The following is a 72,089-nucleotide window of genomic DNA, read 5'->3' on the forward strand; positions in this document are numbered from 1 at the left end:
AACAACAATGCCAACAATGCAAGGAAGGTGCTTGGTGACTTCACTGTACCAACTCCCGACTTCTATGGGAGGAGCATCTCTATTCCTGCCATTAGAGCAAACAACTTTGAGCTTAAGCCTCAGTTAGTTTCTCTGATGCAACAAAATTGCAAGTTTCATGGACTTCCATTGAAAGATCCTCATCAGTTCTGGCTGAATTTTTGCAAATCTGTGACACTGTTAAGACCAATGGAGTTGATCCCGAGGTCTACAAACTTATGCTTTTCCCTTTTGCTGTAAGAGACAGAGCTAGTATATGGTTGAACTCACAACCTAGAGACAGCCTGAACTCTTGGGAAAAGCTGGTCAATGCCTTCTTAGCTAAATTCTTTCCACCTCAAAAGATGAGTAAGCTTAGAGTGGAAGTTCAAACTTTCAAACAGAAGGAAGGTGAATCCCTCTATGAAGTTTGGGAAAGATACAAGCAATTGATCAAAAGGTGTCCTTCTGACATGCTTTCAGAATGGAGCATCATAGGTATCTTCTATGATGGTCTGTCTGAGTTATCCAAGATGTCATTGGACCATTCTGCAGGTAGATCTATTCATCTGAAGAAAACGCCTGCAAAAGCCCAGGAACTCATTGAAATGGTTGTAAATAACCAGTTCATGTACACTTCTGAAAGAAATCCTGTGAACAATGGGACAACCCAGAAGAAAGGAGTTATTGAGATTGATACTCTGAATGCCATATTGGCTCAGAACAAATTATTGACTCAGCAAGTCAATATGATTTCTCAGAATCTGACTGGATTACAAGCTGTATCTAGCAGTGCTAAAGAAGCCTCCTCTGAAGGAAAATCTTATGACCCTGAGAATCCTGCAATAAAAGAGGTGAATTACCTGGGAGAACACTATGGAAACACCTACAATTCTTCATGGAGGAATCACCCAAATTTCTCATGGAAGGATCAACAGAAGCCTCAACAAGGCTTCAATAACAATAATGGTGGGAGAAATAAGTTTGGCAATAGCAAACCTTTCCCATCATCTTCTCAGCAACAGACAGATAACTCTGAGCAGAATCGTTCTGGCTTAGCAACCATAGTCTCTGATCTATCTAAGACCATACCAAGTTTCATGAATGAAACAAGATCATCCATTAGAAATTTGGAGTCACAAGTGTGTCAGCTAAGTAAAAAGGTTACTAAAACTCCTCCTAGCACTCTCCCAAGCAATACAGAAGAAAATCCCAAGAGAGAGTGCAGGGCCATAACCATGACCAACATGGCCGAACCTAGAGAGAGTGAGGAGGACGTGATTCCCAGTGAGAAAAACCTCATGGGATGTCATCTGGACGAAAAGAAGTTCCCCTTTGAGGAACCAAGGGAATTTGAGACTCATACAGAGACCATAGAGATTCCATTGAACCTACTTCTGCCATTCATGAGCTCTGATGAGTATTCATCCTCTGAAGAGGATGAAGATATTACTGAAGAGCAAGTTGCTAAGTACCTTGGAGCAATTATGAAGCTGAATGCCAAATTATTTGTTAATGAGACTTGGGAGGATGAACCCCCATTGCTCATAAATGAACTAAACACCTTGGCTTAGCTGAAGATACCTCAAAAGAAACCGGATCCCGGAAGGTTCTTAAAACCTTGCACCATTGGCACCATGACCTTTGAGAAGGCTCTGTTTGACCTGGGATCAGGCATAAACCTCATGCCACTCTCTGTAATGGAGAAACTGGGAATCTTTGAAGTACAAGCTACAAGAATCTCCCTAGAGATGGCAGAAAAATAAGAAACGAGCTTATAGACTTGTAGAGGATATCTTAGTAAAGGTTGAAGGCCTTTACATCCTTGCTGACTTTATAATCCTAGACACTGGGAAGGATGAGGATGAATCCATCATCCTTGGCAGACCCTTCCTGGCCACAGCAAAAGCTGTGATTGATGTTGATAGAGGAGAGTTGGTCCTTCAAGTGAATGAGGACTACCGTGTGTTTAAGGCTCAAGGATCTCCTTCTGTACACATCAAAAAGAAGCATGAAAAGTTTCTCTCAATACAGAGTCAACCAAAGCCCCCACATTCAAACTCTAAGTTTGGTGTTGGGAGGCCCCAACCATGCTCTGAATATCTGTAAAGTTCCATGAGAGCTCATTGTCAAGCTATTGACATTAAAGAAGCGCTTATTGGGAGGCAACCCAATCTTTATTTATCTATGTTAAATTTTTATTTTCCATTGTTATTTTATGTTTTCTTTAGGTTGATGATCATGTGGAGTCACAAAAACAATTGCAAAAATCAAAGCAAACTCAAAAACAGCATTAAAAATAGCACACCTTGGAGGAGGAACTTAAACGCCAGTAAGGGTAGCAGAATGGGCGTTAAACACCCAGTCTGGCACCATTTTGGGCGTTTAACGCCAGAAAAAGGCACCAGACTGGCGTTTAAGGCCAGAAAAAGGCACCAAGTTGGCATTCAACGTCAGAAAGGGAAGAAAAGCTGGCGTTAAATGCCAGAAATGGGCAGCAACCTGGCATTTAACGCCAGGATTAGCATTCAGAGGGTGTTTACATGTTAGAATGGTGCAGGGATGAGAAATCCTTAACACCTCAGGATCTGTGGACCCCACAGGATCCCCACCTACCTCAACTCACTCTCTTTTTTCTTCACACATTCCAATAACACCCTTCCCCAAAATCCCTTCACCAATCACCTCTATCTCTCTTCCCCATCAACTCTTTACCACTCACATCCACCCACTCTTCACCAAAAAACCCCACCTACCCCACCATTCAAAATTCAAAAACTATCCCTCCCAAACCCAACCCCTAATACACGAACCCTACCTTCTCTTTCCACTCATATATTAACCCCTCATCCATCCTTCAAATTCACACATCACAAACACTTCTTCTCCCCCTTGGCCAAACCTTTCTTCACCCTCCTTCTCCTCTATTTCTTCTTCTTTTCCATCCTTCTTTCTTCCTTTGCTTGAGGACGAGCAAACCTTTTAATTTTGGTGCGGAAAAAGCATTGATTTTTGTGTTTCCATAACCATTTATGGCACCTAAGGCCGGAAAAACCTCGAGAAAGAGGAAAGAGAAGGCAAAAGCTTCCACTTCCGAGTCATGGTAGATGGAGAGATTCATCTCAAAGGTCCATCAAGACTACTTCTATGAAGTTGTTGCCAAGAAGAAGGTGATCCCTGAGGTCCCTTTCATGCTCAAGAAGAATGAGTATCCGGATATCCGACATGAGATTCAAAGAAGAGGTTGGAAAGTTCTCACCAACCCCATTCAACAAGTCAAAATCTTAATGGTTCAAGAGTTCTATGCTAATGCATGGATCACTAAGAACCATGATCAAAGCGTGAACCCAAACCCAAAGAATTGGCTTACCATGGTTCAAGGAAAAAACTTAGATTTCAGTCCGGAAAATGTAAAGTTGGCATTCAACTTGCCAATGATGCAAGGAGATGCACGCCCCTACACTAGAAGTGTCAACTTTGATCAAAGGTTGGACCAAGTCCTTATGGACATATGTGCGGAAGGAGCTCAGTGGAAAAGAGACTCCAAAGGCAAGCCGGTTCAATTGAGAAGGCATGACCTTAAACCCGTGGCTAGGGGATGGTTGGAATTCATCCAACGCTCCATCATTCCTACTAGTAACTGATCTGAAGTGATTATAGATCGGGCTATCATGATTGGAGAGGAAGTAGAAGTTCATGAGGTCATATCTCTAGAACTCTACAAAGTAGCTGACAAAACCTCCACTTTAGCAAGGTTAGCCTTCCCTCATCTCATCTGTCACCTATGCAATTTAGCTGGAATTGTCATAGAGGAAGACATCCTCGTTGAAGAGGACAAGCCCATCACTAAAAAGAGGTTGGAGCAAACACGAGAGCCCACTCTTGGACCTCAACAAGAGCATGAGGAAGTCCCTCATCAAGAAATCCCTGAGATGCCTCAAGGGATGCATTTTCCTCCACACAACTATTGGGAGCAACTCAACACCTCTTTGGGAGATTTGAGTTCCAACATGGAGTAACTAAGGATGGAGCACCAAGAGCATTCCATTATTCTCCATGAAATTAGAGAGGATCAAATAGCCATGAGGGAAGAGCAACAAAGGCAAAGAAAAGACATAGAGGAGCTCAGGTGTTCCATTGGATCTTCAAGAGGAAGAACTAGCCACCATCACTAAGGTGGACCTGTTCTTTGATTTCCTTGTTCTTATTTTTCTATTTTTTGATTTTTATACTTTATGTGTTATCTATGTTTGTGTCTTCATTACATGATCATTAGTGTCTAGTATCTATTCTTAAAGCTATGAATAATTTCATGAATCCTTCACCTTTCTTAAATGAAAAATGTGCCTAATTACAAAAGAACAAGAAGTACTTGAATTTCAAATTTTATCTTGAAATTAGTTTAATTATTTTGATGTGGTGGCAATACTTTTTGTTTTATGAATGAATGCTTGAACAATGCATATTTTTTTTATAGTGAAGTTTATGAATGTTAAAATTGTTGGCTCTTGAAAGAATGATGAACAAAGAGAAATGTTGTTGATAATCTGAAAAATCATGAAATTGATTCTTGAAGCAAGAAAAAGCAGTGAATAACAAAGCTTGCAAAAAAAATGGCGAAAAAGAAAAAGAAAGAAAAAGAAAAATCAAGCAGAAAAAGCCAATAGCCCTTTAAACCAAAAGGCAAGGGTAAAAAGGGATCCAAGGCTTTGAGCATTAATGGATAGGAGGGCCCAAACGAATAAAATCCTTGCCTAAGCGGCTAAATCAAGCTGTCCCTAACCATGTGCTTGTGTCATGAAGGTCCAAGTGAAAAGCTTGAGACTGAATGGTTAAAGTCATGATCTAAAGTAGAAAGAGTGTGCTTAAGAACTCTGGACACCTCTAACTGGGGACTTTAGCAAAGCTGAGTCACAATCTAAAAAGGTTCACATAGTTTTGTGTCTGTGGCATTTATGTATCCGGTGGTAATACTGGAAAATAAGATGCTTAGGGTCACGGCCAAGACTCATAACGTAGCTGTGTTCAAGAATCAACACACTGAACTAGGAGAATCAATAACACTATCTAAATTCTGAGTTCCTATAGATGCCAATCATTCTGAATTTCAAAGGATAAAGTGAGATGCCAAAACTGTTTAGAAGCAAAAAGCTACTAGCCCCGCTCATCTAATTGGGATTAAGTTTCATTGATATTGTGAGATTCATTGTATATTCTCTTCTTTTTATTCTATTTTGTTTCCAGTTGCTTGGGGACAAGCAACAATTTAAGTTTGGTGTTTTGATGAGCGGATAATTTATATGCTTTTTGGCAATGTTTTTAGGTAGTTTTTAGCATGACTTAGTTAGTTTTTAGTATATAATTATTAGTTTTTATGCAAAAATCACATTTTTGGACTTTACTATGAGTTTGTGTGTTTTTCTGTGATTTCATTTATTTTCTGGCTGAAATTGAGGAACCTGAGCAAAAATTTGATCCAGAGGCTGAAAAAGATCTGCAGATGCTGTTGGATCCTGACCTCCCTGCACTCGAAATAGATTTTCTGGAGCTACAGAAGCCCAATTGGCGCGCTCTTAATTGAGTTAGAAAGTAGACATCTTGGGCTTTCCATCAATGTATAATAGTCCATACATTGTTCGAGATTTGATGGCCCAAATTGGCGTTAAAACACCGGTAAGAGACCTTTTTCTGGTGTTAAACGCCAGAACTGGCATAAAAGCTGGAGTTAAACGCCCAAACTGGCACCAGAGCTGGCGTTTAACTCCAAGAGAAGCCTATGCACGTGAAAGCTTCAATGCTCAGCCTAGGCACACACCAAGTGGGCCCCAGAAGTGGATTTCTGCATCATTTACTTATTTCTGTAAACCTTAGGTTACTAGTTCACTATAAATAGGACCTTTTACTATTGTATTTTCATCTTTTGATCATCTTTGATCTTGGAATAAAGTCTTTGAACCCTTTTTCTATTGTTTCATGTTATTTGGGACCTTGTTCTTATGTATTTTCAACGGTGGAGTTTCTACACCTCATAGATTAAGGTGTGGAGCTCTGCTGTTCCTCATGAATTAATGCAATTAATACTGTTTTCTATTCAATTCAAGCTTATTCTTATTCTAAGATATCCATTCGCACTTCAACATGATGAATGTGATGATCAAGTGACACTGATCACCATTCTCACTTATGAATGCGTGCCTGACAACCACTTCCGTTCTACCTAAAAACAAGCTTGAATGCATATCTCTTGGCCTCTTGGTCCACGATGCATGGTTGCCTCTCCTGACAATAGAGCCTTCCATTCCGTGAGATCAGAGTCTTCGTGGTATAAGCTAGAATCAATTAGTAGCATTCTTGAGATCCAGAAAGTCTAAACCTTGCCTGTGGTATTCCGAGTAGGATATGGGATGGGATGACTGTGACGAACATCAAACTCGTGAGTGCTGGGCGCAGTGATAGTGTGCAAAAGGATCATTGGATCTTATTCCAACACAATCGAGAACTGACAGATGATTAGCCCTACGCAACCCGTAGCCGGACCATTTTCACTGAGAGGACGGACGGTATCCATTGATAACGGTGATCCCCCAACATACGGCTTGCCATGGAAAGGAGTACGCATGACTGGATGAAAGTAGTAGAAAAGCAGGGATTCAGAAGGAACAAAGCATCTCCATATGCTTATCTGAAATTCCCACCAGTGAATTACATAAGTATTTCTTTCTTATTTTAATTCTTATTCATCTTTTAATTATTAAAACCCCATAACCAATTGAATCTGCCTGACTGAGATTTACAAGATGACCATAGCTTGCTTCAAGCCGACAATCTCCGTGGGATCGACCCTTACTCACGTAAGGTATTACTTGGATGACCCAGTGCACTTGCTGGTCAGCCGCACGGAGTTGTGACAAAAGTGTAAACTTACGATTTCATGTACCACTACCAAATTTTAAAAATTTTGACTAGGTCAACCTAAGGAATTCAAAAATGTAGAGTAAATAAAGGAAAAGATATTTTTTTAATTTAATGAGGAAAGAGAAAAACAATAAAATGATACCAAACTTAAAATTTTTAGATCAAAACAATGAAAACTAACAAGAAAACTTTGATTGTCAAGATGAACACCAAGAACACTTTGATGATCAAGATGAACACCAAGAACAAATTTTGAAAATTTTTAAGGAAATAAGGACACAAAAATAAAAAAAAAACTCAAAGAAAAATTAAAAATTAATAAAGAAAAATAAGATTTTTGAAAGATTTTTGGAAAGAAAATAAAAGACTCAAATTTAGTGACTCTAAACCAAAAAGATAAATTTTTCCTAACCTAAGTAACAAGATGAACCGTCAGTTGTTGAAACTCGAACAATCCCCGGCAACGGTGCCAAAAACTTGGTGCACGAAATTGTGATCACACTTTTCACAACTCCGCACAACTAACCAGCAAGTGCACTGGGTCGTCCAAGTAATACCTTACGTGAGTAAGGGTCAATCCCACAGAGATTGCCGGCTTGAAGTAGGCTATGGTTATCCTGCAACTCTTAGTCAGGAGATTAGTGATAAAAATGAATTCGTTTGTAAAAAGTAAAAGAGCATGAAATGAATGATACTTGTGATTTAGTAATGAGGAACAGGTTGAGGTTTCGGAGATGCTCTGTCATCTAAATCTCTGCTTTCCTATTGTCTTCTTCTCTAAACACGCATGGCTTCTTTCCATGGCAAGCTGTATGATGGTGGATTACCATTGTCATTGGCTACCATCCGTCCTCTCAGTGAAAATAGTCCAGGTATGGTTTCTGTATGGCTAATCAACTGTCATATCTCTTGTCCCAGATGAAAAATACCAAGCACAGCTACCGCACAGCTAATCATCTGTTGGTTCTCACTTGTGTTGAAATAGGATCTCTCTATCCTTTTGCAAACTGTCATTGCGCACAACATTCGTGAGTTTGAAGCTCTTCACAGTTATCCCGTCCCAGATCCTACTTGGAATACCACAGACAAGGTTTAGACTTTTTGGATCTCAAGAATGCTGCCAATTGATTCTAGCCTCTACCACGAAGCTTCTGATCTCATGAGTTTGAATGCTCTGTTGTTAGGAGATGCAAGTCAAACTCGAGGATTAGAAACCCAAGAGATACGCACTCAAGCTGTTGCCAAATGACTATGTTGAGCTCAGTTAGAATGGAGGTGGTTGTCAAGCATGAGTTCATAAATTTGAGAATGATGATGAGTGTCACGGATCATCACATTCTTCATATTGAAGTATGAGTGAGTATCTTAGAACAGAAGCAAGCGTGATTGAATAGAAAACAATAGTAATTGCATTGATTCATTGAAACACAGCAGAGCTCCTCACCCCTACCTATGGGGTTTAGAGACTCATTCTGTAGAAGATACAATATGAGATGTAAAATGTCATAAGTTCCAAAATGAATCTCTAAAAGTAGTTTTTATACTAAACTAGTAACTTAGGTTTACAGAAAATGAGTAACTAAGTGCAGATAGTGCAGAAATCCACTTCCAAGACCTATTTGGTGAGTGTTTGGGTTGAGCTTCCAAGATTTCACATGAATGTTCCTCAAATTGAAGTTAAACTCCACCCTGGGTGCCAAAATGGGCGTTTAACGCCAAGAAGTGTGCCAGTTCTGGCGTTTTACGCCAGAAAAGGGTCTCTGGCTGGCGTTTAACGCCAGTTTGGGCCATCAAATCTCAGGCAAAGTATAAACTATTATACATTGATGGAAATCCCAAGATGTCTACTTTCCAACGCAATTGAGAGCGCGCCAATTGAGATTCTGCAGCTCTAGAAAATTCACTTCGAGTGCAGGAGGGTTAGAATCCAACAGCATCTGCAGTCCTTTCTCAGCCTCTGAATCAGACTTTTGCTCAGGTCCCTCAATTTCAGCCAGAAAATACCTGAAATTATAGAAAAACACACAAACTCATAGTAAAGTCCAGAAATGTGATTTTTTCATGAAAACTAATAAAAATATAATAAAAAATCTAAAACATACTAAAAACTATGTAAAAACAATGTCAAAAAGTGTATAAATTATCCGCTCATCACACGCACATAAGACTTTTTTTTTGGGTAAGGTCATGTGTGCGTGTGCACACAGGTCTGTGCGCATGCACAAAAGAGAAGAGGGGAGGGGTTCACGTGCACAGGCTGTGCAACGCTCCCACCAGAGGGGCTATCAATTTGTGTGCGGACGCACACGTCTGTGCGCCCGCATAGATAACAAAAGAAGGGAGACGCGTGCGGACACACAGCTCAGTGCGCATGCACAGGTCAAGAAAAACAGGGCAGCGTGCACGCACGGCTTGTGCTGGCGCTGCGACCACAGGGCATGTCAAGGAGTGTGCGGATGCACAAGCTTGTGCGGCCGTACAGGTGGCAAAAAATGCAGTTTTGTGCGTATGCATAGCGTGGTGCGCACGCACAGATGCCCTGTTTCACAAAAATTTTTCTTCAAAATTCTAAGGTACCAAGCCTTAGTTTAATGAAAGCTCAACCCCAAAAATGTTCAAACATCCAAAATTTCATGACCCAGCTGCAAATTTAACTACTAAACACAAAGTTAAACTAATCCTAAACTAACTAATACAAACAAATATGCAATTAAGCTAAATATAAAAAAAAACAAAGAGAAGGATTGAAACAATGTTACCATGGTGTGGTGTCTCCCACCGATCACTTTGGTTTAATGTCCTTAAGTTGGACTTATGGAGAGCTCTCATCAAATCTCCTTGAAATCCTACCCAAGCTTGTATTCTCCAAGGCTTTTGAGGCTCCAAAGCTTGTGCACCAAGATCTTATTGTGAATTCCCTTCATTCCATCTAGGTAACAAGCATTTAAAATTCCCAATTCCTATAGCACAATAGCACAAAACTCACAATGCAAGGGGTGAGAATTCATAGGATAAAAAGTAAATAAAAACCAAAGGTAAAAAGAACAAATAAAATGAACTCGTAAAACTAGCAAAACAAGCAATTAATCAAAAACCAACTATTGACATATTCACATATTAACATATTTACAATCGACCAACAACAAGCAAGCAACATATAAGCTATTTACACTATCCACATATATACAATAGCCAAAAACAACACCATTGCAACTTCCCGGCAACGGCGCCAAATTTGACAATGCCCAATTGCACGGGTTTGGATTTTCACACTAAAAATAGTATTTGATGTTGCAAGTATAGTTCAAACCCTACAATTGATCATCAATCAAATTAAAATCAAAGGATGTCATAATCGATACAAAAATAACCGAGAGTATTAAACTCCCGGGTCGTTCTCCCTAGGAGTTGCAATTAAGTGTCATTATTGGGTATGAGGGAACAAGGGGGATTGATGGAAAGATTGCAAGAAATGTGAAGTACAAGGAATGCAAATAAGCAAGAAGGTAACTTGACATGCAAGAAATTAAAAGTCAAAGCAAGTAAAGCAATGTAAATGTAAATTAAATACCAAAAAAGACTCTTGGTGAGAATTGGGTAATGAGGGGTTCCTATCCTAGTTGTGGACCACAAACATGGTAACTGTGTGTGGATTAATCCTAATTAGTCAACCCTACATTGAGGATAAGTCAACTAGGAATAATTAATCACAATCCCTAAGTCCTAGGTCAACACTAAGGGGTCACATAGAGTCAAGGGAAACCAAATTAATTAACAATCCTCACACAATGTGGAATGGACATCCATAACTCAATTTCACCCCAAACCACACAATTTTCCAACCAAGAGTGTAGAAAACTAGGCTAAAATCCTACCAAGCATTTTATCAAACACTTGGTAGGCATAGAAAGAAAGCATGATAAAATGACAAGAAATAATAAATGCTACAACTACCTAGCAAGGAAAATAAAGATATCAACTCAATAAAGCAATAAAAGAGGCATGAAACATGAAATTGCATTAAATGTAAATGAAAGTAACAAGAGTACAAATACATAAAAGTGGCAAAAATAGAGAAAGTGACAAGATAAAGTAATAAAATTAAGACAATAGAACAAGGAAAGATAGAAGAAACTAGATTAAAACAAGAATTAAAAAGAGAAATTACAAGGAAATTAAACTAAGAACCCTAATTTCTACAGAGAAGGGGGAGCTTCTCTCTCTAGAAAACAACCTACATAATGCTAAACTAACCTTAATTTCTCCCCATTTTCACATGGAGTGAGGCCTTGTCTAATATAGGAAGAATCAGCTTCAGAAGATCCAAAAATTGGGCTTTGGAGGCCCAAAAATCGCCCCCAGCGATTTCCATTTAATCAGTCACGCGCTGGGACCTATGCGTACGCACGCTTGCTGATTTTCTTCTTGTGCGTACGCATAGGAGGTCATGCGTACACACACATGACTTTGTGGTTCTTGTGCATACCCACAGTAGGTTGTGTGCACACACACTCCAATGTGTGCTTCTTCTTTGTTTTCTTCATGTTTTCTCCCTTTGTGCATGCTTCCTTCCACGTTTGCCTTGCCAAACTTGCCTCTAGAACCTAAAATCACTCATCAAACACGTCATGGCATCGAATGGCATAAAAGTGGGATTAAAATCACTAATCTAAGCTCAAAATAGCATGTCTTCACAATTAGGCATAATTTAAAGAGAAAACACAAAAGCATGCTATTTACATGAATAAATGTGGGTTTATGTGATGAAATCCTTTCAAATCAAACCAAAATATATCGTCAAATATGGATTCATCAATTCCGCCACACTTAAACAATAGCATGTCCTCATGCTAATCACAATCAAATGAGAGGGATAAAGGGGGAAAGCAATTTATTCAATACATCTAACTACATGCATTTAACCACGCTAAATGCTATCTTTATATATGTACACTATGGTTCCTATTTAGTTTGGCACAAAACAAACAAGAGATTCCAATTTATCCAAAACAAGCCTTAGGTCCAAGGCAAAGAATTAATGCACTATGATCAATGCCCAAAGAATTGAATTGAGATTTTCAAAACTAACCAACAAACAACTTGCAGGAAGATACAATATAGGGCACTAGATCATAGAATTGAGCGATCGAACCCCTAACTAGATGTGTATTCACTCAATTCGCTCAGTGTTTAGGACTTAATCAGTCAATTCTCCTTTAATCATGTTTTCAAGGATTTGCCTTTCATCTAACAATCAACAATTATTTAGTGCATGCATACAAATATCAAGAGGACTTTTCAAGGTTGTAATGGGGCTAGGGTCAAGGTAGGATGCATATGGTCAAGTGGGCTAGAATTTGAATCTTTGATCAACCTAAGCTTCCCACCTAACCTATGACAACCTATACAATTCAAAGCAAACCTAACTACCCATTCTCTACTTTTTTTCACACGCTCATGTATTCTCTTTTTGATCATTGCACACATACATCGATTCTTATTGACTTCACTTTGGGGTATTTTGTCCCCTTTTTATTACTTTTCTTTTTTTTTCTTTTCTTTTTCTATGTATTTTTTTATTTATCTTTCTCATTTTTTTTCTTTTTCAAACTAAAATATATACAAGAAGATCAATGCATATGGTTTAACATAATTCATACATGAGTATGTACCCAATTTCCAATATTTTGACAAAAATATAAAAATGCCCTTTTATCCCAACCAATGTTCCCAAACTTCCCAAACTTGAACGATAAACACACCCACTAGCCTAAGCTAATCAAAGATCTAAACAAGGGACATTTATTATTTTTTCGCTTAAGGTTCATGATGTGTTAAAATTGAGAACAAATGGGTTTAGCATAGGCTAAAAGTTGGCTAACAATGGAGGATAAAGGGTAAGCTATTTGGGTAAGTGAGCTATTTGAAACAATGGCCTCAATCATGTACATGTATTCATACACAAAATAATGGACATATAGAATCATGCAAATCAAAGATCACAATCATAGAAAGAGTTTATAACACACAAGAACAAACTTCATGGTTGAAGATGCGCAACCATACAATTAAGGCTCAAATCTCACAAGGTATGTTGTTTTAGCTCTTTTTCTTTGTTCTATGAAAAAGGATACTTCAAGCAAGTTGAAAGAAAACCATTTCAATTCAATCAATGGCATGCCCTAAAAGGGATTTCATAAAACTTTCTTGTTATTTTTACCAAACTTATTCAATCTAACATGCACATGCAAGTATTTACTATCATAATACTATGAGCATTAAAGAAATATATACAAATAAACCAAGCAAAGTGCAAATAAGAACGAAAATTGCAAAAATTGAAGAAAAAAATAAAAAGAATATTGCAAAGTGTCTAAGAAGAGAAATTTTACCCCCCTTGAAGATGCCGATCCTCTCCCACACTTAAATAATACACGGTCCTCCGTGCATGCACATGATCCATGGGTGAAGGACTATGAGGCTCCACCTTCAGCTGGTGGGCTCCGGGGGTTCCGGTTGCTTTGTAATCAAATAAACAACAATTGAGGAAAAGTAAGATGTGTGTGGTATGATAAAAAGCAATGTGTATATTCTAAATGTGCGCACAATTTAGAACACAACACATTGGCTAAGTGAAACGTAAACCACATAATCAAAAGAAATGATATGGTCCTCAATTAAATAGCCTAGGTTGCAAGTAAAGAACAAGCAAAACTTAAGGCACAAGCAACCCTAGGTACCCACAAAAGTGAATTGAGTATTTGATATTGGATATTGAAATTATGCAAGTGAAAGCGCAAGATTGATATAAAATAGCACAATAAACAACAACCAATCCCATAATGAACGTAAACTCCTTATTCATCATGGAACATAATGAAAAAAAGCCACATGGGAAGGTACTTGTTACAAAAAGTGACGAGCTTGATAAAAATCAAGTTAAGTCACTCAAACAAATGCAAAGTATTAACAATAAACAAGTACAGGACATGTGATGAATTTGATATGCAAATCATGAGGAACAAGTAATTTCAACTCAAATCACTTAATTCAATGCACTTATATAATTTATCCTAGTGGTACAATCAAAACATGAGTATCCAAACCCACTAGGTACTAGTAAATTAAGCCAAAGTATAAGTGCATTGGTGGAAACTTCAAGCAACAAGCAATCCAATTAAGCATTGAACAACACTTGCAATTTATAGACTTAACAAGCAAATAACCCAAAACTATTAAAATTACTAGAATAAAAAATGAAATATGAACAAAACTTAACAAGAATAAGCAGAAAATAGGGTGGAAGAGGAAGAAAAGAGAGGAAAAGAAAAGAAGAGAAGAAGAGAAAAGAAGTATAATAGTGAGAAAACAGAGCCGTGCGTACACGCACACTATGAGGAAAAAGAAAGGTGTGCGCTCACACACTCTATGTGAGTGCTCCTGGCAGAAGAGGGATTAAGAAGTGTGCGTGCGCACAACTGTGTGCGCACGCACAGAAGACTTTTTTTGGTAAGGTCATGTGTGCGTGCGCACACAGGTTTGTGCACATGCACAAAAGAGAAGAGGGGACAGGTTCACGTGCACAGGCTATGCTAACGCTCCCACCAGAGGGGCTATCAATTTGTGTGCGGACGCACACGTTTGTGCGCCCGCATAGATAACACAAGAAGGGAGACGCGTGCGGACGCACAGCTCAGTGTGCACGCACAGGTCAAGAAAAATAGGGCAGCACGCACGCACGGGCTGTGCTGGCACCGCGACCAGAGGGCATCTCAAGGAGTGTGTGGACGCACAAGCTTGTGCAGCCGTACAGGTGGCAAAAAATGCAGTTCTGTGCATATGCACAGTGTGGTGCGCACGCACAGATGCCTTGTTTCACAAAAAATTTTCTTCAAAATTCTAAGGTACCAAGCCTTAGTTCAATGAAAGCTCAACCCCAAAAATGTTCAAACATCCAAAATTTCATGACCCACCTGCAAATTCAACTACTAAACTCAAAGTTATACTAATCCTAAACTAACTAATACAAACAAATATGCAATTAAGCTAAATAAAAAAAAAACAAAGAGAAGGATTGAAACAATGTTACCATGGTGGGGTGTCTCCCACCTATCACTTTGGTTTAATGTCCTTAAGTTGGACTTATGGAGAGCTCTCATCAAATCTCCTTAAATCCCACCCAAGCTTGTATTCTCCAAGGCTTTTGAGGCTCCAAAGCTTGTGCACCAAGATCTTATTGTGAATTCCCTTCATTCCATCTAGGTAACAAGCATTTGAAATTCCCAATTCCTATAGCACAATAGCACAAAACTCACAATGCAAGGGGTGAAAATTCATAGGATAAAATTTAAATAAAAACCAAAGGTAAAAAGAACAAATAAAATGAACTCCTAAAACTAGCAAAACAAGTAATTAATCAAAAACCAACTATTGACATATTCATACATTAACATATTTACAATCGACCAACAACAAGCAAGCAACATATAAGCTATTTACACTATGAGATGTAAAATGTCACAAGTTCCAAAATGAATCTCTAATAGTTTTTATACTAAACTAGTAACTTAGGTTTACAGAAAATGAGTAACTAAGTGCAGATAGTGCAGAAATCCACTTCCAGGACCCATTTGGTGAGTGTTTGGGCTGAGCTTCCAAGATTTCACGTGAATGTGCCTCAAATTGGAGTTAAACGCCACCCTGGGTGCCAAAATGGGCGTTTAACGCCAAGAAGTGTGCCAGTTCTGGCATTTTACGCCAGAAAAGGGTCTTTGGCTGGCGTTTAACGCCAGTTTGGACCATCAAATCTCGGGCAAAGTATAAACTATTAAACATTGATGGAAAACCCAAGATGTCTACCTTCCAACGCAATTGAGAGCCCGCCAATTGAGATTCTGTAGCTCCAGAAAATTCACTTCGAGTTCAAGAGGGTTAGAATCCAACAGCATCTGCAGTCCTTTCTCAGTCTCTGAATCAGACTTTTCCTCAGGTCCCTCAATTTCAGCCAGAAAATACCTGAAATTACAGAAAAACACACAAACTCAAAGTAAAGTCCAGAAATGTGATTTTTGCATGAAAACTAATAAAAATATAATAAAAAATAACTAAAACATACTAAAAACTATTTTAAAACAATGCCAAAAAGCGTATAAATTATCCGCTCATCACACGCACATAAGAATTTTTTTTGGGAAAGGTCATGTCTGCGTGCGCACACACCCTGTGCGCATGCACAAAAGAAAAGAGGGGAGGGGTTCACGTGCATAGGCTGTGCCAACGCTCCCACCAGAGGGGCTATCAATTTGTGTGCGGACGCACACGTCTGTGCGCCCGCATAGATAACAAAAGAAGGAAGACGCGTGCAGACACACAGCTCAGTGCGCATGCACAGGTCAAGAAAAACAGGGCAGCGTGCACGCACGGGCTGTGCTGGCGCTACGACCAGAGGGCATGTCAAGGAGTGTGCGGATGCACAAGCTTGTGCGGCTGTACAGGTGGCAAAAAATGTAGTTTTGTGCGTATGCATAGCGTGGTGCGCACGCACAGATGCCCTGTTTCACAAAAATTTTTCTTCAAAATTGTAAGGTACCAAGCCTTAGTTCAATGAAAGCTCAACCCCAAAAACGTTCAAACATCCAAAATTTCATGACCCACCTGCAAATTTAACTACTAAACTCAAAGTTAAACTAATCCTAAACTAACTAATACAAACAAATATGCAATTAAGCTAAATAAAAAAAAAACAAGAGAAGGATTGAAACAATGTTACCATGGTGTGGTGTCTCCCACCTAGCACTTTGGTTTAATGTCCTCAAGTTGGACTTATGGAGAGCTCTCATCAAATCTCCTTGAAATCCCACCCAAGCTTGTATTTGATGACAAGTCATCTTATGCTAGCTTTTCAAGCATTTTTCACTTGTTTCATTAGGTTTTATGCACTTTCTTGCACAATAAGTAAGTGATTTTTAGTAGATTTTCATGATTATGTTAAATCAATCAAACATCATGTATTTTGCACAAAATCATAGGTTTTATGCTAGAATTAATTGATTTTATAAATGATGCAAAGATCTAGTGATTTTGGTGGAGCTTTGATTAGTTGTTTGGTTGCTTGTAGGTGAAGAAATGGTCGAAAAAGGAATTTTTGGCACCCTTTTGAAGTTTGAGCACGCTTTGAACATTAGGCCACGCCTTAGAAATCGTGGCCCATGAAAATAAAGCGTGGCACTCTTAAGCTTGGAAGCAAGGCATCCAAGGCTGGCGCTCACTTAGTGAGCACTATGCTCACTCTAGTCAGCATTTTCGTGGCCATCAATTAAGGAAGGCAGCGTAGCACTCAACAAGACAAGGCACCAAGGATAGCGCTCAAAGAAGTGAGCACTACGCTCACTTGAAGTGAGCATTATCGCGCATCAAGTGAGGGAAGCAAGGAGCACTCTAATAGCACTCAAAGAAGTGAGCATTATGCTCACTTGAAGTGAGCATTTTCGTGCTCTTTCCAAGAGAGAAAAAGAAGCGGAGCATGGAAAAAGTGGGCTCACCAAGGTTTGAAGCTGGGAACACAATCAACACAAGGATGTAGCGCTCAAATATTGAGCACAATGCTCACTTAGTGAGCGCTACACTAAAAAAGGGCATGCTTGGCCAAGGGGAAGTGAGCATAGCACTCACTTAATGAGCAGAGCACTCCCCTGGGAGCTGACCCATGTCTCCAACTCAATTGAACCAAGGCCAACCGGACCCATTTCTTCACAAATCAAAAAGGCCCACTCGAAGTTCTGAAAACCAAAAATAGAAAGTGTATAAATAGGAGTTAATTCAATTTGTAAATGACTTTTAGCAATTTTCATTTGGGGGATTTGGGAATTGAGATTGGATTTGAGTTTTTTTTCTGTTTGTTCTTGCATCTACAACTGCCATCTTCTGTTTTGAATTTTGGATTGAGATTGAAGAAATTTTGTTTCAATTCTTGATCTGAAATTCATCTTTGTTCTTCTTCTGCATGATTCTGAGAATTAAGGAATTGGTCCTGAGTTTCATTTGATGTTTCATTTACATTTCTTCTGAATTTTCTTTTCTGTTTGATCAAGGGAGAGATTGAGATCTAGATTTATTTTCTAATCTCATTGCTCTTCTTCGATCTTCAATTTCTCTTTAGATTTCATAATTAAGCTAAGTTTTCTTTTTGTTTTGTTTCTTCAAGCAATTTTCCATTTCTGTTTAGATTGTCTGCAACTCATTTCATCATCTACTTCTCTGATTGATTACACTTTGCGTTTTCTTGTTAATTTTTAAATCCCAGCACCCAAATCCCTTTACTATTCAAACAATTTACATTCTTCAGCAATTTAGATTCAGTAATTTAGATTTCTTGCACTTTAAGCTTCAGCCATTTACATTTCTTGCAATCTAAGTTTCAGTTATTTACATTACTTGCACTTTAAGTTTCATGCAATTTACTCTTCTGTACTTTACTTTTCTGCCAATTTCCCCTCTCCCTTTTATTTTCATGCAATTTAGCTTCTGTTATTCAAGTTTTACTCAAATCACTAACTATTTACTTAACTAAATTCATCACCTAACTAAAATTTCTCAATCCATCAATCCTTGTGGGATCGATCTCACTCATATGAGTAATTACTACTTGATGCGACCCGGTACACTTGCCAGTGAGTTTGTGTGGAATCGCTTTTCCCCCATCAAGTTTTTGGCGCCGTTGCCGGGGCTTGATCTAATTTGACAATGATTAAGTAAGGTGGTAGTCTAGATTAAGCACTTTTTCTTTATTTTTATTTAGTTTTGATTATCACACTAACTATTTGAGACTTTGTCTCTACTAACTCTCATTGCACTCAAGCTACAGAGTGCTTTGTGTGTTTCTTATTGTTTTGGTTGTATGACAGAAGCAAGGAGAGAGGTCTCTACCTCTAGTGACATTGATGAGAGAACTCTTCGAAGAATAAGAAGAGAAGCCAGAGGAAAGGGAATTATTGGTGGAGAGGAATTAGAGGAAGAGAACCAGGAAATTAGAAGATGCTCTCTGGGCATATAGAACAGCGTTCAAAACTCCTATAGGAAGATCCCCATTTTAGCTAATCTATGGAAAATCATGCCACCTTCCTGTGGAGCTAGAACACAAAGCTTACTGGGCCACTAAGCTCCTGAATTTTGATCCTCAAGCAGCAGGAGAAAAACGGTTGTTGCAACTCAATGAGCTAGATGAATTCAGACTGGAAGCTTATGAGAATGCAAAGATATACAAGGAGAGAGCTAAAAAGTGGCATGACAAGAAGATTCTGAAAAGAGAGTTCAAACCAGGACAGCAAGTACTCCTATATAATTCCAAGCTCAAGATTTTCTCAGGCAAGCCCCTATTTGATCACAAAGGTTCTCCCTTATGGAAGCCTTGAACTTCTGGATGAGGCTACAAAGGACACAATCACAGCAAATGGCCACAGATCAAAGCATTATTTGGGAGGCCCTTGGAACAAAGAGAAGGAGGTTCAAAAATTAAGTTAAGCAAGAATGAGGAATGTCAAGCTAGTGACTTGTTGGGAGACAACCCAACCAGAAGTAGTTTTCTTTTCCTAACTATTTCAATAAAAAGGTTGAGTGGCTTTATCTGTATTGGAAGGAGCTAAGTTTGGTGTTGCACACCAAAAATAATTTAAGGGAGAATGAAGGATGCTAAGTTTGGTGTTCTACCAAAAATCTCATGTGAAAACACATTTTTACCTTCTGCATAAATAGTTGCTAGCTCCAAGCAATCAAAGAAACTACTTAACCTGTTTTCTAGTTTTTAGTTTTGTGACTTTCAGCAAAGGCACAAGGGTTCATACAAATAGTTGACTTGTTGCATAAAAAAACATTGGGAAGGGACTATGTTTGGTGTTCACACACCAACGAAAGTTCAAAGGCCCACAAACAATTCCTGCATGCTAACCATTTGCCTAAGGGCTTGAGAAACAAGCAACTTCTAAGGATGATGCAGGAAAACATTCAACCTACAGAGGGAGTCTGCAACATTATCCAAAGGAAGTACAACAAAGAGAAATAATGATGATAGAAGAAAAAGCTGAGAGACAGTCCCAACAGGTTGTATTGACACTTAATCCTTTTGCTATGTTTTAACTTGAAGATTCCTATTTGTCTTGCTAAAGTGTTCAATTAAGTGTAAATGTAAATGTTTGCTGAAGTGTTCAATCTCATACTCACTTATAAAATATCATCATTATTTATTCAAATTATCATCTCATCAATCATTAACCACAAGAATCAACCACCAATCCATTCTCATCCCAATGAAACATTTTTTATTAATTCTACTAAGCATTAACATAGTCATACATTCCATCCTATCCTATGTCTTCTAGCCTAAATTTTCACGGCACATTATATTTCAGTTATGAGAAACCGAAACTATACCTTGGACGATTTTCCGTTAATCCCGAAACACCTCAAGTGTCCACCGTTAACAAATATCCATAGCCCCAAAGTTCACGCTAAAGCTCCCAACTTTGCCAATTTGCCTCCAATATCACCAAATTGTTTCCAAGTACACAATTCAATCTAAATCTCATAGAACAACATTAGGATTACTTAGGGTTCACAAATTCAGTAATTTGACAAGGGTTAGGTGATGACATGTCACCATGTCATGTTTTTCTATGCTTTATTGGTGCACGAAATTGTGATCATCAATGGCGCCATCAACATGGTATGCTCAATTGCAATCTCAACTCTTTATCACAACTTCGCACAACTAACCAGCAAGTGCACTCGGTCGTCCAAGTAATAAACCTTACGCGAGTAAGGGTCGATCCCACAGAGATTGTTGGTATGAAGCAAGCTATGGTCATCTTGTAAATCTCAGTCAGGCAGATTTAAATGGTTATAGATGATTTATGAATAAAGCATAAAATAAATATAGAGATACTTATGTAATTCATTGGTAAGAATTTCAGATAAGCGTATGGAGATGCTTTGTCCCTTTCGTCTCTCTGCTTTCCTACTGTCTTCATCCGATCCTTCTTACTCCTTTCCATGGCAAGCTGTATATTGGGCATCACTGTTGTCAATGGCTACAGTCCCGTCCTCTCAGTGAAAATGTTCAACGCGCTCTGTCACAGCACGGCTAATCATCTGTCGGTTCTCAATCAGGTTGGAATAGAATCCAGTGATTCTTTTGCGTCTGTCACTAACGCCCAGCCTTCAGGAGTTTAAAGCTCGTCACAGTCATTCAATCCTTGAATCCTACTCAGAATACCACAGACAAGATTTAGACCTTCCGGATTCTCTTGAATGCCGCCATCAATTCTAGCTTATACCATGAAGATTCCGATTAAGGGATCCAAGAGATATACACTCAATCTAAGGTAGAACGGAGGTGGTTGTTAGGCACACGTTCATAGGTGAGAACGGTGATGAGTGTCATGCATCATCACATTCATCAAGTTGAGGAACAAGTGATATCTTAGAACAAGAATAAGCTGAATTGAATAGAAGAACAATAGTAATTTCATTAATACTCGAGGTACAGCAGAGCTCCACACCTTAATCTATGGTGTGTAGAAACTCCACCGTTGAAAATATATAAGAACAAGGTCTAGGCATGGCCGAATGGCCAGCCTCCCAAAGAGGGTTCAATCATAAAAACATGATCAAAAGGTGATCCAAAGATTGAAAGATGATCCTAAGATCTACAGTGATAAAAAAAGATGTCAACTACAATAGCAAAAGGTCCTATTTGTAGAGAACTAGTAGCCTAGGGTTTACAAAAATGAGTAAATGACATAAAAATCCACTCTGGGCCCACTTGGTGTGTGCTTGGGCTGAGCATTGAAGCTTTCATGTGTAGAGACTTTTCTTGGAGTTAAACACCAGCTTTTGTGCCAGTTTGGGCGTTTAACTCCCATTCTTGTGCCAGTTCCGGCGTTAAACGCTAGAATTCTTGAGCTGATTTGGAACGCCGCTTTGGGCCATCAAATCTCAGGCAAAGTATGAACTATTATACATGGATGGAAAGCCCAGGATGTCTACTTTCCAACGCAATTAAGAGCGCGCCAATTGGGCTTTAGTAACTCTAGAAAATCCACTTTGAGTGCAGGGAGGTCAGAATCCAAGAGCATCTGCAGTCCTTTTCAGCCTCTGAATCAGATTTTTGCTCAGGTCCCTCAATTTCAGCCAGAAAATACCTGAAATCACAGAAAAACACACAAACTCATATTAAAGTCCAGAAAAGTGAATTTTAACTAAAAACTAATAAAAATATAATAAAAACTAACTAAAACATACTAAAAACATACTAAAAACAATGCCAAAAAGCGTATAAATTATCTGCTCATCACAACACCAAACTTAAATTGTTGCTTGTCCCCAAGCAACTGAAAATCAAATAAGATAAAAAGAAGAGAATATGCAATGAATTCCAAAAACATCTATGAAGATTAGTATTAATTAGATGAGCGGGGCTTGTAGCTTTTTGCCTCTGAACAGTTTTGGCATCTCACTCTATCCTTTGAAATTCAGAATGATTGGCTTCTATAGGAACTCAGAATCCAGATAGTGTTATTGATTCTCCTAGTTAAGTATGATGATTCTTGAACACAGCTACTTTATGAGTCTTGGCTGTGGCCCAAAGCACTCTGTCTTCCACTATTACCACCGGATACATACATGCCACAGACACATAACTGGGTGAACCTTTTCAGATTGTTACTCAGCTTTGCTAGAGTCCCCACTTAAAGGTGTCCAGGGTTCTTAAGCACACTCTTTTTGCCTTGGATCACGACTTTATTTTTACCCTTGCCTTTTGGTTTAAAGGGCTATTGGCCTTTTCTGCTTGCTTTCTCTTTTTTTTTTTCGCACATAATCTCTGTTTTTTTTTTTGAATTCACTGCTTTTTCTTGCTTCAAGAATCATTTTTATGATTTTTCAGATCCTCAGTAACATGTCTACTTTTTTCATCATTCTTTCAAGAGCCAACATTCATGAATAACAAATTCAAAAGACATATGAACTGTTCAAGCATACATTCAGAAGTCAAAGTATTGCCACCACATCAAAATAATTAATCTGTTATAAAATTCAAAATTCATGCAATTCTTCTCTTTTTCAATTAAGAACATTTTTCATTTAAGAAAGGTGATGGATTCATAGGACATTCATAACTTTAAGGCATAGACACTAAGACACTAATGATCATGTAATAAGACACAAACATACATAAACATAAGCATAATTTTCGAAAAACAGAAAAATAAAGAACAACGAGATTAAAGAACGAGTCCACCTTAGTGATGACGGCTTGTTCTTCCTCTTGAAGATCTTATGGAGTGCTTGAGCTCCTCAATGTCTCTTCCTTGTCTTTGTTGCTCCTCTCTCATGATTCTTTGATCTTCTTTAATTTCATGGAGGAGGATGGAATGTTCTTGGTGCTCCACCCTTAGTTGTCCCATGTTGAAACTTAACTCTCCTAGGGAGGTGTTGATTTGCTCCCAATAATTTTTGTGGAGGAAAGTGCATCCCTTGAGGTATCTCAGGGATTTCATGATGAGGAGTTTCCTCATGCTCATGTCCATGAGTGGGATCTCTTGTTTGCTCCATCCTTTTTTTTAGTGGTATCCATGAGGACTTGGTCCAACCTTTGATCAAAGTTGACCCTTTTTGAGTTTGAAAGGGACCTCGGGGATCACCTTCTTCTTGGCCACAACTTCATAGAAGTGGTCTTGATGCACCCTTGAGATGAATCTTTCCATCTTCCATGACTCGGAGGTGGAAGCTTTTGCCTTCCCTTTCCTCTTTCTAGAGGTTTCTTGAGCCTTAGATGCCATAAATGGTTATGGAAAAACAAAAAGCAATGCTTTTACCACACCAAACTTAGAAGTTTTGCTCGTTCTCGAGCAAAAGAAGAAAGAAGAGAGTAGAAGAAGAAGAAATAGAGGAGATGGAGGTGGCTTTGTTTTTCGGCCAAGGGGGAGAAGTAGTGTGTAGGTTGTGTGAAAAAGAAGGAGTGAAGATAGGTTTATATAGGGGTGGAGAGAGGGGTAGGGTAGGTGGGGATCTTGTGGGGTCCACAGATCCTGAGGTGTCAAGGATAATTTATCCCTGCACCAAGTGGCGAGCAAAAATGCTCCTTCTGCCAATCCTAGCATTAAACGCCGGGCTGGTGCCCATTTCTGGCGTTTAACGCCAGCTTCTTGCCCATTCCTGGCGTTAAACGCCAGTCTGGTGCCCCTTTCTGGCATTAAACGCCCAGAATAGTGCCAGACTAGGCGTTAAACGCCCATTTTGCTATCTTCACTGGCGTTTAAACGCCAGCAAATTTTCCTCCAGGGTGTGCTGTTTTTCTTTCTATTTTTCATTCTGTTTTTTCTTTTTCAATTGATTTTCTGACTTCCCATGATCATCAACCTATAGAAAACATAAAATAACAAAGGAAAATAGATAAATATAACATTGGGTTGCCTCCCAACAAGCGCTTCTTTAATGTCAGTAGCTTGACAGTGGGCTCTCGTGGAGACTCACAGATACTCAGAGCAATGTTGGAACCTGCCAACACCAAACTTAGAGTTTGACTGTAAGGGTTCAAAACCAAACTTAGAATTTGGTTGTGGCCTCCCAACACCAAACTTAGAGTTTGACTGTGGGGGCCCTGTTTGACTCTGTTTTGAGAGAAGCTCTTCATGCTTCCTCTCCATGGTTACAGAGGGATATCCTTGAGCCTTAAACACAAGGGATTCTTCATTCACTTGAATGATCAATTCTCCTCTGTCAACATCAATCACAGCCTTTGCTGTGGCTAGGAAGGGTCTGCCAAGGATGATGGATTCATCCATGCACTTCCCAGTCTCTAGGACTATGAAATCAGCAGGGATGTAATGGTTTTCAATTTTTACCAGAACATCCTCTACTAGTCCATAAGCTTGTTTTCTTGAATTGTCTGTCATCTCTAGTGAGATTCTTGCAGCTTTTACCTCAAAGATCCCTAGCTTCTCCATTATAGAGAGAGGCATGAGGTTTATGCTTGACCCTAGGTCACACAGGGCCTTCTCAAAGGTCATGGTGCCTATGGTACAAGGTATTGAGAACTTCCCAGGATCCTGCCTCTTTTGAGGTAATCTCTGCCTAGTCAAGTCATCCAGTTCTTTGGTGAGCAAAGGGGGTTCATCCTCCCAAGTCTCATTACCAAAAAACTTGTCATTTAGCTTCATGATTTCTCCAAGGTACTTAGCAACTTGCTCTTCAGTGACATCTTCGTCCTCTTCAGAGGAAGAATACTCATCAGAGCTTATGAATGGCAGAAGTAAATCCAATGGAATCTCTATGGTCTCAGTGTGAGCCTCCGATTCCCATGGTTCCTTATTAGGAAACTCATTAGATGCCAGTAGACGTCCATTGAGGCCTTCCTCAGTGGCGCTCACTGCCTCTTTCTCCTCTCCAAGTTCGGCCATGTTGATGGCCTTACACTCTCCTTTTGGATTCTCTTCGGTATTGCTTGGAAGAGTACTAGGAGGGAGTTTAGTAACTTTCTTATTCAGCTGACCCACTTGTGCCTCCAACTTTCTAATGGAGGACCTTGTTTCAGTCATGAAACTTTGAGTGGTTTTGATTAGATCAGAGACCATGGTTGCTAAGTCAGAGTGGCTCTGCTTAGAATTCTCTGTCTGTTGCTGAGAAGGTGATGGAAAAGGCTTGCCATTGCTAAACCTGTTTCTTCCACCATTATTGTTGTTGAAACCTTGTTGAGGTCTCTGTTGATCCTTCCATGAGAGATTTGGATGATTTCTCCATGAAGGATTATAGGTGTTTCCATAGGGTTCTCCTATGTAATTCACCTCTTCCATTGATGGGTTCTCAGGATCATAAGCTTCTTCTTCAGATGAAGTGTCCTTAGTACTGCCTGGTGCAGCTTGCATTCCAGACAGACTTTGAGAAATCATATTGACTTGCTGAGTCAATATTTTGTTCTGAGCTAATATAGAATTCAGAGTATCAATCTCAAGAACTCCTTTCTTCTGATTCGTCCCATTGTTCACAGGATTCCTTTCAGAAGTGCACATGAATTGGTTATTTGCAACCATTTCAATAAGTTCTTGAGCTTTTGTAGGCGTCTTCTTCAGATGAAGAGATCCTCAAGCAGAGCTATCCAATGACATCTTGGACAGTTCAGACAAACCATCATAGAAGATACCTATGATGCTCCATTCAGAAAGCATGTCAGAAGGACACTTTCTGATCAATTGTTTGTATCTTTCCCAAGCTTCATAGAGGGATTCACCTTCCTTCTGTCTGAAGGTTTGGACTTCCACTCTAAGCTTACTCAATTTTTGAGGTGGAAAGAACTTTGTCAAGAAGGCATTGACTAGCTTTTCCCAAGAGTTCAGGCTTTCTTTAGGTTGTGAGTCCAACCATATCCTAGCTCTGTCTCTTACAGCAAAAGGGAATAGCATAAGTCTGTAGACCTCAGGGTTAACCCCATTGGTCTTGACAGTGTCACAGATTTGTAAGAATTCAGCTAAAAACTGATGAGGATCTTCCAATGGAAGTCCATGAAACTTGTAATTCTATTGCATTAGAGAAACTAATTGAGGCTTAAGCTCAAAGTTGTTTGCTCCAATGGCAGGGATAGAGATGCTTCTCCCATAGAAGTCGGGAGTAGGTGCAGTAAAGTCACCCAGCACCTTCCTTGCATTATTTGCATTGTTGTTGTTTTCGGCTGCCATGTCTTCTTCTTTGAAGATTTCTGTTAGGTCCTCTACAGAGAATTGTGCTTTAGTTTCTCTTAGCTTTCGCTTCAAGGTCCTTTCAGGTTCAGGGTCAGCTTCAACAAGAATGCCTTTGTCTTTGCTCCTGCTCATATGAAAGAGAAGAGAACAAGAAAGTATGGAATCCTCTATGTCACAGTATAGAGATTCCTTGAGGTGTCAGAGGAAAAGAAGAGTAGAAGGAGGAGGTAGAAGAATTCGAACTTATCAAGAGAGATAGAGTTCGAATTGTGTATTGAGGAGGAGTGTTAGTCCATAAATAGAAGGATGTGAGAAGAGGGAAAGAAATTTTCGAAAATTAAAGTGAATTAATTTTAAGAAATTTTGAAAAAAGGTAATTGATTTTCGAAAACTAAGAGTGGGAAAGAAATTAAGTGTTTTTTTTCTGAAAAAGATTTTGAAATTAGAAATCAAAAAGATATGATTGAAAACTATTTTGAAAAAGATGTGGTTAAAAAGATATGATTAAAAAGTTATGGTTTTGAAAAGATATGATTGAAAAGATATGATTGAAAAACAATTTAAAAAGACTTGATTTTTAAAATTAATGACTTGGCTAACAAGAAATTTAAAAGATACGATTCAAACATTAAACCTTTCTCAACAGAAAAGGCAACATACTTGAAATGTTGAATCAAATAATTAATTGTTAGCAAGTATTTTTTGAAAATGGAAAAAAATTGATGTTGAAAATATATGATTGAAAAGATATGATTTGAAAAAGATTTGATTTTGAAAAATTATGAAAACTTGAAAAAAAATTGAATTAAAAACAGAATCTTCCCTCTTGTGCCATCCTGGCGTTAAACGCCCAGAATGGTATCCATTCTGGCGTTTAACGCCCAAAATGCTACCCTTTTGGGCGTTAAACGCCCAGCCAGGTACCTTGGCTGGCGTTTAAACGCCAGTTTTCCTTCTTCACTGGGCGTTTTGAACGCCCAACTTTTTCTGTGTAATTCCTCTGCTGTATGTTCTGAATCTTCAATTCTCTGTATTATTGACTTGAAAAGACACAAATTAAAATTTTTTTTGAATTTTTAATGATGAGGAATAATCAAAATGCAACTAAGATCAAATAGACAATGCATGCAAGACACCAAACTTAGAAGTTTGTATACTATTGACTCTAACAAATTGAGAATGCATATGAGAAACAACAAAACACACAAGACAAGAGAATTTAATGATCAGAGCAAGCAAATCATCAAGAACAACTTGAAGATCAGTGAAGACACATGAATGAATTCGAAAAATGCAAGAAGAACAGAAACATGCAATTTACACCAAACTTAAAATGGGACACTAGACTCAAACAAGAAACATAAAATATTTTTGATTTTTATGACTTTGTAATTTTTTGGATTTTTCGAAAATTATATGGAAAAGAAAATAAAGAGATTCAAAATTTTTAATAAGAATTCCAGGAATCATGCAATGTTAGTCTAAAGCTTTAGTCTAAAGAAATTAGACATGGCTAGCCAAGCTTCAGCAGGACATTGCATTCAAGAGCTAAATTGATGAGAATCAATCAGCTTTGGTGATGATGAAAACATCACCTTGAAACTCTAGAATTCATTCTTAAAAATTCTGAAAAATACCTAATCTAAGTAACAAGATGAACCGTCAATTGTCCAAACTCAAACAATCCCTGGCAACGGCGCCAAAAACTTGGTGCACAAAATTGTGATCATCAATAGTGCCATCAACATGGTACACTCAATTGCAATCTCAACTCTTTATCACAACTTCGCACAACTAACCAGCAAGTGCACTGGGTCGTCCAAGTAATAAACCTTACGCGAGTAAGGGTCGATCCCACGGAGATTGTTGGTATGAAGCAAGCTATGGTCATCTTGTAAATCTCAGTCAGGTAGATTCAAATGGTTATAGATGATTTATGAATAAAGAATAAAATAAAGATAGAGATACTTATGTAATTCATTGGTGAGAATTTCAGATAAGCGTATGGAGATGCTTTGACCTTTTTGTCTCTCGGCTTTCCTACTGTCTTCATCCAATCCTTCTTACTCCTTTCCATGGCAAGCTATATGTTGGGCATCACTGTTGTCAATGGCTACAGTCCCGTCCTCTCAGTGAAAATATTCAACGCGCTCTGTCACAGCACGTCTAATCATCTGTCGGTTCTCAATCAGGTTGGAATAGAATCCAGTGATTCTTTTGCGTCTGTCACTAACGCCCAGCCTTCAGGAGTTTGAAGCTCGTCACAGTCATTCAATCCTTGAATCCTACTCAGAATACCATAGACAAGGTTTAGACCTTCTGGATTCTCTTGAATGCCGCCATCAATTCTAGCTTATACCACGAAGATTCCGATTAAGGGATCTAAGAGATATCCACTCAATCTAAGGTAGAATGGAGGTGGTTGTCAGGCACATGTTCATAGGTGAGAATGATGATGAGTGTCACGGATCATCACATTCATCAAGTTGAGGAACAAGTGATATCTTAGAACAAGAATAGGCTGAATTGAATAGAAGAACAATAGTAATTGCATTAATACTCGAGGTACAGCAGGCTCCACACCTTAATCTATGGTGTGTAGAAACTCCACCGTTGAAAATACATAAGAACAAGGTCTAGGCATGGCCGAATAGCCAGCCTCCCAAAGAGGGTTCAATCATAACAACATGATCAAAAGATGATCCGAAGATTGAAAGATGATCCTAAGATCTAAAGTGATAAAAAAGATGTCAACTACAATAGCAAAAGGTCCTATTTGTAGAGAACTAGTAGCTTAGGGTTTACAAAAATGAGTAAATGACATAAAAATCCACTTCCGGGCCCACTTGGTATGTGCTTGGGCTGAGCATTGAAGCTTTCATGTGTAGAGACTTTTCTTGGAGTTAAACGCCAGCTTTTGTGCCAGTTTGGGCGTTTAACTCCCATTCTTGTGCCAGTTCCGGCGTTAAACGCCAGAATTCTTGAGCTGATTTGGAACGCCGGTTTGGGCCATCAAATCTCAGGCAAAGTATGGACTATTATACATTGATGGAAAGCCCAGGATGTCTACTTTCCAACGCAATTAAGAGAGCGCCAATTGGGATTCTGTAGCTCCAGCAAATCCACTTCGAGTGCAGGGTGGTCAGAATCCAACAGCATCTGCAGTCCTTTTCAGCCTCTGAATCAGATTTTTGCTCAGGTCCCTTAATTTCAGCCAGAAAATACCTGAAATCACAAAAAAATACACAAACTCATAGTAAAGTCCAGAAAAGTGAATTTTAACTAAAAACTAATAAAAATATAATAAAAACTAACAAAAATATACTAAAAACATACTAAAAACAATGCCAAGAAGCGTATAAATTATCCGCTCATCATTTATCATACAAGAAATTGATTATTTGTGCTTAAATATTGAATGCTTTTGTGCTTAAATGGTATATTTTCTTGATCTTTTAATTTTATAAATCTTGTAGGAAATAAGAAGAAAAAGAAGCAAATAAGCACAAAATAAGCTAAAAAGGAGAAAAGCGTGGCTCAACACAATGAGCAAGAGCACAAAGCTCTTGCCAAGAGCCTAGAGCTCTTGCCAAGAGCTTAACCTAGTGCTACAAGGACGAAGGGAGCAAGGCAAACTCAAAGCAAAGCTCTTGCCAAGAGCTTTCTCCAAGAGCTTTTTCGGGCTTCTTCAAGGAAAAATCAAGGGAAAAAGAGCTCAATAATGCACTCACCAAGGCTTGAACCCAAGACCAAGGGGAGGGGGGCAACGCTACCTCACAAGAAAAACAAGCCAAAATTGGCTTGTTTTCACTCCATGGGATTCGAACCAAGGACATCCAAGGAGAAAAGCCTTAGGCGCCACTTTGTTGCCAAAAAGAAAAGCCAGCTCCTGCACTCCCCAAGGATCGAACTGGGCACCTCAAGGAGGGAAGACATTGGGCGCTACTCTTGTGCCAAGGAAAATGACCAGCAAGTGCTCCACCCAGGGATCGAACCATGGACCTCAAGGGACAAGAAAAGCTCTTGCCAGGAGCTTAGAGCTCTTGCAAAGAGCTTTGTTTCCTTGTCACAATGAAGAAGCATGCAACACATTGGAAGGCCAAGATCACCAAAGCTCTTGCCAAGAGCCGAGCCTTGCCTTGGGAGCAACACCCATGGTCCAAAGTCAACCAAAAATCCAATTTAATTCAATTCTTCACCAAATCAAAAAGCCAACCGGATCCACTCTTCAAATAAAAAGCAAGCAAAGCCCATTGACTTAAAGGCACAAGAACAAGCTAGAATTAGGATTTTCATTTAATTGTAATTTCATTTTCATTGGGTAAAGCCTATATAAAGGCATCAATTCCATTTTATTAAGAAGGCTGGCTCCACTAGGGAGCATTAGGAGTAGGAGTAGAGAGCTCTCTCTTTAGTTTTCCTTTTCTGAGTTTGAATTTTGGATCAGGAATTGAAGGAATTCTGTTTCACTTGATCTGAAATCTCTTTGTTCTTCTTCTGCATTGAATATGAGTTTCCTTGATTTCTTTCATCTTCTTTTTCTTCTCCAAATTGTTCTCTGATTGGATCAAGGAAGGAATTGAGATCTAGACTTGTTTTCTAGTCTCTTTGATCCCCTGAGATCTTCACTTGCCTTTTTAAATTTCACAATTGAATTGAGTTTTCTTGCTGGTTTACTTTTCTGCTACAATTTCCTTCTCTGCGATTTCTACTTTCTGTTCCTATTGCTCCAAATTTATTTTCCTGCACTTTTGTTCCTTTGCACTTTACATTTGAGCTACTGTGATCCGAATTTAATTTTCCTACACTTTAAATTTCTTGCCACTTGTTCTCAAGATCTCGTTGATTGCTTGCTTCATTGATTTCTTTAATTTCCCTGCACCCAATTCCCTTTACATTTGATGAAATTTACATTTCTTGGCATTTAAGATTCTTTCAATTTATATTTCTTGCTCTTTAAGTTTTCTACCTATTTAAATTCTGTCATTTACAATTCTTGTCAATTTACTTTCTGTTGGTTACACTTGACACAATTCACTCAATGTTAGCTTGACTAAACTAATCACCCACTAAAGTTGCTTGATCCATCAATCCATGTGGGATCGACCTCACTCTAAGTTAGTTATTACTACTTGATGCAACCCGGTATACTTGTCGGTGAGTTTTGTGGTTGGAATTCATTTTTCCAAATCAAGGAAGAAAAGCATGGCCCATGACCAAAAAGAGGAAGAAAAGCATGGCTCAACACAATGAGCAAGAGCACAAAGCTCTTGCCAAGAGCCTAGAGCTCTTGCCAAGAGCTTAACCAAGTGCTACAAGGAAAAAGGGAGCAAGGCAAACTCAAAGCAAAGCTCTTGCCAGGAGCTTTCTCCAAGAGCTTTTTCGGGCTTCTTAAAGGAAAAATCAAGGGAAAAAGAGCTCAATAATGCACTCACCAAGGCTTGAACCCAAGACCAAGGGGGAGTGGGGCAGCACTACCTCACAAGAAAAACAAGCCAAAATTGGCTTGTTTTCACTCCATGGGATTCAAACCAAGGACATCCAAGGAGCAAAGCCTTAGGCACCACTTTGTTGCCAAAAAGAAAAGCTAGCTCCTGCACTCCCCAAGGATCGAACCGGGCACCTCAAGGAGGGAAGACATTGGGCGCTACTCTTGTGCCAAGGAAAATGACCAGCAAGTGCTCCACCCAAGGATCGAACCATGGACCTCAAGGGACAAGCAAAGCTCTTGCCAGGAGCTTAGAGCTCTTGCAAAGAGCTTTGTTTCCTTGTCACAATGAAGAAGTGTGCAACATATTGGAAGGCCAAGATCACCAAAGCTCTTGCCCAAAGCTCTTGCCAAGAGCCGAGCCTTGCCCTGGGAGCAACACCCATAGTCCAAATTCAACCAAAAATCCAATTTAATTCAATTCTTCACCAAATCAAAAAGCCAACCGGATCCACTCTTCAAATAAAAAGCAAGCAAAGCCCATTAACTCAAAGGCACAAGAACAAGCTAGAATTAGGATTTTCATTTAATTGTAATTTCATTTTCATTGGGTAAAGCCTATATAAAGGCATCAATTCCATTTTATTAAGGAGGCTGGCTCCACTAGGGAGCATTAGGAGTAGGAGTAGAGCACTCTCTCTTTAGTTTTCCTTTTCTGAGTTTGAATTTTGGATCAAGAATTGAAGGAATTCTGTTTCACTTGATCTGAAATCTCTTTGATCTTCTTCTGCATTGATCTGAGTTTCCTTGATTACTTTCATCTTAATTTTCTTCTCCAAATTGTTCTCTGATTGGATCAAGGAAGGAATTGAGATCTAGACTTGTTTTCTAGTCTCTTTGATCCCCTGAGATCTTCACTTGCCTTTTTAGATTTCACAATTGAATTGAGTTTTCTTGCTGGTTTACTTTTCTGCTACAATTTCCTTCTCTGCGATTTCTACTTTCTGTTCCTATTGCTCCAAATTTATTTTTCTGCACTTTTGTTCCTCTGCACTTTACATTTGAGCTACTGTGATCTGAATTTAATTTTCCTACACTTTAAATTGCTTGCCACTTGTTCTCAAGATCTCGTTGATTGCTTGCTTCATTGATTTCTTTAATTTCCCTGCACCCAATTCCCTTTACATTTGATGAAATTTACATTTCTTGGCATTTAAGATTCTTTCAATTTATATTTCTTGCTCTTTAAGTTTTCTACCTATTTAAATTCTGTCATTTACAATTCTTGTCAATTTACTTTCTGTTGGTTACACTTGACATAATTCACTCAATGTTAGCTTGACTAAACTAATCACCCACTAAAGTTGCTTGATCCATCAATCCCTGTGGGATCGACCTCACTCTAAGTTAGTTATTACTACTTGATGCGACCCGGTATACTTGCCGGTGAGTTGTTTGTTTGGAATTCATTTTTCCACAAAAACACCATTATTAGGATTATCTCACCTTACCAACACAAAATTGGGACAAGGCCCATCAAGTCCACGATTCGGTCTAAAACACCAAAATTACACAATTTCTCAACATCAAACCCAATTAATTTTCGAAAATAAGAGCTGAGATGCAAGGAGTGAAAATGAGGCTTACCTATAAAATTTTTGGATGGGTCTTGTAGAGCTCATCTCTACAGACGTTGACGATCGGATTTCCTATCGGTAAAGAAATTCACAAATATATGGTCGTGTTGTAAGTATAGCTTCTAAACCAACAAAAAATCCTTTCGTACAAACGTTTGGTTGTCACATGTAACAAACCCAATAAAATTTATAAACCAAAGTATTCAAACCTCGGGTCGTCTTCTCAAGGAATTGCAGGATGTATGATTTATTATTGGTTATGAAAAATAGTATTTTTGGGTTTTTGAAAAGGTTTGAGCAAGAGAAATAAATTGCAGGAATTAATAAATTAATAACTAGAAAACTCTTGGCAATGTATGAGAATTGGAAATCCCATCCTAGTTATCCTTATTAGGTGTGATGAGTATTGTCCGTTGCTCCCACTTAGTTAACCCTTACTAAATAAAGGAATGTCAAGTGGACCAATTAATTTGATTCCTCAAGTCCTAGTCAACTCCTAAGGAAAGACTAGCTTTAGAGGGATCCAAATCAACCAGTAAACTTCAAATATTAATCAACTGTTGAGTTTGATAACTCAAGAGTTACCAATTACTCAATCAAAGCCAAAAGGGAAGAAAGTCTACTCGAATGAAAATAATTTGGATAAAGCGAAAGTATCAATGACATAAATTAAAGAAAGCAATAATAAGTCTAAAATACATCAATGTGTATTAATTAAGAAAATCAATCCTAACATGGAAAGTTCATAAACAAATAAAGGAGAAAATAAATAAAAAGAACATTGAACCTGTGATGAAGAAGTAGAAATCCTAATCCTAAAACTAAGAGAAATCCTAATTCTTAAGAGAGAGGAGAAAGCCTCTCTCTCTCTAAAACTACATCTAAAATATCAAAAGTGAATTATGAATGTTGTATGAAGTATATTATGAATGGATGCATTCCCTCACTTTATAGCCTCTAATCTATGTTTTCTAGGCCCAAAACTGGGTCAAAAACAGCCTAAAAATCACTGCTGGTTCGTACAGATCACGGCAAAGTGACGCGGAGGCGTCGTCCATGCGTTTGCGTGGATTGAAATTCGCAAATGCAACACATGTGAGTCATCCACACGTCCGCGTCACCTAACTTCGGGGCAGCTATGACAAATTATATATCGTTGCGAAGCCCTGAATGTTAGCTTTCCAACGCAACTAAAACTGCGTCATTTGGATCTCTGTTGCTCAATTTATGACGGTTTGAGTGCGACGAGGTCAGGCTTGACAGCTTAGCAATTTCTTCAACTTCTAGTATTCCTTCTACTTTTGCATGCTTTCTTTCCATCCTCTAAGCCATTCTTGCCCTGTAATCCCTGAAATCACTTAACACACATATCAAGGCATCGAATGGTAATAAGAGATGATTAAAATACACAAATTAAAGACTCTAGGAAGCAAGTTTTCAATCATAGAGCAAATTCTGGGAAGGAATTGTAAAACCATGCAAATAGTATGAATAAGTATGCAAAGGCTTGATAATAACCACTCAATTGAGCACAAGATAAACCATAAAATAGTGGTTTATCAACCTCCCCACACTTAACATTAGCATGTTCTCATGCTAAGCTCAAGAGAAGCTATAAAGGAGTGAAGAGGAATGATAGAGAGTATGCAATGTAACCTATCTATGTGAATCCAACTACATGCAAAATATTTCTACCTACTTGGTTAAAAGTAAATAAGTTCTCCAAGACAAATATGAATGAAATTCCACTAATTCAAATTACACAATAAAAGACAAGTAAACTTGTAAGAAGATATCTCATGAAAGCAGGGAACATAGAATCAAGCATTGAACCCTCACTGGTAATGTATATCACTCTGCTCTCTCAAGTGTCTAGGGTAATCCACTCTAGTCTTCTCTAGTCATGCTTTCTAAACTTTGTTCTTCATCTAACTAATCAACAAATATTTAATGTACCAATGCACACATCATGAGGTCTTTTCAAGGTCGTAATGGGGCCAAGGCAAGGGTGAGGATATATGTATGGCTAAGTGAGCTATAAATTGAATCTTTGAGTAACCTGAGCTATCACCTAACATACATACATTCTATATAACTTCTAAAATCATGCCTAGCTACCCATAATTCTCACTTTTGTATCACATACTCATGTACCAAAGTTTTGATATTTATTTATCACATGTGCATTGATCTTTCTATTAAAGCTTAACATTGGGGTATTTTTTTTTGTCCCCTTATTTATTTACTTATTTATTGAATATTTTTGGATTTTTCTCCTTTTTCTTTTTTTTCTTTTAATAGAAAAATAATCATAACTTATCAATGCACATGGATTTTTTTCATTATTTTTCTATTTTGGTTTTTCATGAGTAAGTTCCCAAATTTCCAATATTCAAATAGATTAGAAACATGATACATTCCCTTATTAACCCATGTTCCCACAGTTTCCCCACACTTAGTTGATGCACAATCTCTATCTTAAGTTAACCAAAGATTCAATCTGGGATAATTAATTTGTTTTTCTGCTTAAGGCTAGTGATGTGGTTATAGAACAGAAGGGGATTAAAAAGTTCAAAGTGGCTAACAAAGGTGACATAAAAGGGTAGGCTTATTTGGGATAATTGAGCAAAAATAAATAATGGCCTCAATCATATACAAGCATGTAAATACACTAAATAATGGACATATAGAATGAAACAAAGTAAAGATTGCAATTATAGAGACGAAAATACACAAGAATAAAAATTTATGGTTAAATAATGTAACCATGTAATTAGGCTCAAAATCTTACGGGTTGTGTGTTCTTTGGCTCAAAAACCATGTTCCAAATACAACTTCCAAACAAGTTTAACACAAAAGTTTCAATTTAAATTAGTGAAATACTATAAACATTTCTTGAAAAAGAAAATATTACTTCAACCAAGTAGTAACTAAATGCATAAAATCAAACAAACATGCAAATGCAACAATTAACAAATTAACATTGGTGTTTGAAAAAAAGAAGTAACTAACCCATGGAGATCGGTATCAACCTCCCCACACTTAAAGATTGCACCATCCTCGGTGCATGCTAAGATGTACAGGTGGATGGGTGGCTCCGCAGCTAGTGCTCTTTTTGTTCCTTTCCTTGCCGGTGGTTTGGGAGTAGCTTTCTCTTTATCTTTCTTAGTGGCCATCCTGAAAGGGAAAGAGTAAGGACGTTAAAACTTCAAGGGTCAGAGCAAGGAAGAGAGCGGGAAAGGTGGTAATCAATGCACAGTAATGAAGAATGACATTAACACATGGTCATGACTACATGTAAAAAGTCATCAATGGAAATATAGCAAGTGCATGTGATGACAGTTAAATGTAAGGTATTTATTGGCATGCCGGCAAAGGCATGAGTAGCATAGATCAAGAATTCAATGTCCAAGTTAGATTACCAAGTCTTTCAAATTAACAATATGTTTGTAATAACAATTATATTTAATTAATAAAATATAAAAAGGATTTTGTAAAAAGCAAGCATTTCGAGTAGTAGAATGAAAGAAATCTAAAAATAGTGTACAATGCCATACGGGCATTTTCACAAATACATAGCATGCATGAGAAATAAGTTGTTGAAAGTATTAGATTGAACATGCAAGCAACCCTTTAAAAAGTAATATATAATTGTCAAACAATTCCTTTAATAATCCACAAGCAAAATATAGAAAATAATGACCTAAATAAATTTCTAACACCAATAAAAATAATGCAATGAATGAAAGTATGAAAATAAATTAAATGAAATAGAATGAAAGTGAAGAGGGATGAGAAGTTAAAGAGATGAAGAAGAAGAAGAGAGTAAGAAAAGGAAGAAAGAAGTAGAAAGGAGAGAAGAAAGGAGTGAGAATGTAGAAACAGGGCGTGATGCGCGCGCGCAGGGCACGCGTGCGCGTGAAAACCACATTAACCATGTGACGCGTAAGCGTCGCCCACTTGTACGCGTGGGTGGTCAAAATTTAAAAATGGTGCGCACGCGTCAGTTACGCGTACACGTGGGTGATTTTGTGCCTTGGGCACAGTGCCCGCACCAGGCCAGCACAACTTTCGGCCAGTATACCTTTTACGTCGAATTCGCAAGGTCATGCATGCGCGTCGATGATGCGTACGCGTGGGTGGCTATTTCTTCAAACGGCACGGACGCGTCAAGGACGCGTCTGCGTGGGCGTGTTTGTGCCTAAAGCACGCCTCCAGCCACGCTCCCACGTAACTCTCTGTAAGGTTTAGCATCGCATGTGACGCATGCGCGTGGTGCACGCGCACGCATAGGATGTGCTTCTTTTTTTTCTTTTTTTTAAATATATTCAAAAATGCAGAATGTAGTATGCAGAATGCAATGCTAATATGAAATTCCAGGTTCAATCAAAACTCAAGAACAAACAAAACAGACTAGAATTAAAACTAAAGAGGGACGATCATACCATGGTGGGCTGTCTCCCACCTAGCACTTTTAGTTAAAGTCCTTAAGTTGGACATTTGGTGAGCTCCTTGTCATGGCGGCTTGTGCTTGAACTCATCTTGAAACTTCCACCAATGCTTGGACTTCCAATAAGCCCTATCAATACCAAGTAAATTCCTCAAGCTTTGATGGAGTTTTTCACAAGCTTTGAACTCCCAAAATTGATCCTCATATATTCCTGGATCCCAAATCTTGTTTCTACACCCGTCTTCAAGTTGATTATCATGATTCCATCCGGGTGGTTCAGCTGTAGAATTCTCACTGAAGCTTCCAAATAACTTCCTAGACCCATTCAATTGAGCTCTACACCAACCTTTTTATTTAAACTTAAAGCTTCTAACCATAATGAACCTTGCAGGACAATTCTTACCACTAACCATCTTCTTCTTACTCTTAATGCCACAAAGAGCTCTAAGTTGACTATCCGTCTCCAGTAGCCCATATTCAAATGGGATTAGAAAGCTAAGGGATATGAATTTTACCCACTTGAATGTTGTGAAGGGTGATGGTAACTTAGGGGAGGGGTCTCCAACAACTTTGGCAAGGTAATTGCAGGCTTAACTCCCTTGTGCTCTTCTCTGACAACTTCTGTCTCTTTGCAAGCTTCTTCACTTTCAACCTCTTCCTCTTGGTAGCTTACTTCCAATTCAATCTCCTCTTCACTGCTTTCCAAGGGCATGGGAGGTTGTGCTTCTTCTTCTTGAATCTCCATCTCTTGATCAACCTCTTCCAAGTCCTTAACCATGACATGTCTTAGAGGTTGTACACTCTCTTCAACATCAAATTCAAATGACTTGGAAGGAGGTTCTATGATTTGAATTTCCCATGGAGGTTCAGCATCTCCTAAGTCTGCAACCACTTCCTCTTTAACTATTGCGGCTTCATCCAGTTGTTTTAGTATAAAATCATACTCCCCTTAGATGATTTCCTTTCTATGACAACTCCCTTCAACTGCACCTTCATCTGCATAGGTCTCTTTTACCTTCACCTTTAGTGCCTCCTCTAGCTCCTTATGAAGTATGAATTCACGAAGATGATCCCTTCTCTCTTGTTCTATGTCAATAGCATCATTGGGATCATGTTGCTCTTGGATTGATGGATGTGGGTGCTCTTCCATGGATGGTGGTGAGGGGATGGAGAGATCATTCTGTAGTTGAAAAAAAAGTGCACCAGAGCTTGAGGGTTGAGTATTCGAGGTAGACGTTTGGTCCATGCAGGATATAAGATTTTGGAGTTTAGAGGTGAGACCCCTAAGAGAGGTAAGTGTGTTCTCCATAGAGGTTTAGGGTGGATAAGAGGGTTCATCTTGATAATGATAAGGAGATGGTGTATATTGAGGTGGTAGTTCATGAGAGTAATTGTGTTGGAATGGGGGTGGTTCTATGGAAAAGATTGGTAGTCAACCCCAATCTTTTTTACATTTTAACCATGATTGCAAATAAATGAGTTCAATAAAGAACTTAGAAATCCAACTTTGAAAAGAGGGGAAAAAAGGGAAAAGGGGTGTTAAAGGGGGTTCCGCGGTTACTCATTTTCGATATATAACTTTGGTAAGAGCCAGTTCATCTAAATAGAAATCTTAGGAAGAATTAGGTTGGAATAGGAAAAAATTTCCTATCTTTTTTTCATCCCCTTAACAAGAATAAGGTAATAATTTCACTATTTGGGTGATTGACAGAGTATTTTGTTTATGGTTCATTTTGCTCATAAGGTGGTTGGTATGGTGGATAGGGATTAGGGTCATATGGAGGTGAATGGTGGATAGGGGCTTGTGAGTATGGTGGTCCAAAGTCATGTTGAGGAGGGGGTTCATAGGCATATGGTGGTGGTTGTTGATAATCAAAAGAGCGCTCATCATAGCCATTGCCTTGATATGCATCACAGAACGGTTGTTGATAGTCCATTGGAGGTGGTTGTTGCCATGAGGGTTGATCAAATCCTTGTGGTTCCTCCCATCTTTGATTGTTCCAACCTTGATACATGTTCTCATTGTAATCTCCTCTTCCTGCAACATAATTGTAACCAGACTCAAAGCCAAAGGGGTGAGAGTTCATAGTAGTAGGAGAGAAAAAAAACAAACACTAACAAAAAGAAAATATTTTGAAAAAGATATGATTTTTGAAAAAAGATAAAATAAGATTTTGAAAAAGATATGATTTTTGAAAAAAGATAAGATAAGATTTTGAAAAAGATATGATTTTTGAAAAAAAGATTTGATTTTTGAAAATTAAAACTAAGATAAGATAAGATAAAAAAATTTAAAAATATTTACAATAACCAATAATAAGGCACACGTTTACAATTCCTCGGCAACGGCGCCATTTGACAATCGGATTTCCTGTCGGTAAAGAAATTCACAAATATATTGCCGTGTTGTAAGTATAGCTTCTAAACTAATAGAAAATTCTTTCGTACAAACGTTTGGTTGTCACACGTAACAAACCCAATAAAATTTATAAATCGAAGTATTCAAACCTCGGGTCATCTTCTCAAGGAATTGTAGGGAAGTATGATTTATTATTGGTTACGGAAAACAGTATTTTGGGGTTTTTGAAAAGGTTTGAACAAGAGAAATAAATTGCAGGAATTAATAAATTAATAACTAGAAAACTCTTGGCAAGGTATGAGAATTGGAAATCCTATCCTAGTTATCCTTATCAGGTGTGATGAGTATTGTCCGTTGCTCCCACTTAATTAACCCTTACTAAATTTGATTCCTCAAGTCCTAGTCAACTCCTAAGGAAAGACTAGCTTTAGAGGGATCCAAATCAACCAGCAAACTTCAAATATTAATCAACTGCTGAGTTTGATAAATCAAGAGTTACCAATTACTCAACCAAAGACAAAAGGAAAGAAAGTCTACTCGAATGAAAATAATTTGGATAAAGCGAAAGTATCAATGACATAAATTAAAGAAAGCAATCATAAGTCTGAAATACCTCAATGTGTATTAATTAAGAAAATCAATCCTAACATGGAAAGTTCATAAACAAATAAAAGAGAAAATAAATAAAAAGAACATTGAACCTGTGATGAAGAAGTAGAAATCCTAATCCTAAAACTAAGAGAAATCCTAATTCCTAAGAGAGATGAGAAAGCCTCTCTCTCTCTCTCTCTAAAACTACATCTAAAATATCAAAAGTGAATTATGAATGTTGTATGAAGTATATCATTAATGGATGCATTCCCTCACTTTATAGCCTCTAATCTATGTTTTCTGGGCCAAAAACTGGGTCAAAAACAGCCCAAAAATCACTGCTGGTTCATACAGATCACAGCAAAGTGACGCGGAGGCGTCGTCCACGCGTTTGCGTGGATTGAAATTCGCGGATGCGATGCATGCGCGTCATCCACGTGTCCGCGTCGCCTAACTTCAGGTCAACTATGAAAAATTATATATTGTTACGAAGCCCCAGATGTTAGCTTTCCAACGCAACTAGAACCGCATTATTTGGACCTCTATAGCTCAAGTTATGACCGTTTGAGTGCGAAGAGGTCAGGCTGGACAGGTTAGCAATTTCTTCAACTTCTTGTATTCCTTCCACTTTTGCATGCTTCCTTTCCATCCTCTAAGCCATTCTTGCCCTGTAATCCCTGAAATCACTTAACACACATATTAAGGCATCGAATGGTAATAAGAGATGATTAGAATACACAAATTAAAGACTCCAGGAAGCAAGTTTTCAATCATAGAGCAAATTCTGGGAAGGAATTGTAAAACCATGCAAATAGTATGAATAAGTGTGCAAAGGCTTGATAGAAACTACTCAATTGAGCACAAGATAAACCATAAAATAGTGGTTTATTAGACGTGTGGGCGCAAATGGTGCGGCAATCGGAGCTCTGGATCAAAAGTTATGTGAAGTTGAATTATTGAGTGAGGGTTTGGTCACCTTCCTCCTCCTCCATGCAAGCTTTCAGCATGGGTTTCATTTGGAGGAGAGAAGAAGAGCTGAAGCTCCTTTATGTTATTGAGTTGGGTTGGGTCTTGGGCCCATTATGGGTCTGGTTTGTTCGGTTCGGGCCGTTTGGCCCAATCTTGGGCCAAATTCTTTAAAATTGGTGTCAAAATTCTTATTTTAATTAGTTCTACTCTTCCAGAACACTCCTTGAGTCTCTTTATCTCTCTAACTAACATTATTGACCTTTACTCCAGCTGTATGAGTTCTAATCCCTTGGTTTCATTCATCACCAGTCCATTACCGCCTCTATCACTGTTCCTAGTTTGTTTGCTCCATCCCTTCAACAGAAGCTTGCATCAGTCAAAGAATCAACCGTATTACCTTACTTGCACCCACGAGATGCCATTTGGGTCTTGTCGACACCGAACATTTGATATTAAGGTGACCAGTCTTAATCTCTAATGTCTTGTGCTTTGATACGGCGGTAGTCCATACGCATATGCAAGTTAGTATGAAGTTATATGTGACGGTAGTCCACACACATATGCAGATGCAGAAGGCTTAAAATGAAAATATGAAATTGAAGAACTGAAAAATCATTATTGGATTATATTAAAGAAAATTTGAAGAAAGAAGGAGTAAAAGGCTTACAAAGGATTCTCATAGCCTCTCTCTCTAACTTCTCTCTCTAATATTGTGTTTCTAAAAACTCTGCCTCAGAATGTTGCTGAGGTTTTCTTCTATAGACCTAGATTCTACTGTTTCTACAGTACAAGTTATATGATACACAAAAATTACACTCACACTATGTAATTCCGCACAACTAACCAGCAAGTGCACTGGGTCGTCCAAGTAATACCTTACGTGAGTAAGGGTCGAATCTCACGGAGATTGTTGGCTTAAAGCAAGCTATGGTTATCTTATTAATCTTAGTCAGGATACCAATAGGGTTCTTTAGTTACAATTGTAAAAGGTGAAAGAGTGTAAAATGAGTAATTGTTACACAGTAATGGAGAATATGTTGGAGTTTTGGAGATGCTTTGCCTTCTGAATCTTTGCTTTTCCCCTGTCTTCTTCTTCACGCACGCAGTTCCTCCTATGGCAAGCTATGTGTTGGTGGATCACCGTTGTCAATGGCTACCATCCGTCCTCTCAGTGAAAATGGTCCAAATGCGCTGTCACCGCACGGCTAATCATCTGTCGGTTCTCGATCATGTCGGAATAGGATCTATTGATCCTTTTGCGTCTGTCACTACGCCCAAGACTCACGAGTTTGAAGCTCGTCACAGTCATCCAAACCCTGAATCCTACTCGGAATACCACAGACAACGTTTAGACTTTCTGGATTCTCAAGGATGCTACCAATGGATTCTAGCTTATACCACGAAGACTCTGATTAAGGAATCCAAGAGATACTTATTTAATCTAATGTAGAACGGAGGTGGTTGTCAGGCACACGTTCATAGGTTGAGAATGGTGATGAGTGTCACGGATCATCACATTCATCACGGTAAAATACAAATAAATATCTTATGTAGAAACAAGCGTGTTTGAATGGAAAACAAAAGTAATTGTATTAAGTCATCGAGACACAGCAGAGCTCCTTACCCCCAATAATGGAGTTTAGAGACTCATGCCGTCAAAGAGTACAAAGTTCAGATCTAAAATGTCATGAGGTACACAATAAGTCTCTAAAAGTTGTTTAAATACTAAACTAGTAACCTAGGTTTACAGAAAATGAGTAAACTAAGATGGATAGTGTAGAAATCCACTTATGGGGCCCACTTGGTGTGTGCTGGGGCTGAGACTTAAGCTTCTCACATGCCTGGGTTGTTTCTGGGGTTAAATGTCAGGTTGTAACCTATTTCTGGCGTTTAACTCCAACTTGCAACCCGTTTCTGGAGTTCAACGCCAGAATGCAACATGGAACTGGCGTTAAACGCCAGTTTACGTCATTTATCTTCGTGCAAAGTATGGACTATTATATATTGTTAGAAAGCCCTGGATGTCGAATTTCCAACCCAATTGAGAGTGCGCCAATTGGACTCCCATAGCTCCAAAAAATCCATTCCAAGTGTAGGGAGGTAAGAATCCAACAGCATCAGCAGTCCTTTTTCAGCCTGAATCAGATTTTTGCTCAGCTCCCTTAATTTCAGCCAGAAAATACCTAAAATCACAGAAAAACACACAAAGTCATAGTAAAGTCCAGAAATATGAATTTTTCTTAAAAACTAATAAAAATATACTAAAAACTAACTAAAACATACTAAAATCTACATGAAATTACCCCCAAAAAGTGTATAAAATATCCGTTCATCATTATGTTAACTGGTACTATTTCTACAGTACAAGTTCATACACTTTTTTGGTTTTTTTCAAAATTACATAAATTTTGACATGCTTATATAATCTTCTCCTAGGTTGGTTCCAAAACAATCGTCTTCGTTTTGATTATAATCACTTAAGGATTCTGCTGAAGTAATAGGGTCTACTTTGTGTGCTTTATCTTCTTCGATCATCTGCATGATTTGCTGGAGATATTTTGCTAATGTTTTTTTTATTGGGCTCCTTGATATACCCCGATTTTGTGGTTTATCTTGTGCTTATTTTGGGGGATTTTATCACCTTTTCCCACATTTATTCAATGAAATAGCATGGTTTTGCAATTCTCCCTTGAATTGTGCTTAAATGTAAAACATGCTTTTTAGGCCTTAAATTGGTGATTTTAATTCACTTTAATCCCATTCGATGCCTTGATGTGTTTGTTAACTAATTTCAGGTTCATAAGGCAAGTATTGGATGGAAGAAATGAGGAGAAAAGCATGCAAAGAGGAGAATGCATGAAGAAACAAAGAAATGGAATGCACCAATGGACGCGCACGCGTACAAGGCGCGCACGCGCAAAAAGTGGCTTCTCACAAGGACGCGCACGCGTACATGTCGCTTACGCGCTGATTGGGAATTCGCCATCAACGCGCACGCGCACATGCCGCGCGCGCGCCGATGCTGTCCGTGGCCCACTTTAATGAAATCGCCCCCAGCGATTTTGTAGCTCATTTTGGGCCCAATCTAACCCATTTCTGATGCTATTGAACCCAAGGATTGAAGGAGGAATGAACACACTTAGTCATAGTTTAGTTTTCATCATGTTTTAGGGTAGAATTCTAGAGAGAGAAGCTCTCTCTTCTCTCTAGAATTTAGGGTAGTTTAGGTTTAATTTTCTTAAATCCAACTTTTAATTCTTGTTTTGATTTAGTTTCTCCTTTTAATTTCTTGTTGTTACATCTCTACTCTTCTAGTTTTTACTTGTTCATTTCTTTTATTTTGTTGCTTTTATGTTCATGAACCTTGTTGGATCTTAATTTTCCTTTAATGCAATTTTATGTTTGATGTTATTTTTATTGTTGATTTGAGTTATTGATTTTACTTTTCTTGCTATTGGTAGTAGGTAGATTTTATTATTCTTGTACATTTACTATGCTTTCCTTTTGTGCCCACCAAGTGTTTGACAAAATGCTTGGTTGGATGTTAGAGTAGATTTTGAGCATTCTTGGCTTGGAAAGAGTAATTAGGCAATCTTGAGTTATGAAAACCCAACTTATGTTGGTGATCTAGAGTTTTTAGCTAATATTGTTTCCATTGACGCTAATCTTTTGCTAATTTAATTAGTGAGTTGGTTAGGACTTATGGAATATTGTTTCCATTGATGCTAATCTTTTGCTAGTTTAATTAGTAAGTTGGTTAGGACTTTTGGATTGAGATTAGCTAGTCTCGTTAGACTTCCTCCCTATTTGTTGGAGTTAACGTAATGGGATAAATTCTTGTTTATATTTGTGACATGATTGATTAATCTTGTTTGACTTTCTCCCTGTTTGTTGGAGTTGACTAAATAAGATGAATTAATCATGCATGACTAGGATAGAAAGCCTATGATCTCAATTCATTGCCATGAATGTCTTTCTTTCTTTAATTGCTTCCTTTAATTGCTTGTTTGATTTACTTTTCGTATCATTTACTTTCTTGCTTTTACATTTCCTTGCCCAATATCAAATCAAACCCCTTTGATCCCCAGAGCCAATAATTAAGCACTTCATTGCAATTCCTTGTGAGACGACCCGGAGTCTTAATACTTCGGTTAATTTTCAATTGGGTTTGTACATGTGACAACCAATATTTTTGATTGGGAGGATTGTTTGTTGGTGTATAACTATACTTGCAACGAGAATTCATTCAATTGAGGAAATTCTACACCACAACAATTTTCTTAAATCACTCCTGCTAGGGCTGCAGCAATTTGGGCTTTCTGGTTGAGAAATATTGATTCTTCATGATTAAATGGCTTAGCGAACTTAGGGTGTTCGTTGAACCATATTTGAACTTTGTCCGGGTGAGCCATGGTTGCATTGAACTGAGACTACCATTTAACATAAGCATTTCTTTGAAGCATTGGTGGTGCCTTTGGGTGCTCCTGTTTGCCATACCTGTATTGCCATGAGAATACCCAGGCCAGTGAAAATATTGAGAAAAATTGAAGATCCGCGAGGATGCTTGTTTCCTGTTGGTCAAATTTTTTGGTGAAAATTTTGAACCCCTCATCGGCAGGTGGGGGCAAGATCTCTAGTAATGGGCCAAAATAATCTCACGATTGGGTAAATGATGAAACCAAATTTGACGATATATTTTAGCTTGAATTGAGTGGATTTCATCACATAAACTCACACTTATTCACTAAAATAGCATTCTTTTGTGTTTGAACCCTAAATTGAACCTAAATGTGAAAACATGCATTTTTGTGCTTAAATTGAGCCATTTAATCCCACTTTTATTCTATTCGATGCTGTGATATGTTTGTTGAGTGATTTCAGGTCCTAGAGGCAAAAATGATTTGGTAGAAGTGGAAGAAAGCATGCAAAAAGGGAGGAAACATGAAGAAAACAAAGGAGAAAAGCAACTCAAGCTGTGCCCACGCATTGTAAGTATTTCTTTAATTTTGGCCTTGGATTTTGCTATCTCATTGTAAGTATTTCTTTAATTTATCTTTTATTATACTACTTATTCTTCACTTTCTTCTACTTTAATTTCCTTTGTCAACATATACATAGTTTTGCAATTTTGAATTTCTAGTTGGTTAATTTGATGTTTGATTATCATTGCATGTTTGTTTGAGTTGCTTTTGTTGATGTGATCATTTATGGTTCATAGCTTTTACCATTTTCACAATTTTGCCATGTTTTATATTTATGCCCTCTATGTGTTTGATGAAATGTCAATTTTGATTATGGGGTAATTTCCACCCCTTGGCTTGGGAAAAATGAGTATATGGATTACTAGAGCTATAATGTCCAACATTTAGTGTTAATTCTTGGGTTGTTAGTTGTTATTGTTTCCTCTAACGCTAGCTTTTTACCAATTAATTTGGTAAGTTAGCTAGGATTTGTGGATTAATAACAATTATGTTCACTTGACTTATCCTTCGATGTTAAGGGTTGACTTAGTGAGATTAATCCATCATAATTATCATAGTTGTGGTTATGGCAAGGAAGGGATTCCATAACTCATCCCAAATCAAAGTTTCATTTATGTTTTGAACTACTTTTCCATCATTTTATAGCTTTACTTGTTTATATTACATGCATAGTTCTTTTGTTCCTTTATTACTCTATTAATTGTAATTTTGTCTTGTTCTTTTATCTCTTTATTTTTTTACTTCCTTATCATTGAAAACACCCCCTTGTTTCCACAATCAAAATTGTGCACTTGTTGGTATTAGTTCCTAGGGAAGACAACCCGAGGTTTGATTACTCTTGGTTAATTAGAAATTTTAAACTTTGATGTTTAGGATTTAAATTGCCGGTTTGGTCTATACTTACAATGGAAGTTATCTTGAGTGTGAAAATCCAAATTGGTGCAAATCTCAACCCATCAAGTTTTTGGCGCCGTTGCCGGGGAGCTAGCGTCATGAGTACTATATTTTCGTTGTTGTAAATATGTCCATAGTGTGAATAGATACTTTTTGGGTTGTTTGCTTGTTTTTGCTTCTTTTGTTTATTAATGTCTTTAGTTTTTATTTTCAATTTTCTCTATGAGTTATCACCCTCTTGGTTTAGAGCTTGGTTGTGATCATTTTGTAGGGATTAATAACTTCTATTTTGGATGCCTCTGCCTCTTACAAAGGCTAATGTTGCCCTTTTAGGAATGCGGCGGCTTTCCCTGCAAATATTCATGGGTAAGGTAATCAGGGAGAGAGTTTGAGATTCCTTGAATGTATTCGATTTCGAAATAAAAAATGCTTAAAATTGCTTGCCAGCAGGCAAAAATGTGTTTAGATGCAAGATTTTTTTACATCTTTTTGCAAAATGTCTTTGGCAGATTTACAATCTACTCTGACTATAAATTTTTGGTTTAATAAATCAGGTTGGAATTTTGAAATACACAAAACAATTGCTAAAACCTCTTTTTTATGGTTGAATAATTTTGTTGTGAGGTATTCCAATGTTTTAATATGAAAGCAATGATACATTCTTTATTATTAAATTTTTGCTCTAGGATGCCACTGTAACCCAGATCTGAAGCATCCATCTCAACAATTTTGAAAGCCTGTGGAACAGAAAGGTAAAGACAAGGGAGTTCCTTGACACTGAGTTTGAGTTTCTTGACGATCTTAATATGGGTATCTGTCCAAGGGGGGTTTTTTTCCCCAGACTCTCATGGAGAGGTTTGATATGAGTTCTTAGATTTGGAATGAAATATGCTACATAATTTATGCAACCAAGGAACCTTTGGAGTTGATTCCATTATAAAATGTGATCAGGGAATTTATCCTCAAATTGGATAGCTCTGTCAATGGGTGTAATTGTTCCTTGGTGAATCATGTGACCAAGGAAATGGATTTTAGTTTGGAATAAACTAATTTTTGATTTGGACACTGCTAGACCATTTGTGCATAAAATTCTTCACGTGTTTAAAATGATCATGCAAAGATTGGGAAAAAATTAGCACGTCGTCTATATAGTTAATGCAAAGTCGGAAAAGGGATAGAAAATGTCATTCATGATTTTTCAGAATTTGGATGGGGCATTTTTTTTAGGCCAAAAGACATCACATTCAATTCGTACTTACCGAAAGGTACTGTGAATGTCATTTTGTATCTATCACCTCGCTAATCTGGATTTGCCAATATCCAGATTTCATATCAAATTTTGAAAAAATGCTTGCTGAATTTAGTCTATTTAACAAATCTTTTTTGTTTGGGATAGGATACCTAATCCAACGGAGACCTTGGTTTAGAGGCTTATAAATAATAACCAACTTAGGGGTGCCTCTTTCGTATTCAACTTGTTTGTTGGCATAGAAAGCTGAGCAAGACCATGGGCTTTTACTAGGCTGAATAAGCTTTTTGTGCAAAAGGTATGTAATTTCCTTTTGACAATATTGGAGAAGTTTTGCATTCATTTGTATGGATCTGGCCTTTGTTGGAATCTGGCTTTCTTTAAAGTCCTTCTCATAAGGAAGATCCACAATATGCTGTTTTCTATTCCAGAATGCGTTAGGCAATTCTAAACATATTGTTTCTTGCATTTGTTGAATAAGGGTTTTAATCTTTTGTTGGATTTGAGGCTTTTGTAACTGGGTTTCAATGGTTTTGAAGGAGACTTCTTCCTTCAAGAAGTTAATTTGGTTAGCTTTGAATTGGAGTAGGTTAAGGGTTTTATGGGCAGGAGATGAAACAAATTGGAAGGTCGTTGGGTGGTGCACGAAACTATGATCACACTTTTCACAACTCCACACAACTAATCAGCAAGTGCACTGGGTCGTTGATGAGCAGATAATTTATACGCTTTTTGACATTGTTTTTAGGTAGTTTTTAGTATGATTTAGTTAGTTTTTTAGTATATAATTATTAGTTTTTATGCAAAAATCACATTTCTAGACTTTACTATGAGCTTGTGTGTTTTTCTGTGATTTCAAGTATTTTCTAGCTGAAATTGAGGGACCTGAGCAAAAATCTGATTGAGAGGCTGAAAAAGGACTGTAGATGATGTTGGGTTCTGACCTCCCTGCACTCGAAATGGAATTTCTGGAGCTACAGAAGTCCAATTGCCACGTTCTCCATTGCGTTGGAAAGTAGACATACTGGGATTTCCAGCAATATATAATAGTTTATACTTTGCCCGAGTTTTGATAACGTAAATTGGCGTTTTAACGCCAACTTTCTACTATTTTCTGGTGTTAAACGCCAGAACTGGCATTAAAGCTGGAGTTAAACGCCCAAACTGGCACCAGAGCTGGCGTTTAACTCCAATAAAAGTCTTTGCACATGGAATCTTCAATGCTCAACCCAAGCACACACCAAGTGGGCCCCGGAAGTAGATTTCTGCATCATTTACTTATTTCTGTAAACCCTAAGTTACTAGTTCATTATAAATAGGACCTTTTACTATTGTATTTTCATCGGGAGATCTTCAGATCATTTTGAGACTATCTTTGTATCACTTTTGATCTCTTGATCACGTTTAGAGGGCTGGCCATTCGGCCATGCCTGGACCTTCATCACTTATGTATTTTCAACGGTGGAGTTTCTACACCTCATAGATTAAGGTGTGGAGCTCTGCTGTTCCTCATGAATTAATGCAATTACTACTGTTCTTCTATTCAATTCAAGCTTATTCTTATTCTAAGATATTCACTCGCACTTCAACCTGATGAATGTGATGATCCGTGAGACTTATCATCATTCTCCCTTATGAATGTATGCCTGACAACCACTTCCGTTCTACATGCAATAGCTTGAGTGTGTATCTCTTGGCCTCCTGGTTCACGACGCATGGTTGCCTCTCCTGACAACATAGCCTTCCATTCCATGAGATCAGAGTCTTCGTGGTATAAGCTAGAATCAATTGGCAGCATTCTTGAGATCCGGAAAGTCTAAACCTTGTCTGTAGATTTCTAAGTAGGATCTGGGATGGGATGACTATGACGAGCTTCAAACTCGCGAGTGCTGGGAGCAGTGACAGTGCACAAAAGAATCATTGGATCTTATTCCAACACAAGTGGGAACCGACAGATGATTAGCCCTACGTAACCAGTAGCCAGATCATTTTCACTGAGAGGACAGACAGTAGCCATTGACAACGGTGATCCCCCAACATACAGCTTGCCATGGAAGGAAGTACGCATGACTGGATGAAGGCAGTAGGAAAACAAAGATTCAAGAGGAACAAAGCATCTCTATATACTTATCTGAAATTCCCACCAATGAATTACATAAGTATCTCTATCTTATTTTATGTCTTATTCATCTTTTAATTATCAAACCCCATAACCATTTGAATCTGCCTGACTGAGATTTACAAGATGACCATAGCTTGCTTCAAGCCGACAATCTCCGTGGGATTGACCCTTACTCACGTAAGGTATTACTTGGACGACCCATTGCACTTGCTGGTCAGCTGCATGGAGTTGTGAAGAAGTGTGAGAATCACGATTCCGTGTACCAAGTTTTTGGTGCCGTTGCCGGGGATTGTTCGAGTTTGGACAACTGACGGTTCATCTTATTGCTTAGATTAGGTAATTTTTTTTCTTTTTTTTTTATTTTGTTCTTCAGAATTTTTAATGAATTCTAGAGTTTCAGATGATGCTTTTATCATCACAGGAGCCAGTTGATTCCCATCAAATTGGCTGTTGTATGTAATGTTCTGCTGAAGCTTGGTTAGCCATGTCTAATCTTTTTAGACTGAAGCTTTAGACTAACATTGCATGATTCCTGGAATTCTTATTAAAAATTTTGAGTTTCTTATTTTCTTTTTCAAAATAATTTTTGAAAAAATACAAAAAAAATTTATAAAATCATAAAATCAAAAATAATTTGTGTTTCTTGTTTGAGTCTAGTGTCGAATTTCAAGTTTGGTGTCAATTGCATGTTTGTATTTTTCTTCCATTTTTCGAAAATATATGCATTGTGTTCTTCATTGATCTTCAAGTTGTTCTTGATGATTTTCTTTGTCTGATCTTTAAATTCTCTTGTTTTGTGTCTTTTGTTGTTTCTCATGTGCATTCTCAAATTGTTAGTGTGTCTAGTATGAAAATTTCTAAGTTTGGTGTCTTGCATGTCCTTCTTTTCTTAAAAAATTTTTCAAAAATATGTTCTTGATGTTCATTATGATCTTCATAGTGTTCTTGATGTTCAACTTGACATTCAAAGTGTTCTTGCATGCATTCCTTATTTTGATCTTAGTTTTTCATGTTTAATTTCATTCTGTTGTTTTTCTCTCTCATCATTAAAAATTCAAAAAAAAAACTCAAAATTATGTCTTTTCAAGTCAATAATACAGAGAATTGAAGATTCAGAACATACAGAAGAGGAATCACAAAGAAAAAGCTGGGCGTTCAAAACGGCCAGTAAGGAAGGATTTTTGGCGTTTAAACGCCAGCCATGGTACCTGGCTGGGCGTTTAAAGCCCAAAGAGGTAGCATTCTGGGCGTTTAACGCTAGGATGACACCATGGAGGTAATTTTGTTTTCAATTCAAATCTTTTTCAATTTTGCAAGTTTCAAAACTAATTTTTCAAAATCTTATCTTTTTCATATCCTCTCTTATCAATCATATCTTTTTCAAAATCAAATCTTTTTCATTTTTCTTTTAATATTTTCGAAAATCCTTGCTAACAATTAATGTTGTGATTGAAAAATTTCAAGTTTGTTACTTTCTTGTTAAGAAAGGTTCAATATTTGAACTTTAGAATCATATCTTTAAGTTTCTTATTAGTCAAGTCATCATTTTTAAAATAAAATATTTTTAAATCATTTTTCAATCATATCTTTTCAAATCATATCTTTTTAAAAAAAATTTTAATTTCAAAATCTTTTTTTATTTCTTATCTTTTTCAAAATCTCCTTCTAACTTCTTTCACCTCTAATTTTCGAAAACTATTAAAATTATTTTTAATTAACTAATTGTTTTAAATTCTAATCTCATTTAATTTAAAAAATTTTCGAAAATTCTCTCTCCCCCATCTTATTCTATTTAATCACTAACACTTACCCTCTATTAGTAATTCGGACCCCCTCATTCTCTATAAGTTTGAATTCTTCTCTCTACCTCATCCTTCTATTTTTCTTTTCCTCTGACATATCAAGGAGTCTCTATACTGTGACATAGAGGATTCCATACTTTCTTTATTTTCTTCTCTTTCATATGAGCAGGAACAAAAATAAAGGCATTCTTGTAAAAGCTGATCCTGAACCTGAAAGGAATTTGAAGAGGAAGCTAAGAGCAGCTAAAGCACAATACTCTGAAGAGGACCTGACAGAAATTTTCGAAAAGGAAGCAGACAAAATAGACATGGCCGAACCCAACAACAATGCAAGGAAGGTGCTTGGTGACTTTACTGCACCAACTCCCGACTTCTATGGGAAAAGCATCTCTATTCCTGCCATTGGAGCAAACAACTTTGAGCTTAAGCCTCAATTAGTTTCTCTGATGCAACAGAATTGCAAGTTTCATGGACTTCCATTGGAAGATCTTCATCAGTTCTTGGCTGAATTTTTGCAAATCTGTGACACTGTTAAGACCAATGGAGTTGATCCCGAGGTCTACAAACTTATGCTTTTCCCTTTTGCTGTAAGAGACAGAGCTAGTATATGGTTGAACTCACAACCTAGAGACAGCCTGAACTCTTGAAAAAAGCTGGTCAATGCCTTCTTAGCTAAATTCTTTCCATCTTAAAAGATGAGTAAGCTTAGAGTGGAATTTCAAACCTTCAAACAGAAGGAAGGTGAATCCCTCTATTAAGCTTGGGAAATATACAAGCAATTGATCAAAAGGTGTCCTTCTGACATGCTTTTCGAATGGAGCATCATAGGTATCTTCTATGATGGTCTGTCTGAGTTATCCAAGATGTCACTGGATCATTCTGCAGGCGGATCTATTCATTTGAAGAAAATGCCTGCTGAAGCCCAGGAACTCATTGAAATAGTTGCAAATAACCAGTTCATGTACACTTCTGAAAGAAATCCTGTGAATAATAGGACAACCCAGAAGAAAGGAGTTATTGATATTGATACTCTGAATGCCATATTAGCTCAAAAAAAATTATTGACTCAGCAAGTCAATATGATTTCTCAGAATCTGACTGGATTGTAAGCTGCATACAGCAGTAATAAAGAAGCATCTTCTGAAGAAGAAGCTTATGATCCTGAGAACCTTGTAATGGAAGAGGTGAATTACATGGGAGAACCCTATGGAAACACCTACAATCCTTCATGGAGAAATCATCCAAATCTCTCATGGAAGGACCAACAGAAGCCTCAACAAGGCTTCAACAACAATAATGGTGGAAGAAATAGGTTTAGCAATAGCAAGCCTTTTCCATCATCTTCTCAGCAACAGACAGAGAACTCTGAGCAGAGTCGTTCTGGCTTAGCAACCATAGTCTCTGATCTATCTAAGACCACACTAAGTTTCATGAATGAAACAAGATCCTCCATTAGAAATTTGGAGGCACAAGTGGGTCAGCTGAGTAAAAAGGTCACTGAAACTCCTCTTAGCACTCTCCTATGCAATATAGAAGAAAATCCCAAGAGTGAGTGCAAGGCCATAACCATGACCAACATGGCCAAACCTGGAAAGAGTGAGGAGGACGTGATTCCCAGTGAGAAAAACCTCATGGGATGTCCTCTGAATGAAAAGAAGTTCCCCTTTGAGGAACCAAGGGAATCTGAGGCTCACACAAAGACCATAGAGATTACATTGAACCTACTTCTGCCATTCATGAGCTCTGATGAGTATTCTTCCTCTGAAGAGGATGAAGATATTACTGAAGAGCAAGTTGCTAAGTACATTGGAGCAATCATGAAGCTGAATGCCAAGTTATTTGGTAATGAGACTTGGGAGGATGAACCCCCCTTGCTCACCAATGAACTGAATGACTTGTTTAGGCAGACATTACCTCAGAAGAAATCGGATCAAGGAAATTTCTTAATACATTGTACCATATGCACCATGACCTTTGAGAAGGCTCTGTGTGATCTGGGGTCAGGCATAAACCTCATGCCACTCTCTGTAATGGAGAAACTGTGAATCTTTGATGTACAAGCTGCAATAATCTCACTAGAGATGGCAGACAAATCCATGAAACAAGCTTATGGACTTGTAGAGGATGTTTTAGTGAAGGTTGAGGGCCTTGACATCCCTGCTGACTTTATAATCCTGGACACTGGGAAGAATAAGGATGAATCCATCATCCTTGGCAGACCCTTCCTAGCCACAGCAAAAGCTGTGATTGATGTAGACAGAAGAGAGTTAGTCCTTCAATTGAATGAAGAATACCTTGTGTTTAAGGCTCAAGGATCTCTCTCTGTAACCATGGAGAGGAAGCATGAAAAGCTTCTCTCAATACAGAGTCAACCAAAGCCCCCACATTCAAACTCTAAGTTCAGTATTGGGAGGCCCCAACCATGCTCTGAATATCTGTGAAGCTCCATGAGAGCTCATTGTCAAGCTATTGACATTAAAGAAGTGCTTATTGGGAGGCAATCCAATTTTTATTTATCTATGTTAAATTTCCATTTTCCATTATTATTTTATGTTTTTTTTTAGGTTGATGATCATGTGGAGTCACAAAAACAACTGCAAAAATCAAAGCAAATTCAAAAATAGCTCTAAAAATAGCACACCTTGTAGGAGGAGCTTATTGGCATTTAAACGCCAGTAAGGGTAGCAGAATGGGCGTTAAACGCCCAGTCTGGCACCATTCTGGGCGTTTAACGTCAGAAATGAGCACCAGACTAGCGTTTAAACGCCAGAAAGGGAAGAAAAACTGGCATTTAACGCCAGAAATGGGCAGCAGCCTGGCGTTTAAATGCCGAAAATGGGCAGCAACCTGGCATTTAACGCCTGGAATGGGCAGCAACCTGGCGTTTAACGCCAGGATTAGTGCTCAGAGGGTGTTTACACGCCAGAATGGTACAGGGATGAGAAATCCTTGACACCTCAGGATCTGTGGACCCCACAGGATCCCCACCTACCTCAACTCACTCTCTCTCTTTTTCACACATTCTAATGACACCCTTCCCCAAATACCCTTCACCAATCACCCTATCTCTCTTTGCCATCACCTCTTCAACAATCACATCCACCCACTCTTCCCCAAAAACCCCACCTACCTTAACATTTAAATTCACATCCTTTCCCTCCCAAACCCAACCCCTAATACACGAACCCTACCCCTCCCTCCACTCCTATATAAACCCCTCATCCCTCCTTCATTTTCACACATTATAAACACTTCTTTCCCCCCTTGGCCAAACCACTCACACCTCTCTATCTCCTTCATTCTCTTCTTCTTCTACTCCCTTCTTTCATTTTTTTCTTGAGGATGAGCAAACCTTTTATAACATTGGGTTGCCTCCCAACAAGCGCTTCTTTAATGTCAGTAGCTTGACAGTGGGCTCTCATGGAGCCTCAGAGATACTCAGAGAAATGTTGGAACCTCCCAACACCAAACTTAGAGTTTGAATGTGGGGGTTCAACCCCAAACTTAGAATTTGGTTGTGGCCTCCCAACACCAAACTTGGAGTTTGACTGTGGAGGCTCTGTTTGACTCTGTTTTGAGAGAAGCTCTTCATGCTTCCTCTCCATGGTTACAGAGGGATATCCTTGAGCCTTAAACACAAGGGATTCTTTATTCACTTGAATGATCAATTCTCTTCTGTCCACATCAATCACAACCTTTGCTGTGGCTAGGAAGGGTCTGCCAAGGATGATGGATTCATCCATGCACTTCCCAGTCTCTAGGACTATGAAATCAGCAGGGATGTAATGGTCTTCAACTTTTACCAGAACATCCTCTACAAGTCCATAAGCTTGTTTTCTTGAATTGTTTGCCATTTCTAGTGAGATTTTTGCAGCTTGCACCTCAAAGATCCCTAGCTTCTCCATTACAGAGAGAGGCATGAGGTTTACACTTGACCCTAGGTCACACAAGGCCTTCTTGAAGGTCATGGTGCCTATGGCACAAGGTATTGAGAACTTCCCAGGATCTTGTCTCTTTTGAGGTAGTTTCTGCCTAGACAAGTCATCCAATTCTTTGGTGAGCAAAGGGGGTTCATCCTCCCAAGTCTCATTACCAAATAACTTGTCATTTAGCTTCATGATTGCTCCAAGGTATTTAGCAACTTGCTCTTCAGTGACATACTCATCCTCTTCAGAGGAAGAATACTCATCAGAGCTCATGAATGGCAGAAGTAAATCCAATGGAATCTCTATGGTCTCAGTGTGAGCCTCAGATTCCCATGGTTCCTCATTAGGGAACTCATTGGAGGCCAGTGGACGTCTATTGAGGTCTTCCTCAGTGGCGTTCACTGCCTCTCCCTCCTCTCCAAATTCGGCCATGTTGATGGCCTTGCACTCTCCTTTTGGATTTTCTTCGGTGTTGCTTGGAAGAGTACTAGGAGGGAGTTCAGTAATTTTCTTGCTCAGCTGACCCACTTGTGCCTCCAAGTTTCTAATGGAGGACCTTGTTTCAATCATGAAACTTTGAATGGTTTTGATTAGATCAGAGACCATGGTTGCTAAGTCAGAGTTGTTCTGCTTAGAACTCTCTGTCTGTTGCTGAGAAGATGATGGAAAAGGCTTGCCATTGCTAAACCTGTTTCTTCCACCATTATTGTTGTTGAAACCTTGTTGAGGTCTCTGTTGATCCTTCCATGAGAGATTTGGATGATTTCTCCATGAAGGATTATAAGTGTTTCCATAGGGTTCTCCCATGTAATTCACCTCTTCCATTGAAGGGTTCTCAGGATCATAAGCTTCTTCTTCAGATGAAGCGTCCTTAGTACTGCCTAGTGCATTTTGCATTCCAGACAGACTTTGAGAAATCATATTGACTTGCTGGGTCAATATTTTGTTCTGAGCCAATATGGCATTCAAAGTATCAATTTCAAGAATTTCTTTCTTCTGATTTGTCCCATTGTTCACAGGATTCCTTTCAGAAGTGTACATGAATTGGTTATTTGCAACCATTTCAATTAGTTCTTGAGCTTCTGTAGGCGTCTTCTTCAGATGAAGAGATCCTCAAGCAGAGCTATCCAAAGACATCTTGGATAGTTCAGACAGACCATCATAGAAAATACCTATGATGCTCCATTCAGAAAGCATATCAGAGGGACACTTTCTGATTAATTGTTTGTATCTTTCCCAAGCTTCATAGAGGGATTCTCCTTCCTTCTGTCTAAAGGTTTGGACATCCACTCTAAGCTTACTCAATTTTTGAGGTGGAAAGAACTTTGCCAAGAAGGCATTGACTAGCTTTTCCCAAGAGTTCAGGCTTTCTTTAGGTTGTGAGTCCAACCATACCCTAGCTCTGTCTCTTACAGCAAAAGGGAATAGCATAAGTCTGTAGACCTCAGGGTCAACCCCATTAGTCTTGACAGTGTCACAGATTTGCAAGAATTCAGCTAAAAATTGATGAGGATCTTCCAATGGAAGTCCATGGAACTTGCAATTCTGTTGCATTGAGAAACTAATTGAGGCTTAAGCTCAAAGTTGTTTGCTCCAATGGCAGGGATAGAGATGCTTCTCCCATAGAAGTCGGGAGTAGGTGCAGTAAAGTCACCCAGCACCTTCCTTGCATTGTTGGCATTGTTGTTGTTTTCGGCTGCCATGGGTTCTTCTTCTTTGAAGATTTCTGTTAGGTCCTCTACAGAGAGTTGTGCCTTAGCTTCTCTTAGCTTTCGCTTCAAGGTCCTTTCAGGTTCAGGGTCAGCCTCAACAAGAATGCTTTTGTCTTTGCTCCTGCTCATATGAAAGAGAAGAGAACAAGAAAATATGGAATCCTCTATGTCATAGTATAGAGATTCCTTGTTGTGTCAGAGGAAACGAAAAATAGAAGGAAGAAGTAGAAGAATTCGAACTTATCAGGAGAGATAGAGTTCGAATTGTTCATTGAGGAATAGTGTTAGTCCATAAATAGAAGGATGTGAGAAGAGGGGAAGAAATTTTTGAAAATAAATTAAAAAGATTTTAAAAAACATTTTGAAAAAGATTAATTGATTTTCGAAAACTAAGAGTGGGAAAGAAATCAAGTGATTTTTGAAAAAGATTTTGAAGTTAGAAATTAAAAAGATATGATTAAAAACTATTTTGAAAAAGATGTGAGAAAAATATATGATTGAAAAGATATGATTTGAAAACAATGAAAAAAAAGATTTGATTTTAAAAATTAATGACTTGACTAACAAGGAAAGATATGATTCAAACATTAAACCTTTCTCAACAGAAAAGGCAACATACTTGAAATGTTGAATCAAATCATTGATTGATAGCAAGTATTTTTGAAAAAGGAAAGAAATTGATTTTGAAAAAGATTTGATTTTGAAAAATTTTGAAAACCTGAAAAAAAATTTTGAATTAAAAACAGAATCTTCCCTCTTGTGCCATCCTGGCGTTAAATGCCCAGAATGGTGCACATTCTGGCGTTTAACGCCCAAAGCACTACCCTTTTGGGCGTTAAACGCCCAGCCAGGCACCCTGGCTGGCGTTAAACGCCCAGCCAGGCACCCTGGCTGGCGTTTAAACGCCAGTTTGCCTTCCTCACTGGGCGTTTTGAACGCCCAGCTTTTTCTGTATAATTCCTCTGCTGTATATTCTGAATCTTCAATTCTCTGTATTATTGACTTGAAAAGACACAAATTAAAAATATTTTTGGGTTTTTAATAGTAAGGAATAATCAAAATGCAACTAAAATCAAATAACAATGCATGCAAGACACCAAACTTAGCAGTTTGTATACTACTGACACTAACAAAATGAGAATGCACATGAGAAACACAAAACACTCAAGTCAAGAGAATTTAAAGATCAGAGCAATGAAATCATCAAGAACAACTTGAAGATTAATGAAGACACATGCATGAATTCGAAAAATGCAAGGAGAACAGAAACATGCAATTGACACCAAACTTAACATGAGACTAGTGTCTCAATAAGAAACATAAAAAAATTTTTTGGTTTTTATGATTTTGTAAATTTTTTTGTGGTTTTTCGAAAATTAAGTGAAAAAGAAAATAAAGATATCAAAATTCTTAATGAGAATTCCATGAATCATGCAATGTTAGTCTAAAGCTTCAGTCTAAAGGAATTAGACATGGTTAGCCAAGCTTCAGGAGGACATTACATTCAAGAGCTGAATTGATGAAGATCAATCAGCTTTGGTGATGATAAGAACATCACCTTGAAACACTAGAATTCATTCTTAAGAACTTTGAAGAAAAATACCTAATCTAAGCAACAAGATGAACCGTCAGTTATCCATACTCGAACAATCCCCGACAACGGCGCCAAAAACTTGGTGCACGAAATTGTGATCATCAATGGCACCATCAACATGGTACGCTCAATTGCAATCTCAACTCTTTATCACAACTTCGCACTACTAACCAGCAAGTGTACTGGGTCGTCCAAGTAATAAACCTTACGCGAGTAAGGGTCGATCCCACAGAGATTGTTGGTATGAAGCAAGCTATGGTCACCTTGTAAATCTTAGTCAGGCAAACTCAAATGGTTATGAATGATGAATAAAACATAAAGATAAAGATAGAGATACTTATGTAATTCATTGGTGGGAATTTCAGATAAGTGTATGAAGATGCTTTGTCCCTTCCGTCTCTCTGCTTTCCTACTGTCTTCATCCAATCCTTCTTACTCCTTTCCATGGCAAGCTGTATGTAGGGTTTCATCGTTGTCAGTGGCTACCTCCCATCCTCTCAGTGAAAATGTTCAACGCACCCTGTCACGGCACGGCTAATCATCTGTCGGTTCTCAATTAGGTTGGAATAGAATCCAGTGATTCTTTTGCGTCTGTCACTAACGCCAGCCTTCAGGAGTTTGAAGCTCGTCACAGTCATTCAATCATTGAATCCTACTCAAAATACCACAGACAAGGTTTAGACCTTCCGGATTCTCTTGAATGCCGCCATCAGTTCTAGCTTATACCACGAAGATTCCGATTAAGGGATCCAAGAGATAAACATTCAAGCCTTGTTTGCTTGTAGAACAGAAGTGGTTGTCAGGCACTCGTTCATAAGTGAGAATGATGATGAGTGTCACATAATCATCACATTCATCATGTTCTTGGGTGCAAATGAATATCTTAGAACAAGAATGAGCCAAATTGAATAGAAGAACAATAGTAATTGCATTAATACTCGAGGTACAGTAGAGCTCCACACCTTAATCTATGGTGTGTAGAAACTCCACCGTTGAAAATACATAAGAACAAGGTTCAGGCATGGCCGAATGGCAAGCCTTCCAATGATCTAAGATAGCATAAGAATAAAGATAGCTACCAAGATGAAAATACAATAGCAAAAGGTCTTATTTATAAAGAACTAGTAGTCTAAGGTTTACAAAGATGAGTAAATGACATAAAAATCCACTTCCGGGCCCACTTGGTGTGTGCTTGGGCTGAGCATTGAAGCATTTTCGTGTAGAGACTCTTCTTGGAGTTAAATGCCAGCTTTTGTGCCAGTTTGGGTGTTTAACTCCCATTCTTGTGCCAGTTCCGGCGTTTAACGCCGGGCAATTTTGAGCTGATTTGAAACGCCGGTTTGGGCCATCAAATCTCGGGCAAAGTATGGACTATTATACATTGCTGGAAAGCCCAGGATGTCTACTTTCCAACGCCGTTGAGAGCGTCCCAATTGAACTTTTGTAGCTCCAGAAAATCCACTTCGAGTGCAGGGAGGTCAGAATCCAACAGCATCTACAGTCCTTTTTAGTCTCTGAATTAGATTTTTGCTCAGGTCCCTTGATGAGCGGATAATTTATACGCTTTTTGGCATTGTTTTTAGTATGTTTTTAGTATATTTTAGTTAGTTTTTAGTATATTTTATTAGTTTTTAGTTAAAATTTACTTTTCTGGACTTTACTATGAGTTTGTGTGTTTTTCTGTGATTTCAGGTATTTTCTGGCTGAAATTGAGGGTCCTGAGCAAAAATCTGATTCAGAGACTGAAAAGGACTGCAGATGCTGTTGGATTCTGACCTCCCTGCACGCGAAGTGGATTTTCTGGAGCTACAGAAGCCCAATTGGCGCGCTCTCAACGGCGTTGCAAAGTAGACATCCTGGGCTTTCCAGCAATGTTTAATAGTCCATACTTTGCCCGAGATTTGATGGCCCAAACCGGCGTGGCAAATCAGCCTCAGAATTTCCAGCGTTTAACGCTGGAACTGGCATAAAACTTGGAGTTAAACGCCCAAACTGGCATGAAAGCTGGCGTTTAACTCCAGAAAAAGTCTCTACAAATGAAAGCTTCAATGCTCAGCCCAAGCACACACTAAGTGGACCCAGAAGTGGATTTTTATGTCATTTACTCATCTCTGTATACCCTAGGTTACTAGTTCACTATTAATAGGATCTTTTTACATTGTATCTGTACCTCATGACACTTTACACGTTTCTTTGTGTACTTCCTACGGCATGAGTCTCTAAACCCCATGGTTGGGGGTGAGGAGCTCTGCTGTGTCTTGATGGATTAATGCAATTACTACTGTTTTTCATTCAATTATGCTTGCTTCCATTCTAAGATATTACTCGTTCTTAAACTGGATGAATGCGATGATCCGTGACACTCATCATCATTCTCAACTATGAACGTGTGCCTGACAACCACCTCCGTTCTACCTTAGATTAAGTAGATATCTCTTGGATTCTTTAATCAGAATCCTCGTGGTATAAGCTAGAACTGATGGCGGCATTCAAGAGAATCCAGAAGGTCTAAACCTTGTCTGTGGTATTCTGAGTAGGATTCAATGATTGAATGACTGTGACGAGCTTCAAACTCCTGAGGGCTGGGCGTTAGTGACAGACGCAAAAGAATCACTGGATTCTATTCCGGCCTGATTGAGAACCGACAGATGGATAGCTGTGCCGTGACAGGGTGCGTTGAACATTTCCACTGAGAGGATGGGAGGTAGCCACTGACAACGGTGAAACCCTTGCATACAGCTTGCCATGGAAGGAGCCTTGCGTGCTTGAAGAAGAAGACAGTAGGAAAGCAGAGATTCAGAAGATGGAGCATCTCCAAAACCTCAACCTGTTCCCCATTACTGCAGAACAAGTACTTATTTTATGTTCTTTTACTTTTCACAATCAACCTTGATAATTATTGATATCCTGACTAAGATTTACAAGATAACCATAGTTTGCTTCAAGCCGACAATCTCCGTGGGATCGACCCTTACTCACGTAAGGTATTACTTGGACGACCCAGTGCACTTGCTGGTTAGTTGTGCGGGATTGCAGAGTGTGATTGCAATTTCGTGCACCAAGTTTTTGGCGCCGTTGCCGGGGATTGTTCGAGTTTGGACAACTGACGGCTTATCTTGTTGCTTAGATTAGGACTGTTTTGTTTTCGTCGGTTTAGAGTCTTTTAGTTGAGTCTAGTTTCATATTCTAAGTTTGGTGTCCTCTTTGTGTTTTTCCTTTAAAATTTTCGAAAATTTGTGTTTGATTTTCTAAAAATTTTAAGTTTGGTGTCATTTTGTTGTTTTTCTCTTTCCTCATTTCAAAAATCAAATCTTTTTCATAAAAATTTTTCAATCATATCTTTCTAATTGCAAATCTCAAAATCTTTTTAATTAACTAATTGATTCAGTTTTCAATTTGCTTTGATCTTATTTTCTTTTAATTTTCAAATTTTTATTTTATTTTCCTTTTGTTTTTATTTTATTTTTCGGTTAATTCAAAAAAAAATATATTTTTATCTATTTGCAATCCATATCATTTCCCTCTATCCATTATGGACCTAAGTGGGATTGATCAGTCCAGAAGGACTCTGGGGTCATATGCTAACCCCATTACAGCTGCATATGGGAGTAGTATCTGTACACCTCCCATCAAAGCAAGCAGCTTTGAGCTAAACCCTCAACTCATTATCATAGTGCAGCAAAATTGCCAGTATTCCGGTCTTCCTCAGGAAGAGCCTACTGAGTTTCTGGCATAGTTCTTACAAATTGCTGACACAGTACGTGATAAAGAGGTGGATCAGGATGTCTACAGACTATTACTGTTTCCATTTGCTGTAAAAGATCAAGCTAAGAGGTGGTTGAATAACCAACCTACAGCAAGCATAAAGACATGGAAACAGTTATCAGACAAATTCCTGAATCACTTTTACCCTCCAAAGAGGATGACACAGTTAAGGCTGGACATCCAAGGCTTTAAACAAGAGGATAATGAATCCCTTTATAATGCCTGGGAGAGGTATAGAGGCATGCTAAGAAAATGCCCCTCTGAAATGTTTTCGGAGTGGGTACAGTTAGACATCTTCTACTATGGGCTTACAGAAAAAGCTCAGATGTCTTTAGACCACTCAGCTGGTGGATCTATACACATGAGGAAGACGATTGAGGAGGCTCAAGAGCCTATAGACACTGTTGCTAGAAATCAATATTTGTACTCTAGCAATGAGTTCTCCCCAAAAGAGGAAGTCATGGCAGTAGCCACTGATCCCAATCCTCAAGAACAGATGATTGAGCTTAATCAACAATTGCTCCTGATGACAGAACAGTTAGCAGAATTTAAAGAGATGCTCCACGAAACTAAAGTTGCTAACAAGAATATAGAACTGCAGTTGAATCAAGCAAAACAGCAAATATCTAAACAGATAACAGAAGAATGTCAAGCAGTTCAACTGAGGAGTGGGAAGACATTGAATAACACTGCTCAAAAGAGCAAAAAGCCAAATAAGGAACAATTGACAGAGGATAACCAAACCACTGTTCAAAATCCCTCTGAGGACAGTAAGAGCCCAGAGAGGAACACTTTTGGCGTTCAAACGCCAGAAGAGGGGGGAAAGCTGGCGTTAAACGCCCATTCCCTGCCCAGTTCTGGCGTTCAAACGCCAGAGAAGGGAGAGAAGTTGGCGTTAAACGCCCAATCTTCACCCAATTCTGGCATTCAGACGCCAAGAGAGGATCAGACACCTGAGAGTGCTGACAGTAATCCCTCTAAAAAGGCTTCTTCAACCACTTCTATAAGGAATAAACCTGTAGAATCTAAGGTTGAAGAATATAAAGCCAAGATGCCTTATCCTCAGAAACTCCGCCAAGCGGAACAGGATAAGTAATTTGCCCGCTTTGCAGACTATCTAAGGACTCTTGAAATAAAGATTCCGTTTGCAGAGGCACTTGAGCAAATACCTTCTTATGCTAAGTTCATGAAAGAAATCTTAAGTCATAAGAAGGATTGGAGAGAAACTGAAAAAGTATTTCTCACTGAAGAATGCAGTGCAGTCATCTTGAAAAGCTTACCAGAAAAGCTTCAAGATCCAGGGAGCTTTATGATACCATGCACATTAGAAGGCGCTTGCACTAAGACAGCCTTATGTGATCTTGGAGCAAGTATCAATCTAATACCTGCATCCACCATCAGAAAGCGTGGGTTGACTGAAGAAGTCAAACCAACCCGGATATGCCTCCAACTTGCTGATGGCTCCATTAAACATCCATCAGGCATAATAGAGGACATGATTGTCAAGATTGGGCCATTCGCCTTTCCAACTGACTTTGTGGTGCTGGAAATGGAGGAGCACAAGAGTGCAACTCTCATTCTAGGAAGACCTTTCCTAGCAACTGGACGAACTCTTATTGATGTACAAAAAGGGGAAGTAACCCTGAGAGTCAATGAGGATGAGTTCAAGTTGAATGCTGTAAAAGCTATGCAGCATCCAGACACACCAAATGACTGCATGGGCGCTGACATTATTGACTCTCTGGTAGAAGAGATCAATATGACTGAAAGCCTAGCATCAGAGCTTGAGGACATCTTCAAGGATGCTCAACCTGATCAAGAAGAACCAGAGGAAACAAAGGAATTTTTGAAAATTCCTCAGGAGGAGGATAAGCCTCCCAAACCTGAACTCAAACCACTACCACCATCCCTGAAGTATGCATTTCTGGGAGAGGGTGACACTTTTCCAGTGATTATAAGCTCTGCTTTAAATCCACAGGAAGAGAAAGCACTGATTCAAGTGCTAAGGACACACAAGACAGCTCTTGGGTGGTCCATAAGTGATCTTAAGGGCATTAGCCCAGCTAGATGCATGCACAAAATCCTGTTGGAGGATAATGCCAAACCAGTGGTCCAACCACAGAGGAGGCTAAATCCAGCCATGAAGGAGGTGGTGCAGAAAGAGGTTACTAAATTACTAGAGGCTGGGATTATTTATCCTATTTCTGATAGCCCCTGGGTGAGCCCTGTACAAGTTGTCCCCAAGAAGGGAGGCATGACAGTGGTTCATAATGAAAAAAATGAACTGGTTCCTACAAGAATAGTCACAGGGTGGCGTATGTGTATTGATTACAGAAGGCTCAATACAGCCACCAGAAAAGATCATTTTCCTTTACCATTCATAGACCAAATGCTAGAAAGACTAGCTGGTCATGATTATTACTGCTTTTTGGATGGCTATTCAGGTTACAACCAAATTGCAGTAGATCCTCAGGACCAAGAGAAAACAGCATTTACTTGCCCTTCTGGCGTGTTTGCCTACAGGAGGATGCCTTTTGGTCTGTGTAATGCTCTTGCAACCTTTCAGAGATGCATGTTATCCATCTTCTCTGATATGGTGGAGAAATTCCTGGAAGTCTTCATGGATGACTTCTTAGTATATGGAGACTCATTCAGCTCCTGTCTTAACCACCTAGCACTTGTCCTGAAAAGGTGCCAAGAGACTAACCTGGTTTTAAACTGGGAGAAATGTCACTTTATGGTGACTGAAGGAATTGTCCTTGGACACAAAATTTCAAGCAGGGGAATAGAGGTGGATAAGGCAAAGGTAGAGGTAATTGAAAAATTACCACCACCTGCCAATGTTAAGGCAATCAGAAGCTTTCTAGGGCATGCAGGATTCTACAGAAGGTTTATAAAGGATTTTTCGAAAATTGCAAAACCTTTGAGTAACCTGCTAGCTGCTGACACACCATTTGTGTTTGACACACAGTGTCTGCATGCATTTGAGACCCTGAAAGCTAAGCTGGTCACAGCACCAGTCATCTCTGCACCCGATTGGACATTGCCATTTGAACTAATGTGTGATGCCAGTGACCATGCCATTGGTGCAGTGTTGGGACAGAGGCATAACAAGCTTCTGCACGTCATTTATTATGCCAGCCGTGTTCTAAATGATGCACAGAAGAATTACACAACCACAGAAAAAGAGTTACTTGCAGTGGTCTATGCCATTGACAAGTTTAGATCCTATATAGTGGGATCCAAAGTGGTTGTGTACACTGACCATGCTGCTCTTAAATACTTACTCACGAAGCAGGGTTCAAAACCCAGGCTAATAAGATGGGTGTTGCTTCTGCAAGAGTTTGATATAAAAATAAGAGACAGAAAAGGGACAGAGAACCAGGTAGCTGATCATCTGTCCCGAATAGAACCAGTAGCTGGGGCGTCCCTCCCTTCTACTGAGATTTCTGAGACTTTCCCAGATGAGCAACTCTTTGCCATTCAGGAAGCTCCATGGTTTGCAGATATTGCAAACTATAAAGTTGTGAGGTTCATACCCCAGGAGTACAACAGAGTGCAAAGAAAGAAATTAATTTCAGATGCCAAGTACTACCTATGGGATGAGCCATATCTCTTTAAGAGATGTGCAGACGGAATGATCCGCAGATGTGTACCCAGAGAAGAAGCACAGAGGATCCTATGGCACTGCCATGGATCACAGTATGGAGGACATTTTGGAAGTGAGCGAACAGCCACTAAAGTCCTCCAATGTGGCTTCTACTGGCCTACTCTCTATAAAGATGCCCGAGAGTTTGTGCGTAACTGTGACAGTTGCCAAAGAGCTGGTAACTTGCCTCACGGATATGCCATGCCTCAACAAGGGATATTAGAGATAGAATTGTTTGATGTATGGGGAATTGACTTCATGGGTCCATTCCCACCATCATACTCAAACACTTACATTCTGGTAGCAGTAGACTATGTATCTAAGTGGGTAGAAGCAATTGCTACACCCACTAATGATACCAAGACCGTGCTGAAATTCCTCCAGAAACACATCTTCAGCAGATTTGGTGTTCCCAGAGTACTAATCAGTGACGGGGGCACTCATTTCTGCAATAGACAGCTATACTCTGCTATGGTCAGATATGGAATTAGCCACAAAGTGGCAACTCCGTATCATCCACAGACAAATAGGCAAGCTGAAGTCTCTAACAGAGAGCTAAAAAGAATCCTAGAACGGACTGTGATAGCCCGAAGAAAGGATTAGGCAAAGAGTTTGGATGATGCTCTGTGGGCATACAGAACAGCATTCAAGACTCCAATAGGAACCTCTCCATACCAACTGGTGTATGGGAAGGCCTGTCATCTGCCCGTGGAACTGGAACATAAAGCCTACTGGGCAACCAGGTTCCTAAACATGGATGCTCAATTAGCTGGTGAAAAAGATTGCTCCAGCTAAATGAGCTAGAGGAATTCAGACTCAATGCCTTTGAAAATGCAAAAATTTATAAGGAAAAGGCAAAGAAGTGGCATGGCAAGAAGTTGTCATCCAGAGTCTTTGAGCCAGGACAAAAAGTTCTGCTCTTCAACTCTAGGCTCAGATTGTTTCCAGGAAAACTTAAGTCCCGGTGGAGGGGTCCGTATGTGAATACAGGAGTGTCACCATATGGATATGTTGAGCTTCAGGATACTAATTCTGACAAAAAGTTCATTGTTAATGGATAGAGAATCAAGCATTATCTTGAAAGCAATATTGAGCAGGAATGCTCAAAACTGAGGCTGGAATGATCCTCAGTAAAGGTCCAGCTAAAGACAATAAAGAAGCGCTTGCTGGGAGGCAACCCATCATTAGCAGGTTATATGTTTTGTTTCTACAGAGGCAAGTATCAAAAATGAAGGAATTCACAAAGTTACAGAAGGATTTGGTGCAAAAAGCAGAGAAACAGAGCTTACTGGCGAAAAAACGCCAGTAAGAGGCATTTTGGGCGTTAAACGCCAGAATGGGCACCATTCTGGGCATTTAACGCCAGTAAAGGTGCCATTTTGGGCGTTAAACGCCAGAATGGGCACCATTCTGGGCGTTTAACGCCAGGTGTGCAGCATCCTGGGCGTTTATCAAAACGCCCAGTGATAAAGGGAATCCTGGCGTTTAACGCCAGCCAGGGCACCTGGCTGGGCGTTAAACGCCCACATTGGCTAACAAATGGGCGTTAAACGCCAGAATGGATACCATTCTGAGCGTTTAACGCCAGAAAGGTGGGGGACCAAGATTTTCTTTCCAATCAAATTTTTTTCAAACTTTTCTTTTTTGACCCATACTTTTCTACATAAACACATTTCAACCTTTCATCATTCACCTTCAAATCTTCAAAAATCAAAATCATTCTTCAAATCTCTCAAATCAATCCCAAATCCTGTTCAAAAACTCACCAATCTCTCAAAATCTCTTCACATCTTCTCAAATCTCCTTCCAATTTTTCGAAATCTCTTCTTCCCCCCTTATATATAGACGTTCGGCCTCACCATTCCCCCACACCATTCGAATTTGCTCTTCTCCTCTCTCTCCTCCTTCCTTTCTTTTGCTTGAGGACAAGCAAACCTCTAAGTTTGGTGTGCTTTTCCGTGATCACAGAGCCAAGATTCATCAAGATCATGGCTCCTAAGGGAAAACAAACCAATTTAAGAGGAAAGAAAGAGAATAATCCAAAGAATCTTTGGAATCAAGAGAAGTTCTTAACCAAAGAACATGAAGACCATTATCACAAAATAATGGGTCTGAGGTCAGTGATCCCGGAAGTTAAATTTGATCTGAAAGAAGATGAATATCCGGGGATCCAAGAGCAAATTCGAAACAGAGGATGGGAAATTCTAACCAATCCTGAGATAAAGGTTGGAAGAAATATGGTTCAGGAATTCTACTCAAATCTGTGGCTAACAGATAAGCAGAGAATGACTGGAACTGCCTACCATACCTATAGAACCATGGTCAGAGGGAAAGTTATGTACTTCCATCTGGACAAAATAAGAGAAATCTTCAAATTGCCTCAACTGCAGGATGATCCTGATTCCTTTAATAGGAGAATGGTGAGAGCAGATAAAGGGTTGGATCAAGTTCTAGAGGACATATGCCTCCCTGAAACTAAGTGGATAACCAATTCAAAGGGTGTCCCAAACCAACTCAAGAGGGGAGACCTCAAACCAATTGCAAGAGGTTGGCTAGACTTTATTGGGCGTTCCATACTGCCCACTAGCAACCGTTCTGAGGTCACTATCAAGAGAGCAGTGATGATTCATTGCATTATGCTTGGAAAAGAAGTGGAGGTTCATCATGTGATTGCTTGTGAGATCTACATAATTGCAAATAAGAATTCCACTGAAGCCAAATTGGCTTACCCAAGCTTGATCTCCTTGCTCTGTAAAGAGGCTGGGGTAAAGATGGGAGTAGATGAATTCATACCCATTGAACATCCAATCACCAAGAAGTTAATGGAAGGACAAGTGCAAGACAACTCTATCAAAAGGAGGGCGCATGAGTTCCTCCCTGAATTTCCTGAAATTGGCTACTGGGCCAGCCTAGAAGCATCTATCACCAAGTTGTAAGAAACTATGGAGCAACTTAAGGAAGAACAGCAGAATCAGAACTGCATGCTCTGCAAATTGCTGAAGGAACAAGAGAAGCAGGGGCGTGAACTTCAAGAACTGAAACGCCAAAATTCTCCCCTCAATTTGAGGGAGCATCCACTTCTCAAAATCAAGGTTGTTGAGTCCTAACTCTGTGAAAACCTCTATCATTAGGAGCCTATTTAATTTTTTTTGTTTTCTATTTTAGTATCATCTTATACCTATTTTTGAGTCTTGTTCTTAATTCATAATTAATAAAATTTAAAATTCATGTCTTAAAGCTATGAATGTCCTATGAGTCCATCACCTCTCTTAAATGAAAAGTGCTTTGATCACAAAAGAACAAGAAGTACAGGATTTCGAATTTATCTTTGAAACTAGTTGAATTAGTTTGATGTGGTGACAATACTCTTTGTTTTTCGAATGAATGATTGAACAGTGCATATGTCTTTTGAATTTGTTGTTTTGAGAATGTTAAATTGTTGGCTCTTGAAAGAATGAGGGAAAAAGAGAACTGTTATTGAGGATCTGAAAAATCATCAAATTGATTCTTGAATCAAGAAAAAGCAGTGATTCAAAAAAAAAAACGAAAAAAGAAAGAAAAGAAAGAGAAAAGAAAAGAAAGAAATAAAGTTGTGATCCAAGGCAAAAAAAAAAAAAGAGTGTGCTTAAGAACCCTGGACTTCTCTAATTGGGACTCTAGCAAGCTGGGTCACAATCTGAAAGGTTCACCCAAGTATGTGTCTGTGGCATGTATGTATCGGTAATAATACTGGAAGACAGAGTGCTTTGGGCCACAGCCAAGATCACACACTAGCTATGTTCAAGAATCATTATACTTAACTAGGAGAATCAATAACACTATCTGAGTTCTGAGTTACTATAGATGCCAATCATTCTGAACTTCAAGGGATGAAGTGAGATGCCAAAACTGTTCGGAAGCAAAAAGCTACTAGTCCCGCTCATCTAATTAGAGCTAAGTTTCCTTGATATTTTGGAGTCTATAGTATATTCTCTTCTTTTTATCCTACTTTGATTTTCAGTTGCTTGGGGACAAGCAACAATTTAAGTTTGGTGTTGTGATGAGCGGATAATTTATACGCTTTTTGGCATTGTTTTTAGTATGTTTTTTGGCTACCTCCCATCCTCTCAGTGAAAATGTTCAACGCACCCTGTCACGGCACGGCTAATCATCTGTCGGTTCTCAATTAGGTTGGAATAGAATCCAGTGATTCTTTTGCGTCTGTCACTAACGCCAGCCTTCAGGAGTTTGAAGCTCGTCACAGTCATTCAATCATTGAATCCTACTCAGAATACCACAGACAAGGTTTAGACCTTCCGGA

General features: G+C 38.6%; 3 non-coding genes across 3 annotated transcripts; 2 read left to right on the forward strand and 1 right to left on the reverse strand.

The window, feature by feature from the left end:
- Nucleotides 1-389: 389 nt before the first annotated feature.
- LOC112715671 (small nucleolar RNA R71) lies at nucleotides 390-497 on the reverse strand. Its single transcript, XR_003159901.1, has one exon. It is a non-coding gene; the product is annotated as a small nucleolar RNA R71 (small nucleolar RNA).
- Nucleotides 498-26,144: 25,647 nt separating this feature from the next.
- LOC112711699 (small nucleolar RNA R71) lies at nucleotides 26,145-26,252 on the forward strand. The gene has a single exon (XR_003157576.1). It is a non-coding gene; the product is annotated as a small nucleolar RNA R71 (small nucleolar RNA).
- A 32,008-nt stretch (nucleotides 26,253-58,260) lies between these two features.
- On the forward strand, nucleotides 58,261-58,368 carry LOC112712189 (small nucleolar RNA R71). The gene has a single exon (XR_003157715.1). It is a non-coding gene; the product is annotated as a small nucleolar RNA R71 (small nucleolar RNA).
- The last annotated feature ends 13,721 nt before the right edge of the window (nucleotides 58,369-72,089 follow it).

Source organism: Arachis hypogaea, chromosome 1, assembly GCF_003086295.3.
Source record: "Arachis hypogaea cultivar Tifrunner chromosome 1, arahy.Tifrunner.gnm2.J5K5, whole genome shotgun sequence".
Lineage (NCBI taxonomy): Eukaryota > Viridiplantae > Streptophyta > Magnoliopsida > Fabales > Fabaceae > Arachis > Arachis hypogaea.